Source organism: Periplaneta americana, chromosome 3, assembly GCF_040183065.1.
Source record: "Periplaneta americana isolate PAMFEO1 chromosome 3, P.americana_PAMFEO1_priV1, whole genome shotgun sequence".
NCBI lineage: Eukaryota > Metazoa > Arthropoda > Insecta > Blattodea > Blattidae > Periplaneta > Periplaneta americana.
In genome coordinates, this window is record NC_091119.1 from 75,062,236 (window position 1) to 75,134,324 (window position 72,089).

Below are 72,089 nucleotides of genomic sequence, written 5' to 3' on the forward strand. Positions count from 1 at the left end.
ATTTCAAGGAGATGCACTATCACCTTTACTTTTTAACTTTGCTCTAGAGCAGCGGTCATCAAAACACTGCACGCTTGGGCTAGCGTCGCTTACCCGCGGACAAGACACAGTCCTAGCGTGCAATCGTCGCTGCTGGCGGGTATGCTGTCTCTCTATCCCTTCTGCACGACGGAGCAGAGTTCCTTACCCTCCATGCACTCTACCCATTTCAGCGAATGCTGACGACCACTGCTCTAGAGTATGCCATTAGGAAAGTCCAGGATAACAGAGAGGGTTTGGAATTGAACGGGTTACATAAGCTGCTTGTCTATGCGGATGGCGTGAATATGTTAGGTGAAAATCCACAAACGATTAGGAAAAATACGGGAATATTCCTTAAAGGAAGTAAAGGGATAGGTTTGAAAGTAAATCCCGAAAAGACAAAGTATATGATTATGTCTCGTGACCAGAATATTGTACGAAATGCAATTTAAAAATTGGAGATTTATCTTTCGAAGAGGTGGAAAAATTCAAATATCTTGGAGCAACAGTAACAAATATAAATTATACTGGGGAAGAAATTAAACACAGAATAAATATGGGAAATGCCTGTTATTATTCGGCTGAGAAGCTTTTATCATCCAGTCTGCAGTCAAAAAATCTGAAATTTAGTATTTATAAACAGTTATATTACCGGTTGTTCTTTATGGTTGTGAAACTTGGAATCTCACTTTGAGAGAGCAACATAGGTTAAGGGTATTTGAGAATAAGGTTCTTAGGAAAATATTTGGGGCTCAGAGGGATGAAGTTACAGGAGAATGTAGAAAGTTACACAACACAGAACTGCACGCATTGTATTCTTCACCTGACATAATTAGGAACATTAAATCCAGACGTTTGAGATGGGCAGGGCATGTAGACATATGGGCGAATCCAGAAATGCAAATAGAGTGTTAGTTGGGAGGCCGGAGGGAAAAAGACCTTTGGGGAGGCCGAGACGTAGATGGGAGGATAATATTAAAAGGATTTGAAGGAGATGGGATATGATGATAGAGACTGGATTAATCTTGCTCAGGATAGGGACCGATGGCGGGCTTATGTGAGGACGGCAATAAACCTGCGGGTTACTTAAAATCCAGTATGTAACTAAGTAAGTAAAATCATTGTATTTGGATACTGCTTCCCTACTTTGAAATATTACTACGCGGCACTGATGTGAACAATAGGCTAACTTACCTTTAGGAGCAGTAGTTGGTATTGTCTGCGTCCCGGGTTTGGTGGTCATCATCACCTCGGGTACCTGTGTTGATGCGTCTCTTTTCTCCTTCTTCTTCACTGCTGCTTCTATAAAAAAAAAAGCAATAGGCCCTTGATTATTCTAATTTCCAGATACAATAAACTGCGCATGCTCAGAGACATAGAGCACAGATACACAAGCTATCGCTAAGGGACTTACTGAAATTCGTTCTGTTTCGAGTGTTGTCGTTACTGTTCTGAAATGCACTTGATAAAATACGAACAAAGTGGATTTGTTGTATAAATGATATAAACGACCTATTTGAGAAAGAAACGACTGGAAATTTAAAGTTTTGAGGAAACTGCATTTTAAAGCAATATGTTGCTGTGAGACACCAAAGGATCGTTGAAATTACTCCAGAATTCTGTTAATAATGTACAATGGATGAAATACTCAAACAAATAGAAGCTGAAGCAATCAAAGCCGGTCTGGAAATTAACAATGATAAAACTAAATACATGTATAATATGAATAATGACAATACTAATAAGATTAATTTGAATGATACTAATTTTGATAGAGTCTCCTGTTTTAAGTATCTAGGTTCCGCGGTGAAAGACAATAATGATGTTATGACTGATATAAAAGAGAAGATTGCAGCTGGGAATCGAGGTCTTTGGGCATTGAATAAAACTATGAAGTCCAAGTGTATCTCAAGAAAAGCTAAAATAAGAATATATAAAACTATTATTAAACAAATAGTAGTTTATGGAAGTGAAACCTGGACTCTATCTGAAAGGGCAATAAAGATCTTAAATGCCTGGGAAAGAAAAGTATTACGCAAAATCTCTGGACCTACTTATGAGCAAGGGTTTTGGCGAATCAGAACAAATGCTGAGTTATATGAATTATATAAAGATATTAACATTGTTGTTGACATAAAACTCGGAAGGTTAGAGTGGCTGGGACACATAGCCAGGACGTAGAACAATTGCACACCTAAAGCTCTACTAGATGCATTGCCAGTAGGAAGAAGGAAAGTTGGATGACGTAAATTGAGATGGCTGGATGATGTTCAGACTGACCTAACAAAAGTTGGTATTAGAAGATGGAGAACACGAGCATTAGACAGGAGTGATTGGTTGGATGTTCTGAGGAGGCTAAGGCTAAACTACAAGGGACGTAATGCCGATGATGATGATGATGATGATGATGATGATGATGATGATGGTGATGATATGATGATGATGATGATGATATGAGGATGATGAGGAATATTTCATTTAGTTATACTATACTTTTCAATTAAGTTAAATGTGTTAATTGGATTTTTCACAGCAACATGAAGCTTAAAATTTCAGGTTTATCATAAGTAAAAACGAACCATTACTTGGGAGATATTTTGTCTTCTTTAAACAAAATAAAAAATGATGCAAAAGACGGTTATGAAAAAAAAATGTTCTCTAAAACATAATCTTAATGTTATTATGCTCGTAAACTAATATGACCAGCGTACTTGCTAATAACATTTCCTGAAAAATGACCATTGAACAATACAAGGCAATAAATGCAAATAAATGCAAAATAAAAGTAAACATAGACTATATTGGTTCCTGTTAAAATGAAACGAGTTTATATTGGGTATCCTGCATTGTCTGTGATCTCAGAAAAAATTATATTTTATCAATTTCCAGCCCTAATCATCACTCATTAACTCTCTACTATTTTCCTACGTCCTTTCCGATATTCCCATCACATCCACTCTGTTTCTTTTCATTGCTTCAAGTTTTCCATCTTACCTCGTAGCCCAGAGGTACTGGCATTCGTCGTCGATCCTCCTTGTTGCTGTCCATTGTTGTACGTCATGACGGGTCCTTCCCCAGTATCCCCCACCCGGACATCCGATTGGGGGGATAGTTTACGTCCGGAGTTTTTTACCAGGGAAAGACTCATCATGCAATTTTATTCGATACATTCTTCTTGGGATAGATGGATGAATGCGGAAGCCTCCCATTGCTTTCCGCACACCACTCTCTCTTTCGCATCTTAAAAGATCCCAGGGGGCCCCGGCGTGGAGGTGAGGAGAGTGGATTTGACTAATTAGACCCTCCGGACTTCACCGAAATTCACCGCAAGGGTTAAATATCAGTTCCATCAGGGTTTTTGACCCGATCAGAGACCGGGAAATCCTAATTAGCCTTTGCCCCCCTAAGTCTAAAGCACTACAAAGATGTTAAATATTATGTTTTATTTAACGACGCTCGCAAATGCAGACGTTATATCAGCGTCACCGGATGTGCCGGAAATTTGTCTCGCAGGAGTTCTTTTATATGCCAGTAAATCTACTGACATGAGCCTGTCGCATTTAGGCACACTTAAATGCCATCGACCTGGCCCGCGATCGAACCCGCAGTCTTCGGCATAGAAGGCCAGCGCTATACCAACTCGCCAACCAGGTCGACCATTACAAAGAACATCATTGTTAAAATGACCAACTAAGATCCTTATCGAAGGTGACACCAAGAAAGTTAGTCTTCAAGGATGATATAAGATTAAAGTTATGTCATTGAAATACTTATTTACTTACAAATGACTTTTAAGGAACCCGAAGGTTCATTGCCGCCGTCACATAAGCCCGCCATTGGTCCCTATCCTATGCAAGATTAATCCACTCTCTATCATGTCATTGAAATATTAGACATTTAAAATTAACATTATTACTAAGAAATAAACATGAAGTTTTGTCTACATTACTAATAGGCTAAAGTTATTAGAACGACACCATTTTTAAAATCAAAATAGTACATTATGCAACGAGCCTATAATGATAGTAATTAAGACGCGAGTATGTTTGTTTATGAAACGAGCGCAAGCGAGTTTCATAATTTTCATACGAGCGTCTTAATTACCATTATATGCAAGTTTCATACGACTTTTTATGCTCGACCATATTTCTAACTTGAAATTATTCAGAAGTATCAATTTTATTTGTATCTGACTGAAGATCGGAAGTGACCTTGTGCGTAGCTCGTAAATTGTGAGATGTGCGCAGAGGCGAAAGTATTGATTTTTTCCGAAGAACAATAATGTCATTGATCTCGATGTAATGTAGAGAATAACATGAACTAATTTTGATATAACCTGGAAATTGGATTAGAATTGAAAAACGAGATGACAAATTGAATTTATTTGAATATTATTTACAATTAACGCTAATTATTATAGTAACAGAACATAACCTTCTGCGACAGTATTGGATTTCCAGCCTCTGTGACGTTTTCCTCGTTGTCTTTCGATTGCATATCCGAGAATAATCGAAAACCTAAACTTTAATGAATAGGTGTACTTTAATGACATGCATTTGTGACTTAAGAATGCTTTCTTACCATTTTTATCTTTATTTACTTTCTGGGATAAGAATTAAGGACCGTCCCATAAATAGGACGCAATGCATAATGGTCAGTGACAGTAGCTGAATAGAATAACCCCTCTTTTAGTTCCAATAGTATTTATGTATTTATTATGTAGCAAATACATATACACATATTAGAATCAGTGGTTCAACTGCCCTCCTCACACAAGCCTACGCATTGCACAACACTACTGTATTTTGTGTGGTAAGGGTAGAAAAATTTAGGGTGGAGTCCAATTTGACACTTGCTGCAGATGGACTTTGCTTTCTCTGTACAATTAGCATACCTTCGCAGAGTTTCATTTTCAACTGGCCAGTGGTGTTGACCATCAAATCTTATGTCTCCTGATGGAATGGGAACAATTTTTCCTTAGTGGGAACTCACCCCATGCCTTTTCAGTATTGTAAAAGCCAGGAGACGGCAAAAGTTGAGGAGCGGTTCTGAAGAGTTTTGAGGCTTCATTTTTCTGTACAGAAACCAAGCATTTACTATGGCAACATCAAGAAAATAAGCGAAGATGGACCACCACTCTGTTGTTGCCGCCGTTGCTAACATCGGTACTGCCAACGCTGGTGTTGCTATTTCTGTGCTAGCGCTGGTACTGCTGTTGCTGCTAGTGATGGTGCTGCTATTGCTGCTGCTAGCGCTGGTGCTGATGGTGGTGATTGTAAAAAAATTCGTCGCTCTACAGCCCATGAAGGGCCAAGACCGACCAGCCTGCTGCTGGTCTCACGTCCACATGCCGAAACAGAGGTGGACAATCATCCAACCAGAATGGCAGTATCGTGTGGTTAGCACGATGATTTCCCCCTAGCCGTTATAGCTGGTTTCCGAAACCGGATTTTCGCTACCTATCTTAGCTCCACAAATGCATGATGGTGCTGGGTGGGCACCGGTCCCATACATTGGCCGAAATTTCATGAAAAAATTTCTTGCCCCATGAGGACTCGAACCAGTGCGCATTCCGTAACGCGAATCCGAGGCAGGATGTCTTAGACCACAATGCCACGGCGCGGTACGTTGGTGGTTGTAGTAGTAATAATAGTACTTGTAGTTGTAGTAGTACGATGGCCTTCTACCTGGAATTACCTTCCCTGTCTTGGAAATGTTCATATATTAGCTTTCTTCTCTTCGGGCGGCATTAACTTGTGCGAGAAACCTCAGCTCCATTTTTGTCTAATGTACTTTCAAAATCATTTGTTGCAGCTTTTATGTTAGAAGACTCTGGCATACTTTCATCAACAATATCATCTTCATTATCATCATTACATTTTTTTTTTTTTGTAATTCCGCTTTACTAAGTAGCATTTTACCGCCAAGATTATTCAAATAAGCCTCATGCTCGTCATCCGATTTATCACTGTATTTATTTGTATCATGGAAATCTTCTGGAGGGGTCACATATATTAGACTCTTATTATTATTGTTTTGATTTTCCATTAACCCCAGAATTTCACTCACGGTAGACTGGAAATAAAACAATGTAATGGAAACCATATACATATTATAAAGAATACCACAGGAGTGCACACTGCATGGCGTCCTATTTTTAGGACGGCACTTTATTTCACCTTGTACCTAGCAATATATAAGAAAATTTTATTGTTGTTATATACCACATGAAAACTGAAGTATTCAACTCATCATGTGAAAATAAAAATCAGATTTCTATACCATCATTACAGAATAACTAAGAATCAACTTACACGCGGTGCGTCACAAAATACTGTTATTCCTGCCATCTTGTAAAAAATTAGCTGGTATGAACAAATGTTCGCGCGGAATTCAAACACTGCAACACCATAATACAATGTAATAATTTACCTTCTAAACAATGCCTCCAACTGTACTAAACAAGAAAAAGTTCCATAGAAATCAGTATTTTACGCACGTCCCATTTTTAGGACGCTATGCAGTAATGGGTTAAAGGATTGCTACCAGGTGTATAATTACTACGTTTTGGCATGGTCGAGCATAAATATCATTAATTAATTTTCAGTTTGCGAAATACCTAGATGCTATACAGGAAGAAGCTGAAGTGAATTTTTTTTTTTTTTTTGGCGTATCTGTATATACTCGTAGATCTGTGGCTGATACTTTTGTACGCAGTTTGGAACTGCTATGTTGCCTAAACTCCAAAAGAAACAAAACCCTACATACTGTTTCATCGTCGTTAAAATCTACATATTTTCACACATTCGACCGCGCAAGCTATAAGAAAATCGGTAAAAAGTAATTTCAAGAATTAAGGAGAATTGCCGGTTCCAGACTTTATGAAAATACAATAATTTAACATGAATATTCTCAAACCAAAAGTCTTATATTTCTAGGTAAATGATCTCAAACCCTCAGATTCTTACTACTGCAATGCTGACTAGGAATACTGCTGGAGTAATAGTTCATGCTAACCTAAAAAAAGAAAATGAATGCCGCAAGATCTTACCTTGTTGGCGAAACGTTTATCATACCATCATTAATTCCGTTGGGTATCCGATTCCTTTGTCTGGTATCCTGATATAGCCAGATGTTCGGCTGGGTTAGTTGCAGCATCCCACTCGATGGGCTGCATGAAACATTTTAGAGTTCTTTCTTTGAAAATTCTCTCTGTCGCAGGTGCATTAGATGTCTTTGTAGACCTACAATAGTGCAAGAAACTTCGATGATCTAATCAATTAATTACATGTAGATTCCTGGAATTGTTTCGAAAGTTATGAAAGAAATTACAAAGACGCATAAAATTTGCAGAACCCTTGGAATGTAATTTAACACAGCTAGTGATAACCGGCGTAGATGGGGTAGGGAAAGGGTCTAGTGTGCTGTGGATGTGAGTTTGATTACACTCCGGCTGTAATTATATAAAATCCGGTACTTAATTATTCTGCTCGGTGGGATGAATATGTTCCTTTTTAATTGCTACAAATTTGTTATAATTATCTAGTTTTAGAGCGGAATTCTGTAGCTTCTTTTCTGCTTCTGCATTTAGCCTATTTCGATCATTTGTTTTCATGGATAAATGCGCAGAGAATTCAGATATGAAATTAATTAAGATTATAAAATAGAATAGAATGTTTTATTTTCGCTGGCAGAGTTAAGGCCATAAGGCCTTCTCTTCCACGCAACCAGCTTTAATCAATAGAATACATATTTAAATTACGAATATTTACATGACACTTAAAATGTTCTCCGGCAATACTCTTCAGTTAAGTTTTAACGACTAGTGCATGTTTATTTAAATTTAGATGAACCTATAAGATAAAGTAGTACCGGTAACTTAATTTATGAGCTAATTTAATTCAGTCAACTATAATTAATTTGTGATAGCTAGTAAAATGGTGAGAATTAATTTAATATTAGTTTACTAGAACTATGTTATAGGGAGAAAAAATATTACATCTAAAAATATATTTATATAATGATAATATTAATGTAATTAAATTTTGCCATTAGAGGTGTTGTAATCTATTTAGATAAATTAATGATAATAATAAGAATGGACAGATGTTAGTTTCATTATAACTAACAAATATTAATCAGTCATTAATCTGTTAAGTAAGAATTTGTGTAATTTTGACCTAAATTAAGTTATTGTCCAACAATCCCTTACATCACTCGGAAACGAGTTCCAATTTCTAGCAACTGAAACTATATAAGATGAAGAATATAAAGATGTCTTGTGGTAAGGTATAATGAGTAAATTGTTATGTTGAGACCTGGAATTTAGCTAATGATATGCGGATAAATATATATTATATTCTTTTCTAGATCTTTAATAGTATTAATAATAATGAAATATGATTTTTAATATTCATTTTATAATATTATGATTACATTATAATAATTATTATTTGTGATGTTTCAAAATTTAAGTGATTCGACTTTGTATACTTTTTTCAGTAGGCCTAATCTCCAAATTTAAAATAATATTTAAATATAATTTACGATTCACCGAATTCCACACTTTCACAAGCGCTGCATTATACGATTTATTTTGTTCGTATTTATTGATAAGGAAGAATGGTCATAAAACAATGTAATGTATTAAAAACATAAAACCTCATTGTCCTCAGTAATTTTAAATAGTGTCGCGATTTCGGTAGTTTTTTTAAACGTGCTTGTCCAATCGAGGCTTAATTATCAGTCTCCAATATACATATATTATATTTATAAAATCGCTATTGACGATACACAACGTAAAAGCTTTTATTCCCCTCTTATTGTTGCAGTTTTCAAACAGGAATTGTAATATAACTTAGAAAACTTACCTCATTGGGAAGAAGTTCATCCTGGTTGTCCCGTGGAAATCGAACCCAGCTCCTCACTTCACATTACGCTCCATAAAACGTCATCTTTGCTTGCTTTAATCGAAATCAAAACTCAAAATGGCGATTCAATATGTCATTTGCATTGTTGAAGACGGTATTGTTCCACGTTGAGAGATGAACGTCGATTACATAGAGAATGAAAAAATGGAACTAGCGTGAGTGAGTAGGAGCCACTGCCTGCTGGATCACAGCCAAAGGAGTGGTAGACAAGAAAATTGATAGTACTTGTGTTGTAAGAGTAATCAACCGGCCGCAAAGGAGTTTAAATATTCTCGTTTTCATATTTTATGTTTAGAACGTATTTTTAAGTTTTCTAAAGTAATTGATATAACAACGTAGCTACATTATTTATGATGCAGTTACGTATTGTATTAATGTTGCTTGATTTTTATCAACAGTAATCTCACTAGACGTTTTGATTTATCTAGAGAAAATCAAAACTCGAGTGGGATTTAATTGACTATTACACGATTAGAAGAAAGTATATAAAGATTAGAAGTAACGAAGTACTCCAATACAATAAAATATTAATTGACTTACGAAAATACAACTGTCTTCAAATGTATTATTTTACCTTCTCAACATTACAAATATTACGCTAGATGCATGCTAGATGGCAGTAGTGTCTTTGTACAGACACTGTAATGATTAATATTCTATAAATCTTAATATTAAACAATCTCTGATACGTGACTATCCATAATATCATATAGCAGAAGTTCTTTTTATCCTCTCAGAGCAGAAGCTATAACATAACCTAACTAATATACACAAATGTTAGAAAAGTTTTAATTAACGACGATGACATAAAAAATAAACATGAATAATTTTAAAAGGAATAATTATTGAATGTACAATTTTCAAATTTGAATGCGGTTGGTGGTTCAATTGATGTTATATTGGACGTGTGCGTAATAGAAGTGAACTCGTTGATTTAGGCCTACATGGTGTATTCAACTTATTCAGGATTTCCGAATGAATAATTTTAAAAGGAATAATTATTGAATGTACAATTTTCAAATTTGAATGTGGTTGGTGGTTCAATTGATGTTATATTGGACGTGTGCGTAATAGAAGTGGAACTCGTTGATTTAGGCCTACATGGTGTATTCAACTTATTCAGAATTTCCGAATGGTGCTTTTGATTTATTTGTAAATCGGATTTCAGAAGATGCATAGGTATGATCAGTGATTTTTATTAATTCTTGTTCTTGAATGCCAATGCGAGTCATATTTGAAACTGCTGTGCATTGACTGGAGTGATTTGTAATTTCATATATATATATATATATATATATATATATATATATATATATATATATATTTGACGTCCAGACCAGCGCAGTTTCAAATGTTGGCAAACAAAGAAACAAATGCTAGGGACGCGATAAAATTGTGCGATAAGCAGCCATGATTGGTTGAAATACGTCCTTTCGTACCGTTTTATTGGTCAAAAGTAGTATGACGTAGTAAGAGTGTAATAGTCAGTATAAAATCACAAACCTTTACTTTTTGCGAGAATATTAATTTCAAAACTCTTTGGCTTAGAGATCTTCTTCCTCTTCTTTTATTAATAATTCTGTAGCTGAAACTTCATTCTATGCCTACTATGTTGGCTGCGTTTGGAATAGGATTTGAACTTTAATGTTGCGACTATGTTCTTCCCACGTGTTCGTCTGTGTATTCGGTTTTCAAAAAATTAAATTTCTTTGCTTGTGTTCCCATTTTCTCAGGAACAATTGAAAGTAGACCTTTTTTATCATGCTACTTGATGTCAGTAATGTGATTTAACGTACTAATAGAAAATATGAATCAGAAACTTCTGTAGGAGTCAAAAGTCTTTCAAATAGTAATACAGTGGAAACAGGTTAATTCGACATTTGATAATTGGAATAAATGTCTATTTCCCTAGTAATTACTTTTGAAACCAACGTTGATAATTGACTTTGCACTCAAATTTACGAATCTTAGGCCTAAATTTTTTAAAACTCAATAATTATTTCGTAAATGTCGGTCAAGGCGTGTAGATTTGTACAAAAAAATACCTACACAAATTTTCTATATAAAGATTTTTTGTATTACTTCCATTTTTGTCTAACAATTTTTTTAGGGATGGGAAGGTAATTAGAAATAATTCTGTCCATTTCGTATTGATTTTATACCATTTTGTAAAAATCGTTTTATTTTCCGGCAGTCTTATACAAATATCATAATTATTGCTCCTTTCCAGTGGTTAATATTTTTCATTACTCAGAACACTAGCCTTTCTTTGTTGGTCATAGTGATCGCATAAGTTTACTAAAAATTTGGTAAGGGTAGGTTTTACATGTAAATAGAGTCGAATGCAATCTAATACTATTTTTCAGCTCTCGGCCCACAAACGCGTAAGAACTCCGCTACTTAAAATTTATTTGCGTGGGAGACGGCAACAAACAAAAAATGAGTAATAATTTAAACATATATATATATATATATATATATATATATATATATATATATATCTTTATTTGAGTAATAGATATATTTATGTAATATTTTATCATTGTCATAAATGTCCGCCATGTTAACTCTGTGGTCGCGTATCTGCCTTCAACTATACGGTCTGGGTTCTATTCCCGGCGAGATCAGAAATTTTCATGTAAAATTTCTACCTCGGGTCTAGAAGAGATGGCGGTGCACTCTTCTAATTACTAAATTGTGCACCAATATGCCTGGCTTGCATCCCAAATCACTCCGCAGTGCATATGAAGAGAAGGCATATGTCACTGATGATAGTGATTCGTCCGGCGGATGGGAACGTTAAGCCTGGCGGCCCCCTTGGTGCTATTCGACAGGAATACGCTACGTGCCGGCAAGGGGTTTCCCTTCTCCCTTCCGCACCCATTCCCTACATTACACTTACACATACACACACTCTAGTACACTACTTAACTCTTCACAAATACTTATCATGAACAGTGTGGCCCGCCGAAGTGGTGTGCAAATTGAAAATGGGTCATAGTGCTGCCATCTATCCGCAATATGCGGATCCCGAATCACAGTTCAACAACAAAACATACCTTTCAATTCGGCTGCAAAATATCTCGGCATTTATCTAGATAGAAGACTGACTTATAGACAACATACAGGTTTAAACAGAGACAGAGCTTTTCAACGTTTGATGCTGCTGTACCCTCTTTTCAAAAGTCGGATCTCTCTTAAAGTAAAAGTTTTATTATACACTTGTCTGATCCGTTCATACATGCTATATGCTTGCGAAATCTGGTCAAATACACATATACGTCATATTAAACGACTGGATGGAATACAAAGATCAGTATGTCGAACAATCACGGGAGCAGACTATGACATCAGCAACTCTCAACTATATGAGTCACTAAATATAATGCTATTTAGTGATTATATTCAAAATGCCAGAACCAAATTTATAAAATCTGTAAAAACAATCCAAATCCACTGCTCAATAGTTTAGTAATTTCTAGTGTTTAATGTATGAGTGATTTCTTGTAAAACACTTCACTCCTGGTGAAAGTGTTGAATGTAAATTTTATATATATATTTACAAGATGTATGTAACCTAATACATGATTCAGTATAAAAATATATATATATATTTTATACTGAATCATGTATTAGGTTACATACATCTTGTAAAAGGCATGGGTCCATTTTGCGACCTGGTACTTAAATAAATATACATTTCTGAAAAAAAAAATCGATAGGCATTAGACACACACACGCATCATTGTCATGATTAACCAAAAATGGTAGACAAGAATGCTGTTGTTGGTAGGCCTTGTAAGTTAAACTTACAACCAACGAGTTAGAAAGAGATTAGGCTATAGCATAGACTTGCTAAATAACCGCTAGACCAGTAGAGGGGACTGTTGAAATCTCCTTGGTCAGATTAGACTCTGTCTGGACTCGCACTGCACTTCTTTTCAACTGAATAATGTGAATGAGCATTACTGTAATGAACGATATCTGCTCACTGGCGCTAGTGTTATGCTCCCAAATTGAACAGCCGACGGGCGGCCATTTGTTTGGTTGAGCTGAATAAGTATGGTTCGTTTATGTGCTGTTTTTAATTTCAGCAATGCAAGGAATACTCTTCTAGTAAAAGAGTTCCTAGACTTTTGTTCCTAAAAAGTGTTGGACCACAAACGTCAGCGTTTAATTTCTTGCCTCATCTGCAATTGTGGCTGCGATCTGAAAGGAGGGGTGCATGATGAACTGCTTTATTGATGTCAAGTTTTTTTTTTTTTTTTCCATTGTATAGTAGATGTGCCTCTTTTCCTCAGGAATTAATGCAGATAAGACATAAGCGTCTGACGACTTCCGGTTGTTGCTCTGAGCGCCACTCGTGGGTTCGTGGCTGAATGCGAAAACATCCATGGAGTAAAATCAACCCGCGGCCATAAGCTTGAAACGGTGGAACCAAAAAGGTGTACTAGTATGGCCGTCAAATTGTCCATAGTTCATATTTTTTTCCTGTGTGTTTATCAGCTGTTTTGTTCGTATTGCTGTATTACGATTACAAATTGTTTCGTGTTGTTGTGAATATTTCAAAATAAGCTAATGTTCTGTTCGGCTCAAATGTAGAATATGTCCGTTGATATGTTCCCTTTTGCTTTAACATATGAAGGAATGCCAACATCCTTCTTGATAAGAGAAAGAATATGGAAATGAAGTGTTCAGTCCATGTCACAACCATAACACTTTTAATAAATAGATAAGCTTAGTAAAACATACTTTGATATAATAATCTGCCAGTAGTCCTGTTACCTCCAGATCCATTCTAATCCGTTTATGTATGACCAAAACCGATAGTAGCAATTTAATATTTGGCAATTGGCGGTGTCTACCAAATCTATAGAGACTTCAAACAAGCCTACGACAGCATAAATCAGAAGCAAATTTACAGGATTATGCAAGAATTTGATATTCCATGTAAACTTATAAAATTAGTACAAACAACGATAAAAGGAACAATAGTTCAGGTCAAAATTCAAACTCAATTAAGAGACCCCTTTAACATAGAGCAGGGACTCCAACAAGGTGATGGGCTGGCCCCATGCCTGTTCAACTTAGTACTGGAATATGCAATAAGAAAGCTCTCTATCAATATGAAAAGTACTCTGGACTTCCAGACCACTCAAGTAATCGGCTATGCGGATGATATATGCATATCAAGTAGAAATATCAAGGCAATAAACGAAACCTACAATGAATTGAAAGAGGCCACTAAGGTCTTAATATCAATCTAACTAAAATACAGGCAATGATTCAAGGAAGTTCTAAAATTACAAATAGCCGGGAACTTATGATCGGCGAACCAGAGATAACCGTGGTTGATAGTTTTGACTACTTAGGCTCAAGGATTACCAATAATAATGTCCTTTTTAATGAGATCCAAAAGTGAATAAGATCGGCCAATAAGACTTATTCCCTACACCAGGTTATGAGTAATCGGGACGTCCACACGACAGCTAAAATAAGACTTTATAAAACACTCATAAGAACTGTTCTCATGTATGGCTGCGAAACATGGTGCCTTACCAGAAGGGCTGAGAAAGCTATTGGTAGCTTTGAAAGGAAAATACTTAGGAAAATATTTGGACCTGTAAACAAATATCAGGAATATAGGATACGAAATAATAAAGAACTTTATAGAGAATACGATATACTCACCCATATAAAATTGAAAAAACTCCAATGGGCAGGTAACGTACAAAGATTACCTTTGGGTCGTCTACCAAAAAAGCCGTTATTGTTAGAGCTAGTTTTCATGGAAATCGCCGTCCAGGATGACCCATGAAGAGATGGGAAGATAATATCAGGGAGGATGAGGCTAGTCTACTACATTGCAGAGATTGGAAACTGGCAGCGCAAAATAGAGATTTATGGAGGCAAAAAATTCGGCAGGTCAAGGTTCAAACATGAGCTGTAGAACCATTGGATGGATGGAATTGGCGGTATTTCGCGGTGGACGTCATATCCTTCGCACCGATTTGAAGCATATTTGGCTTGAAGTACTCCCTCCTTTCTTTTTATCCTCTCAGATTAAAATACATATTCAAGTATTAACCTATACCGATATGCAATTTATTTACAGTGATGTACAATTAATGTGTCACCTACAATCATTTTCTATATACTATTAATTAATACTGATGTATGATTAATGTGTCACCTATCTACTTCTTTGAAGGCAAAACTAAACTGTCTATAATTTATTTTATTACAGTGTTTTCTCAATCGTCGAATAATAACAAATGAATGTCACCTATAACAAATGAATAACACCCAGTGACGGCTGATTGACTGAGACAAGTGAGGCCAGGTCTCAGTCACTTGCCTTAATTGAAATCAAATTTGTGTTTTTATATAATATATTAGTCATTTGAATGAAGCATATATCGCTGTAGAAGTGTTTGAAAACTTTGTGATGGACATAGACCTGTTTTGCAGTAAAATTTGTTCCTGAGGCCAGGATCGCTCGTGTCGGGTCTGGTTTCTGCATTTCGTATGTTTTCGCAGGCTTTGAGGTTGCACTTGAAACGGTGTAACTAAGACAATTCGTCTGGCCTCTTGGGGTGGGTATAGCAGTGGTGACTTGTCTTCCTAAATAGACCATAAATAACATAAAAATTCCCCCTGTTTAGCAGGCAGACACCACACTGTTCTCTCCCCTTATGTCTTAGTTTATGACTTAAGCAAGAGTGTGTGGTGTAAGGTAGAGTTAATCACACTTCGTAAAGTTACAGGAATTGAGTATAGGGTTCTTGAGAATAAGAAGTCGTCGAACTGTGGTATAAGTATTATATTGGAGAATAGGTAGTAATACAGTTGAATGTGTTATAGGCTACATGACAACTAACGAGTAAAAGCCCTGAGGTTAGTGGTGACTCGTATTATATAGAACAGGTTTGGGGCGTTGTCAGGACGCGAGTCCATGTCTAAACATGACCATACATGGTAATGTTTAGCGGTTGTAGTCACGTGCAGTACGATAGACGTTTTAGTTCCACATGACCATGTATAGTAATATTTTAGGGAATGCAACCCTAAAGAGTCCAAAAATAACTCAAAGGGGTGAGAGGGTAACGCGTGGGTGAAAGGGAGATAGCTTTCTATGCAGTCACCAACATCCTTAGGAGTAACTTATACGTTTGCAATGATGTAATTACACAGAATACAGTAACATATAATTGACATACATGGTTCATTATTAATTCACACTGCAGTCTACAAGGGGTTAAAATATTATTCCACACTTCCCTTCCTACTAAATGTTTGACCAACTTCTAAGAGATTAAAATTTCACTTTATCCCATTCTTTCTGTTTTCTGGATGATAAGGGAGATTTTGAAACGACTGCAGGGATGGATTTATGGGATTTTTCCTTTATTTGTTGAAGGGCTTGGGAGACATCATCTATTGTAGCATTAGGATCAGGTTGGTACCGTAGAAAAGGGTAAAGTCGATCAGTGGGTGTATAATCGATCATTTGCGATTTTTATTGAAAATTATATATTATCTCAGTTACTTGTTAAAATTTTGTTATGCTGACTTCATTGCCTGTCATTGCAAATGTAAGCGAGAGGGACAACAAAAAGCCTGCGCATGCCAACAATGGGAACACAGTGTAATTACCGTTGAAGTGAAAATGGTTATTCTCAACTTTTTCTCCTAAACGAAAACAAAGTCTTACAAACTCTAAATTATCGTCAGCAGTGAAAGGAGACAAGAAGTATACGTAAGTACTTTTGGTTGAGATTGTATCCTGAAATAATAGTTTTGCAGTTCGTAAATGTTAGTATTGAAACTTATTATTTTCAAAAAACTTGTACTTTTGTAGGGTTAAGTCGATCATGCCATCGACCTACTCGAAGCAGATAGGACCAGCAGGAAGAATAAATTTTTTCACCGAAATACCTTCAACTTATAAACAGAAAAGTGTCATGGTATAGCTTATAGAGATGGGGTAGTGGGGAAAGAGGAAGACGAATTTATGGTGAATTTATTGCGTAAGAGAAGCACTGCCAAAGGAACGTATTTTGTATACTCCTCTGTACCTGACGATGGGAACAACGTAGTTTCTAAAGTGACATGAAGAGGGGAAGATTTCAAATAACATCTGACATAAACCTAAGCAATGTTGAATAGCATTTTAGATTGTAATTGAAGTGTGGTATTTCAATGTAAATTTTGAATTCTTAAATCTTTGTTTGTCGATATTTATTTATTTATTTAACCTGGTTGATATGTCAAGTATTAATTTTTTATGTTTTATATATTGGCAATCATAGTCACGTTTGTAGAGTGGAGACCTATAGGCCTAATTGTATCGAATTGTATGATCAGAGTAACAAAATATATACTATATAACCCTGTAGACATATAATAGATTATTATTGTTTTCTACACCCCTTATAACAAATAAAATACATGTAATACACTTAATTTGTTTTTAAAAACCTAAACAGTGATCAACTTTACTACGCAATATTTTAAAATCGATCTTAAACTAAAAATTCAATGGTGATCGACTTTACCCTATTTAAACAGGTAACTTCGATCACAAGTAAAATAAAAAAAATCAGACTTTGGTAAATTGTAATTCACTTCTTGTAATGTGATTTCGTAAGTGAAGAATATGACGACAAAATACTATTTTCTGAGGAACTTCGCTCCATTGCATAACCTCAATATCATTAAAAATTGCAAAATTTTGATCGACTTTACTCCCTTCTGCGGTACTTACTAGGATTCATAGAAAATGTTTGCATTTCATTGTCACTATCTGAGTTTTCTCCCTCTCTTGCTCTTTCCTTTGATCTCTGATTGTATTGGCTATTCTTAATAATATTATTATTGAATTTTCAAGTTTATAGAACCCTATTTTACCCGAAGGTATATTAGGGCTGTAGTTAAATCGTACAATTATAGTCCTGTACAAATACTTACATAAAATATATACATAATTATAACATAAAATACACATATTACATTAAATGTGTATGACATAATAAACATCATAGTTATATTATATACAAATACGTAGATATGAAATAAAGTAGATACACAATATATGAAACACAGACACATTACATACAATACTTTCCCAGGACATATCACACACAGACTTGTTACATAAAAAAGTAAGCATTTCGTAGAAACGTACATATTACTTTTAAGGACGTATGTGACATAAAAATGACATGAAATAGACACATGACATACAAATGCATATACAACACATAAGACATAAACATATTATATAAAATACACAGAAAAGGATTAAACAAAATTACATAAAAACTTATACAGTGACATCATTTTATTTTTACCAACAGTTTTAATATTAACCTGGCTGTACCTTTGGATTAACGGTTGAAAACAGAAAACACCGTTTGCTATCCCCTTCCACGAATGGAGTTCGATGGTACTGACGTAAAATACAAACAAATCACTTTACTAGGTGTAGGAGGGAAGAAAAGTAGTTCATTCATTTACGTAAACTAGGAAATGTCGCAATTTTGAGTTTGATAATTTTCATTAGGTTTTCGTTTAATCAAAATACACTACAGTATTAACAGTAAGTGTTTATACTCACGAACTGAGCTATCCATGAGGACGTATTCATTATGCAGTGTATATTATTCTGTCTACAGCACATTGGCGTACAATGTAGAGAATGAAGTTAAATTGAAAAATAATCATAATATGGATATTTAAACACATTTTTTAAAATGGTGGCCGTTCATTTTGATACAGGCTTAATTACCAGTTTCGTCCCTCGTACTAGTAACTCATGCTGAACTAATTCTGTATCTACTCTATAAAAGAGTGCCTTACTTACTTACTTATTTACTTACAAATGGCTTTTAAGGAACCCGAAGGTTCAGTGCCGCCCTCACATAAGCCCGTCAGCGGTCCCTATCCTGTGCAAGATTAATCCAGTCTCTATCATCATATCCCACCTCCCTCAAATCCATTTTAATATTATCCTCCCATCTACGTCTCGGCCTCCCTAAAGGTCTTTTTCCCTCCGGTCTCCCAATTAACACTCTATATGCATTTCTGGATTCGCCCATACGTGCTACATGCCCTGCCCATCTCAAACGTCTGGATTTAATGTTCCTAATTATGTCAGGTGAAGAATACAATGCGTGCAGTTCTGTATTGTGTAACTTTCTCCATTCTCCTGTAACTTCATCCTGCTTAGCCCCAAATATTTTCCTAAGCACCTTATTCTCAAACATCCTTAACCTATGTTCCTCTCTCAGAGTGAGAGTCCAAGTTTGACAACCATACAGAAGAACCGGTAATATAACTGTTTTATAAATTCTAACTTTCAGATTTTTGGACAGCAGACTGGATGATAAGAGCTTCTCAACCGAATAATAACACGCATTTCCCATATTTATTCTGCGTTTAATTTCCTCCCGAGTGTCATTTATATTTGTTACTGTTGCTCCAAGTTATTTGAATTTTTCCACCTCTTCGAAAGATAAATCTCCAATTTTTATATTTCCAGTTCGTACAATATTCTGGTCACGAGACATAATCATATACTTTGTCTTTTCAGGATTTACTTCCAAACCGATCGCTTTACTTGCTTCATGTAAAATTTCCATGTTTTCCCTAATCGTTTGTGGATTTTCTCCTAACATATTCACGTCATCCGCATAGACAAGAAGCTGATGTAACCCGTTCAATTCCAAACCCTGCCTGTTATCCTGAACTTTCCTAATGGCATATTCTAGAGCGAAGTTAAAAAGTAAAGGAGATAGTGCATCTCCCTGCTTTAGCCCGCAGTGAATTGGAAAAGCATCAGATAGAAACTGACCTATACGGACTTTGATGTATGTTTCACTGAGACACATTTTAATTAATCGAACTAGTTTCTTGGGAATACCAAATTCAATGAGAATATCATATAATACTTCCCTCTTAACCGAGTCATATGCCTTTTTGAAATCTATGAATAACTGATGTACTGTACCCTTATACTCCCATTTTTTCTCCATTATCTGTTGAATACAAAAAATCTGATCAATAGTCGATCTATTACGCCGAAAACCGCACTGATGATCCCCAATAATTTCATCTACGTACGGAGTTAATCTTCTCAAAAGAATATTGGACAAAATTTTGTACGACGTCAACAAAAGTGATATTCCTCGAAAGTTACCACAGTTGGTTTTGTCCCCCTTCTTTAAAAATAGGTACAATTATGGACTCCTTCCATTGTTCTGGTACAATTTCCTTTTTCCAAATAGCAAGTAAAGTTTATAAATTTCGCTATATAATGCCCTTCCACCCTCTTGTATTAATTCTGCTGGAATTTGATCGATACGTGGAGACTTGTACTTTTTCAGATTTTCTATCGCAATTTCGACTTCTGAAAACGTGGGTTCGGGTATAAATGGCTCAGCAGTTTGAATTTCAATTTCGTCCCGATCATTTCTATTTGGCCTATATATATTTAGTAATTGCGCAAAATAGTTTTTCCATCTGTTTAGGATTGATGGAGAGTCTGCAAGCAAGTCACCATTCTCATCCTTGATCACGTTTACCCTTGGCTGATATCCGTTCTTAAATTCCTTTATACCCTTATATAAATCTCGAATGTTTTTATTCTTACTATTTGTTTCTACCTCATTCAGTTTTTCCTTCAAGTAACCTCTCTTTTTATTCCTAAGTGTACGACTTGCTTCCCGTCTTTCATAGAAATAATTATCTCTCTTCTCCTCAACTGGATCCTGTAAGAATTTCAATTTTGCCTGTTTCCTTCTTTCTGCTACCATGCAACAATCTTCATCAAACCACGGTTTCTTTTTCTTAGTTTCATAATAACCTATGCTCTGCTCAGCTGCAATTTTGATACTATCTCTGATATTTTCACACACGCTATTAACATCTAATTCTTTCTCAACTTCGTCGGAACTTTCTAAAGTGGCAAACCTATTCGAAATTTCGACCTGATAATTTTGCTTAGCTTCCTCGTCCTTTAATTTCAAAATATTGAATTTAGTAATATTAACTTGTTGTTCTACTCGCTTGGCTACTGATAATCTTTCTCTTAATTCTCCAATCACCATATAATGGTCAGAATTACAGTCTGCACCCCTGAAAGTTCGAATATCTACTATACTAGTATGTCTCCGTTTATCTATCAAGATGTGAACTATTTGGTTGTGTGTCAATCCATCTGGAGAAGTCCAAGTATATTTATGTATATCCTTATGGGGGAATGTTGTACTTTTGACAGTTAAATTTTTCGATGTGGCAAAGTTGACTAATCTAACTCCATTGTCACTACTAATTGCGTGTAGGCTCTCTTTTCCAATAGTTGGTCTAAAAATATCCTCCCGTCCTACTTTAGCATTGAAATCCCGCAATAAAATTTTCATGTGATATCTAGGGAACTGATCAAAAGTATGTTCCAATTCCTCATAGAGGCTATCCTTTATATGGTCGTCTTTCTCTTCTGTAGGGGCGTGAGCATTTATAACCATGATGTCGCACCATCTACCCTTAAGTACTAAATATGATAACCTGTCACTGATAAATTCGACTTTTTTACTGCTGATTTTATTCTTTTATGAACAAAGAATCCTGTTCCTAATTGGTGATTGTTTCCTTCCCCATAATACAACAAGTAATCTCCTATTCGTGATATGCCATTCCCATCTAACCTAACCTCTTGTACTCCCACGAAGTCTATTCTATATCTAGCTAGTTCTTTTGCTACTAATGTTACCCCTCCTGTTCTATAAACACTAGTTACGTTCCAAGTGCCAAATCTCGAAACCTTATTCCTTTGCTGTGGTCGTGCCAGAGAATCAGTCCTATTCCGAGGCTTATTGTAGGGATTCGTAACAAGCTGTTTTTTACGGTGATGGGTTGTTAGCCCTTCGCCCAACCCCCAAGCTGGAGGACCACCCCTTATCGGCTGTCCACGACTGCTTATTCAATATATTCGCAGCTACCCTCCATATCTGGAGGCTACGTACTGTAAATTCAGTCTTCACTTCTACCCGATCCGAAAAGATAAAATTATTCAGACATGCCAATCTATTTTTCGTCCAAGTGGTTATGTCGCAGGATCATAGAAAGAGGGGGAATCACGTGACACTTAATTACTTAACGAGACCCTTTTATTTAAGTTATTTTAAACAGTTGTATAATATTACAACAGAAATTAATGTTTTCAGAAAAGAACCAAGACAGCCCATCCATTAGCTTTACAGAGGGGCGAGTAGAAGTAGGTGAGGGAAATCGGGATGCGACGTAGGCAAACGGACGACAGTATCTGTGCGAAAATATGATTCAATATTGAAAGCTCTTTCGTCACTGGAAAATGCGAACATATTTCTGAAACGTACTATACTCACTAACTTAGTACTGTTTACTATTTGCGACCTTGGTTCTGTTAGAGGACAGTTGGAACTTCATTAGTAGAAGGGGTGGGAGTGAAGTACATACAGAAACTCAGGTACAATAAAAAATTGAAGTAAAAATAAAATGATACCCCTGTATATGACATGAAACTGTGATATTATAGCTATTATTATTGTGATTATTAGTATTATTAATAGTAGTAGTATCTCCTTTTATTGCAGCCTGTTTTGACCTGTGGAATGTTAGATTAATGATACAAAACCTGAAAATATTATATATACACAACAAATTAACACATTCATATAGCCTTACCAATTGCATTAACTACAACTTCTCTATGGCCGAAACACATAAACTAGCTATTTACAGTGAATTGTGAATATGTGATATGAATTTCTGAAATTCTCTTGAACAGCATTTCTTTTTAAACATGAAACACAGGAGTTTTTTAAATTGCCCAGAACATGAGATGACATGCGACAGTAATAACAGGCGAGATCTTTCGAAAATTGGGCAATCAAATAGGAGGTGTTGAACAGTCTGGGCGATTTCCCTGCATTTACACATGGATTCATTTACATTATTGATTTTGAACCGTTTAAAATATGTTTTAAATTTTCCATGGTCTGAAATGAATTGCGTAAGCACGAAATTGGGTATCATGTGTTTACAGTTTAACCTAGAGGTTATTGTAGGAAAGAATAAGGCCCGGTTTCTTCAACCTTTGTTAAATTATAACAGTGTATTATTCCATTTTAACTGTAAACTTGACAGTTGAAGCATTTCTTCAACTACTGTTAGTACTAACAGGCTGTTAATATTCATGTTAATTTAACTGACCAATTTCATGGAGTTAAGTCATTAAACTCTCTGTTAGCATAGAAGTATTCAATATGGCTGGTGCGTTAGATGCTGAACTGTTATATGTTGATTATTTAGAAAATGATATCCATGAATACATAAACAGAGCGGATGATTTCTGTGATTCGACAGAATTCATACAAAGATAAAAGCAAATTGATGCAAAGTCTCACTTTTCGCTTTCAACGTAGATCAGTTTGTTTGTTTATTCTCAATAATTGGTTTATACTGCGAAATTATTTCAACAGAAGGCTTCTCTCAAACGAAAAGAAATTAGTCCCACGATTTCTTATTGTTCCAGTGTTTTCCATTTCACAACAGAAATACCAATTCACCGCTCCACGCTACTGTGATACAGACGACGGAAAGAAGCAGAAATAAAACCTGAGAGAATAGAAAGACTTCTATCCTCTCTGTCTACTATAACGTAAAATAATTAGAGAAGAAACATTTATAATAGAACAAAAGTGAACAAAACAGTAGTTATTGAATTGAAGCGTGAATATGTAGTGTGTAATACAACCAATACAGTAATAAAATATGATTTGCTTCCGATCGGTGTTCAAAGATGCAGCTATTGAAAGCCACGTATTCTCCTTCATTTTCTCATCTTAATACGAGGCGCGCCGCTTATCGTAAATGTGAGGATTTCAATATTAGATTCTCATCAAATAAAACTTGCTCCATGATGCACAGCACAGAACAAAATAATGCATAGGTTATGTCACGGTCTTCTTGCTATAAAATATACGACGACAAAATAGCTTTTAGATGACACTAGAATGAATCTAGTGGGCTGTGATCGGAAACGTGAACGCTAAAGTTGAAACTTGGCCAACTCTCCGTTCCCGATCTCGGGCTCCGGCAAGCTTTTCGTTAATTGTGAATGCTCACATTTAAATGTATAGGGGAAAGGTCCCTATATTGAACCGTGTCTTAAATTGAAACACTCGGTTATTTCCCAAACTGTTAGACAAAGTGCACCACAATTCAAGCAGAAGAGTACTGTGTAGCGCAGTGAATGCTGGGTACAGTTGACCTTTCAGCTATAATAAGTATTGTGTGATTATGGTGCTTCTGATGTAATATTTGACTCTCCTAGCTAAGCTTTTACGACAAATCAGGTAAGATTATGATAATATTAATCTATTGCATGTTGTGAAGTAGTTACATAGCAACAATATCCATGCGTAAACTTTTTCAATCAACACGTTTCCGTATTTCACAGTTACTAAATAATCTGAAATGGCTTTTCCCGATATTTGAACAACCATTTGAACCCTATATTGAACTGGTCCAATTTAGGAAACCTTGTTTGGCTTTAGGAGCTTCCAACTGTGAATATCTCGTGCAAATAGATACACCTGACAAGTGGTGAAAGAGGCACTAACACAACCTGTGTGTGTTGCATGAGTGTAACAGGGATTTACGTTCTTCCCATGCTGATTTTCAAAAGGCTGACATTTAAGGATGAACTGAACACCGGTGCACCACCAGGTGCAATATGCACATGTTCTGAAAGTGGATGGATTACTAGCAAGTTATTTCTTAAGTGGTTACAACGTGTCATCGCCATTGTGAAGCCCAGCACTAATAACAAAATGTTACTTCTCCTTGATGGCCATTCCACCCACACCAAGAATGTAGAAGCTATCATTTTTGCCCGGGAAAATGGTGTTGTAATGCTTTCTTTGCCGGCACTTACTACAACGCACAGGCTTCAACCATGTGACGTGTCTTTTTCTTCAAGCCCTTGTCATCATACTACAATCAGGCTGCAGACAAATGGCTTCGAAGTAACCCATCTCGAAATATAACTCAGTTCAGGTGTCAGTTTATAATAGCAGAAGCTTATGGAAAAGCTGCTACAGTGGTAAATGCAACGAGTGGATTTGCGAAAACTGGAATTTGGCCAGTCGACACAAACAGCGACTTCTCTCCTACTGCCGTCAACCATGAGAATGAGCCTAACACAAGTGTTCCAAACTCACCTTCACAAAATTCAGTTCCCTCTTTTCAATCTAATAAGCCTAACACTTTTGAAGACATTTCTACGGCCAATCCTCACTATCCATAAAAATCTCCAAACATGACTAGGCGTAGACCTAACACTGTTGCTGAAATAGCTCCTATTCCTGAACTTATCAGATCAAGGAAACAAAAAACCACATCATTTGCAATCGTCACAAGCAGATAATACAAGAATGAGTTGTAGGAAAAACAAAACAAGAAAGTAGCAGGTAGGCCTACATCGACACCAAGAAATAATCCGTTAAAGAGAAAGCTCCAATATGGTCAACAAGAAAATGAAGACAAGAATTGATACTGCAAAACTTGTGAATTGTCGGAAATTATGGATATGATCCAGTGCATGAAATGTAGGATATGGCTTCACTCAAAATGTGGAAACGTTAGTACTAAACGGAAAATATTTTACTGTGAAGACTGTGGATAATGGCCTCTTTTATATAACAATGAAAGCCCTATATTTGTAATTCATGTTCTAAAAAGTAAGTGTTTTTTTTATTATCTAAAAACTCCAGTTTCCAAGGAAATTGACATTATAATCACAAACTTCTTTTGTACTTTTGTTGCTAATTAAATAATTGCTTTAAGTATAGGACAAAAATATTTATATTTTATATTAATAAAAATGTTTCTGAATTTAAAAATGATGTGGTTCATTTGAAGATAAGACTGGTCCAATTTAGGGACCGTGTTCCTAATTTGGACCATTTCGCACCTTCTCAGTTTTATTTTTTTTTTTATTTAAATAATGACAACATTAATTAGCAATTTTTTGAGGCTATGTATACCCAAAGAGATTGCAAATGTAATGCAAGTTTTCCTGATAACTTTGATGTGAGATTATTGCCACAATTTAGTGTTAAAGGCTAAGTGGTTCGATATAGGGGCCTTTCCCCTACATTTTAACAATTTTACCGTTTTCGTTTTCGTTCCGATTCTCGTTTCCGTTTTATTGTGAACCAGACTTTACTCTCGATTAAGGTAGTTATACGGGTGTAAAGTGAGTGGTGAAACGCTACGAGGTTTTACTCGAGATTAAATCGAACTTTAATCGAGAGTAAAGCGTTGGTGAAACCGGCCCTGAGTCAAACAACGGAAACAAGCGAGAATCGCGATTGTCAGAGTTCAAGGAGTGGATCAGGACAGCACGTTTGCACATCTCCTTTTTATGTTAGGCTAGGTTCTTTTCAAACTGAAATGACGAGTGAAACGTACAGTTAAAATTACTCTAACCTAACCTAACCTAACCTATCCTAACCTAACTTAACATAAAAAGGTTAGGTTAGGTTAGAGTAATTTTAACTGTACGCTTACTCGTCATTTCAGTTTGAAAAGAACCTAACCTAACATAAAAAGGAGATGTGCAAACGTGCTGTCCTGATCCACTCCTAGAGTTCAGAAAACAAAACTGAGCCTACACTTGGTTATAGGTTATGGTTGAACTCTAGAATCTCTGGTCCTAACAGAGAGTTAAACAGAATGTTAAAATGTGAAATGTAAAGTTGAAGGAAAGTAATATTTTTAACAGCAATTCAGACTTTTAGCTTACAGTTAATTAACGCTATGTTAGGTGCATTTTAACAAAGATTGAAGAAACCGGGCCTAAGTCTCTAGTTAGAGAGCCGTTATTACTTTCTTGCCATTGAACATCCCAGCGTGCTAACATGTGTTCCCTTAATTTATGTTTTATGAAATTGACAGGAATTTTATGGTAGTTATCAACGACATTCATGGAACAAGTAAGCTTGGCTAGCTGGTTTGTCCTTTCATTCCCTAATATACCCGAGTGCCCTCGAACACAGTTTAAACAAATATGTTTGCTGGAGTTAGCAATATTACGTCTGACATTTACGCCAATCATATGCATATTATATTTGTCCCTAATACAGTTCAAAGTTGCCTTATTCTTAATAATACGAGTAATAGAACGACAACAAGCACTACATCCCTTCCTGTAATCTGAACACGTCTCTCTTCACTTACATTGCTTCAACATCCACAGCCCACACTTTCTACAACTGCTACAGCAACAGCAACACACACAAAAGAGCAACATTACTCCGATTACTGAACTAATATAGAGCCAAGAAGAATAGTGACGCCAATCTTTCATATTGAATTTTGGATTGTTCTTTTGATATTTGTTTTTGAGGATCATCAATTCTTACTTCCATGTATTTAAAATCATGAGTCGTAGATAGAATATTTGGAAATGGGAATTGCATATTAGTTTTTGTCATTATTTCTTCCTGTTCCTGTGAAATACAACATTCAATATGCATGGAAGCTATAGGGATGATATCAGTAGCATTTTAATTAATTTGAATATGCTGTAGTGGATATAACTCACCTACTGATGTCAACCCTTTACAATTAACGGCTAACACAAGTTTCCCTCTATTGAATAATTTTACTTCTTCCTTTACTTCATTCACACATACTACAATTATTTCATCCTTTTAATGATTTACATACAGCCATTCATTACTATGTGTTATATACAGACGTTTAACTGTCTTATACAATGAGTACCTAGCTCGTTTATAAGTAGTGTGTAAATTCCTTACCAATAATCACTACATATGTCGTGCCTAACAGTATAACTGTTACACAGCTACGTCATAGCTTCGTCATTACTTCGTTACGAAAGGTAATAGAATATCTGAGGTTCTCTATTGCATCCGGTAGAGCGGTCTAGTGTGGCGTGTTAAGTATCGATAGTACACTGATGCTAATCGATTACCACGCTACATTTTGGTCAAAGAGTACAAGATACAGCAATATTATCACAGTCTACTATATACAGTCGCGAAGCTTGAGGTGTTTTTTTGCAAATCTCGTGATAGAGCGCTCCAAGCGGTTAGCAACTAGAAACAATAGACTGCCCATGGTCGACTTTGGACTGTGTCGTATTTCTATCGAGTGCTAGCTCGTTGCGTATTTCACATTGATGCTTGTGAAATGTTCGTTATTGGTTTTAATGAAAATGTTAATGGCTAAAATATAATAATTTGAATAATAATATTGGACAAGGAGGAGACGTTTGTAGTGCTATAAATTGTAGCAACAGTAAGAGAAAGAGGCCAGAGTTATCCTTTTTCCGATTTCCGAAAGATTCGGAAAGGTTCCTGGGTTTCCACAAGAATGCTGTGCAGAAACAAAACTCTTACTTTTTATAGTTCTTTGTGACTGTTAGAATACATTATATCCTTAAATTTCACAATGAAATGTTTCAGTCTAACCGAAAGGACATTAGATACCGGTTAAAGTTCTGTCACTTGGGCTGCTAAATTTCCAGAGAAATAAAGGTTAGGTCTACTTTTTTTTTTCAGAGGATATATTTTTAATTGTAGCTATTAATTTTGTTATTATTTTTATGTGTTATTTTACTAAATATGTAGAAAAATTAAGTTTGTTTTAATGAAATTTATTGATCACGTTTTATTTTCAATTCTGGTGGGATTATTATTGCTTAGGCCTATTTTTTTCTTCATAGGACATGTTTTTAATTATAGCTGTTAATTTTGATGTTATTTTTATTTGTTGCTTTACTAGAGACGTAGAAAAAGTCTGTTACAATAAAATGTATTGATCACGTTTTATTTCCAATTCTGGTGTGATTATTATTGCTTAACATCATCCCACTTTGTTAACTACGTAAGCCTACACTACAAGTACCGGTACACGTAAGTTACACCATTATACTCATATTTCCATTATTATTGTTGTAAAGAGAAATGCAAATTAATATTTATTGGTTTCATAGTTAATTATCGCTATAATCTTGAATGAGTGAAGCTATTATAGTAAATTTCAGTTCGTTTTGCACAAACAAAAATTATATTAACTTATTTCTTGCAGGTATATTCGAGTTTATGGTGGAATTTAATATACTTCATTAAAATAATAAATCAACTTTATGCATTTAATATTTCAATAATGGAAGGAAGGTGTTATTTTTTCCAAAAGAACACGACAACGAAAGTGTAACATATTTTGTCGTCTGCTAGGAGAGAGATCTGCGATGATGAGGCGATAGTAGCGATCCTTGTGGTGGGCAACTGCCCATGTTTGCATTTTTACTACATATTGAGCTTCGCGACTGTATATAGTAGACTGTGATATTATTCTAATTATTTTGTGCTCTTGGGTTTGTTCTTCTGTGGTTACAAGGCAACCATCATCATAAAGTGACAGTCGATACGAACAGCTGTTAGAGGGGCTTCCATTTTGTCTCTATATACAACGCTTAAACAAGGAGTTTCGTATATATATCTACTGCAAACCAATTCCCATTGTATAGTTCAGCCTCTTTATACATCCATTGTTTATGCATTGTTTATTAGTAAAGTTTTCTGTCTCAACTTTGCATAAGTCTTGTATAAAAACTATATACGGTTTATTAGTAAGACTGTATATGTGTACAGAATGTCCCATTTATCTTGTGCATCTATTATAACCTTTTTGTTTGGATAGGTATTGGAATTTTTGTTTTTGAGCGTTATGTTAGAACGAGGGGCTAACATGAGTGTTTAGATTTGGAGCATGTAACTACATTATGGTACAAGGTACACGCGACGTCATCAATTTTTCAACTAGCACTGCATACTTTAATCATGTTACATTGATGTCACATATTAAGACGAGTACAAAAATGTATCACAATGTCACCCTCCTAATCAATAACAACAACAAAACGAAACAAAAACGTGTGATAATGTTATGCTTTGAGAGTCACAGAAGATGTTCCAAATGGTGACCATTCACATTAAAGGACATTCGAAGGCTTTCCAAGAAAGACCGTATGACTGCCCTGCACGTTGCTGGCTGGATGAACACACAAGCCTGTCGAATGCGTTGCTGCATGTCGTCTGATGTTGTCAGAATGTTCTGGTACACACTGTCCTTTACAGTTCCTCACAGGAAGAAGTCGAGTGGCGACAGATCCGGAGAACATGCAGGCCACTGTACGTGGCTTGTGGTGTCGACAGTTGTGGTTTGCTTACATGTTAAAACAGCAAACATACAACATACGACGTGTACGGACGTCAGTCGTCTTTCGTTTTGTGTAAGTTAATGCACAAGATGAATGGCGCACAACAAATGACACATTCTGATAGCATTCATTTTGCATTTTGTTGCTGTTATTGATTGGGAAGGTGACATTGTGATACATTTTTGAACTCGTCTAAATGTGTGTAATCAATGTAACATGATTAAAGTATGTAGTGCTATTTGAAAAATTGATGACGTCACGTATATCTTGTACCATAATGTAGTTACATGCACCAAATCTCCACACTCATGTTAGCACCTCGTTCTAACATAACTCTCAAAAACAAAAATTCCAATACCTATCCAAAAAAGAAAGTTATAATAGGTGCACAAGAGAAATGGGAGAACCTGTATACATATAATTATACTTCTGGATATTCAGTCGTAGTAGGATGTATCAGGTAGGTGAGGCAATCCTCTTTCACTATATGATTTATTGGTACATTCTCCATACAAATCATATTAGCAATTATCTTTTTGGACCTCTCACATGCTTTTGAGATAAAAAAAATGCCGTTTTCGTTCTCTAAGTATTGATAGCTATGTAAGAGTATTTGGGTTGTATAAATTTAGCGGTTCTATTATTATTCATAATTACCGGAAAAGGAACAATTTCATATCAATTGAATTTTTCGCGTGACAGTAGAGGTACTCTCACAATGTATACCAATGTAGATGACGTTTTATAAATAGGTACCGTCATCACCTGATCCACTTGATGTGATGGAAAAGATGGTAATTCCATATCGATAGGAATTGTTTCACATAACACGTTCTTAATGTTCTCGTAAGTTATAACCTAAGGATTGAATAATTCCATGTCGCGAATTTGTTGTCATTGTGATCAACAAATCGTAATATTCATAACAATCTTAGTATCCTAACTCAACATGTTTAATCTTTAGATTAATTGCTGTAATCATATTGTCTTCATGCGTCTTACCTTCCCACTGATTTTGGTAATGTGAAAGAAAAGTATTGGAACTTTCTTTTATTGCTTTTTGATTTAACAATAATTCCGTACTTGTTTCATTGACTGTTACCAAACTTGACTTTAAAAGTGTTAAAACTGTTCTGAACTAATATGCAAGAAGTTAAGTTGTTCTTGCTGCATTTTATCTATTCTTTCCTTATACATTTCTATGTCAGTTTAAATTGCAGTGCCGAATAGAATTTTAGAAATTTCGCCTACAAAACCTAGTACAGAACGCTTTTTCCGGTTATTGTTATTATTATTGACCATTGGTTCAATAATTTCTTCAAGAGTTTCTCTTAGCCTTTGTACACTAGTTCTTTCAGCCAGGATGTGAGCTAATCCTTGCTCACAATCCGTTTTGTGATACCATGTGTATACTAGCAAATTTTTACATTCATTCTGTATAGTTGCAGTCCCTTGTTTGAGCGTATCATACAGGTGTTGTACCGCTCCTATGTCTACGTAAGTAATGCCATCCCAGAGATGCGGAGTGAACCACACGTTTGCTACAAAATTAAAGTACATGCCTGCCTGTCCTTTGATTTCTTCATTTTGAAGAAAAAGCATTCAACCTTAACAGTAGTCATACCAATGAGTAGTGCTTACCACTCAGATAAAATCATCTTGGTATGCTTCTGAAAAAAAAAAAGAAACACAATTATTCTTTGTATTCCTTTACTCTATTGATGTGTACAGTGAATCTCTTTTTTCCCGTACCCCCAATTCTGCACAACTCGAGGTTAACTTCATTAACCCGAGTAACCTCAAATGGACCTTCCCACAGAGGGTCCAACTTTTTCCTATTCTCCTTTCGTAACAAGACCTTGGCTCCCAGAGCTATGTCATACTGTACTCCAACCAGGAGAAAGTCTCTAGGGAATGAGACGCAGCGGGGTGATGCTGTGAATGAATGTTGATGTCATAAGGTCACATACGTGGGTACACGCATCTCCATTGGCTAATTTTCAAAGCACAAACGATAACACTGATACACACATATTTGTACTACCCTAGTTGCAAAATTAGATCACGGTTAATTTCCTGGTCTTCTAATCCCTCCATACAGGAAATAACATATGCAGGAGAGCACATGTTTTTTTAAACTGACGTTATAACGGTAATATTATCTATATGCTGTGCTCCAGTAGATGACGCAATAGTAAGCACATTCCTTTCACGATTAATCTCTTGGTTGGAGAGCTGTAATTACCTCATTTTCTTTCTGTGCTCCCCGAGTTTCGTCATTAGGCCTATGACATTTCTTATCTTTATTCCTATTATCATTGAGTACTCGCTTTTCCTTACTTTGAGGAACTCCCTCGCTTCCTGCCAAGTAAGCCTCAACCTTTTCTTCAACTGTGCCACGTAATCATCATAGGTATATATTGCCTTCGCTTCCTGCCTTAAAGTTCCACGAATATTTGTTATTCGACCAAACATAAGTTCATAAGGAGTGAATTTGTACTACAATGAGGAGTTGTGTTATAAGTAGGATCCTTATTCCAGCTACCTATAAACGGGAATGAAGTTGTCTGATTCAAAGTATATGTGACGTCACAGCGCAGATACAGGTAAGTTCGTATGCAAAATAGTTACGCATCCTCTGCCCTTACTAGTCGTATTAGGGTTATTTAAATAGCTACACCTTTGTGGCTGACTGAAGGTTCATTGCAGAGCGTGTAATATTGCGGGGCATAGTTGAGGATATTTGAACTAATATTTTTACTGTCAATATAGACAAAATTGCATATAAATTGTGTAAAATAAAAGTAAAAGTGGCAAAAACAGTGCACTGAAATACCAAAAGGCACAGAAAGTGAGTTGAACGTAATAAAAAAAAGCAGTACCATAAAAATCTCAAAATCATGAAGATATTATTTCGATGTTTAGCATGGATTTGTGTAGCCTACCATGATCTTCAATGTCAACATCCCAATTAATAAATTAAATAATCTCCATTTTAGGGAATTTCTAGAAAAGTACTTAGAAAATTATTGGATTTTCAGTGATGAGCGACATGCAATTCCTAATGAAACACGAAAAAATATCACACAATAGGAATATCTTGTACTACATCATGCTTTTGATAGAATTTCTTGCAATATAAAATAATTTCTAGTGACATCTGCATAAGTTCAAGTTCCGTAACTTACGAATGCAGGTTATTAGACCTATTCACTGCAAAGATCACGACTAAAATGAACGTCACGGCTCAAGCATGTGTTTACTAATATAGCCTCAGAACGTCGGGAGTTGATGAACACGCAGCGATGATGTGTTTATTTATATCATCCGTTGCATCACCAGTGTTCGGCGTACTATATACTCAATATGTCTTCAACTTCAGTCTTTAGGTAGCTGGAATACGAAGCTTAGTTATAAGTAAGTTAAAGATAGCAAAGGGTAACCATCTATCCCATTCATCCTGTTTAGTGGAACTGAAACATCTTAAAAATTTATGGGACCTTTCTAAGCTACCATTAGACTCTGGGTGCTATGCACGGGTATGAATCTTATTTATTTTGAGTAACTTACAAATTTCTTGAAAGAGTTTACTCATAAATTGACTACCTTGATCTGTAAGAATTACATCACATATTCCATAAATTAAAATAATATATTCTACAAAACATCTGGCTACAATCTCTGTAATCATTTCTGGCATTGGAACAGCTATTAGATATTTACTTAAGAGATTCTGACATGTCAAAATATATTTCCTTCCAATGATAAGGTGAGAGGGCCTACAATATCAAGTGATATCTTTTCCCATATACTCTGGGGTGTGTCTGTTATTTGTAGCGGAGCTTTTGGAATAGCCTGTTGACTTTTATTAATTTGGCAAATTTTACATTTCCTATGACCTCTGATGGGACAATCGTGCGATTCTTTCAATAATCGAGATTTTCGCTCTTCTGAAATTTCATTAGTTCCGTCTTTCACAAAGAGGGTGATTCTACTTAAGCAATCGGCATTCATTTTTCTTTTTCCTGCCATATGAACAACGTCAAAATCGTATTCTTCTAACAGTAACCTCCATCTCAGTATCCGTGAACCGGGGTCTTTTACATTCATCCTCCATTTCAGGAGCTGAGGATCAGTTACAATGGTAAATTTTGTACCTAGTAAACATGGACGAAAATGCTTACATGCCCAGATAATGGCCAAGAGTTCCTTTCTAACTTTCTTACACCGGGGACAGAACTACTAGTAGAGGCTTCAGTGACGTCACTATAGAAGCGTCCACACACAACAAAATTGTTCGTTGAACTACAAACTGAAAACGTTAACCACTTACTTTCACTGATCCAGCTATGCTGTCACAATACAATAACTCCCGTTCAGAAAATTTTTGACAGATGAATGGTACAGTACCTGCTAGTGCGGGAGGAGGGGGTGGTCGGACCGCTTAAAAGTAACGGCATGGATAAATATATATTTATCCATGCCGTAACGGCCTCCAAGCCTCCAAGCTTCTAGATGTTCTGTCCCCGGTATACTCCATCCACTACTAGTGCAAAACTACCCCAGCTCCGCATTCCTTCCAGAGCAGATGAGCTGTGACACTGACAGTACATCTTACGCTAGACCTTCTGTCACAATCTTCTATTACTGCTCTGTCTATCACTTCTTTTAAGGATTTCTCATCCGCAACTGCTTTCACTCCTTCTCTCACAGAATCAACGAAAATTCTATTTACAAAACATTTTTTCCTAATTTAATTATACCTTTTGTCCACCTTTTTCTCGTCCTCTGACCAAGAGTTAGTGAAGCGATTAGTACTGTGTAAAGTAGATTGAATCAATTGTTCGACTCTTGCCCCCCATTGAGTAATACTTTCGTTCGAGTTCTGTTTCACCTGACAGAGTTGGGTCGTATAGTACATAAATGTTCGTTGTACAGCAAAATGTATCTCTAGTTTTTCCTTTATATCCTCCCTTTATTTTCATCTGTTGGATGGATGTTTAAAGTTCTCCTAGCATTACCTGTAATCTTCGCTAAAATATATTTGATTAATATATACTCCTGATTTGGGTTTATTAATGACCTAGCCGACTCAGCATTACCAATATATTCATTTAGCGTAGATGGTTTGCCTGAAAAAAACATTTTTCAAACAATTTAGCAGCAGCTGTAATGGGTAATTCAGCACTTATTCTTTGTTGTCTTAGAAGAGTGTTCAATTGGTCTTCTAGAATTGAATTCGTTGATCTTGATCTGCTTGTGCCATGGTCTAACGGGCTTTCACTCGGATTACTAACTTTCACCAATATTTTAAAAAATTATAACAAGGGTTATAGGTATCCTACAAGCAAAACTCAGCTCGAACTCCTCGCGGCGCGCATGCTATACTCACTCCTCTTACCCCCCTGCAGTAGGCGTGAGAGCATGCTGGGAACGGGAGCATACATCATCTGCGCGAGACAGTCACGCCCGCTGGTTTCTGCGCACTGAGTTTTCCTTGTTGGATGCCTGTAATAATGTCTCTCGAGACTAGTAGTACACTCACCCAGATGAAGGATCTGTTGACTAGTTGGCGCGCCCTGGCCGTCGATCCTCGGACTTCGTCACCAGCAACTGGTCAGTGAGCTTCTACGCGAGTTTCTAACAGCTGGAGAACCGGAGACCTTCAGGTAACGGGCACCCCGAATAGGAACAGCCAGGCGACTAGGGTCGACGTTGATTCCACCTTATGGAACAATCATGGCAGTAGATGACGACTGTAGATACACTGGCCCCTTCTCATCTGTCTTCAACCTCTAAGACACCAGGATCTGCAGCAGAAAGTGTTGCTGTCAGTGAACATCATAAATATAAACATCTTACAGATAGTTATAATTTTATCCCTTTTGGGGTTGAAACGTTTGGATCATGGTGTAGTGAAGCCAAAGCTCTTATCTCTACCATAGGCAGACGTTTAGTGCAGCTTTCTGGGGACCCTCGAAGCAGTCAATATCTACGTCAGGACATTGGTATCGCCATTCAGCGCGGTAATGCAACAAGTAGGGTAAAGTTGCCTAATTCCGTGACATATTTAATAAAGTCTATATTTATGCCAAAATTGTATTAAAAATTTTCAAATAACACCTAAATGACGTTATTTGGACCTTTAGCTACAGTTTTTACAACATTCAGTGTCAACAGTTTCACAAGTTTGGTATGTGATATATGATTCTTCATCCTTATACAGTGGCTCCTAAATCCGTGGCAGGGATCCAAATTCCGTGATAGAGGTTTCCTAATTCCGTGAGTGATATCCTAATTCCGTGATACTAAAATAATCCTCATTAACTGCTCAGAAAACAAACGCGTATTTGGAAAAACACATTAAAATCATGGTATATTGTTTTAATAGGGATTAAGCAAGAAATTACAACATAGAAGAAGGGCCTAAGTGACAAATTTCAAAGGAAATACTTGTGTAACTACAGGAATACATATTACATATTAATATATTATAAACGAAATAAACTGAAAGTTAAATTCAATGCACAATTATATTTGAATAAATTGAATTTTAACAATTGAATTGTCCGTCTCCAATGGATTCCAGCACACTGTGGAGTCATGGGGAATGAAACCGCAGACACACTTGCCAAGAAAGACTCTACAATAAAACAAAAATCTAAATTTAATTTCTCATATTCCTCAATAAAACGCTTGATCACTACAAAATTTTCTCATTCATACCTACAAGAAATAGAATCAAATGCTAAAGACAAAAAATGGATTACACTACTTTCCAACCCAGATATAATCCCCCATAGACCAAGGAAAACAGCAGTTGCAGCCTTCAGACTATTGACAAATCATGACTGTCTAGCAAGTCATCTCTACAGAATAGGTATCTCAGCTTCACCAATATGTGTCCTGTGTAACGATCCAGCAGAAATGAATGAAGACCACTTGAAGACCTGTGAAGCATTAAGATCAGAAGAAACTACAGTTCAAAAGTATTGGAAAGCACGACTGCTAATGGCTTCATTGCCAAATGCAAGGCACTAGACAACAACAACAACAACAATTTTAACACAATTATTTCTCATTATTTATATTCCTAACAAGAGCAGTAATTAAGTTAAATATATGCCCTATTATTTTACTATAAATATAATTGATGTTTTCTATAATTTATTTCTATTATTATTTCCACGAACTATTTTCTTTCATAGACATTAATTTTCACAACATAACATTTTCTATTCACGCCTAAACACAAATTCAGAATCATACTAGTTATCTATGACCTTCATTGATTTGCAAATATTTTCATGTTATTCTCTGTTAAAATATGCACATTTAATTATACGTCCTATTGTCAAATAAGTGTCCACCTACGAGTCTTCACACACATAATAGTAACAATACAGCCTATCGATCCTTCATAATAGCCCGTTTGCGATCTCTATCTGTCAAGGACAATCACAATATGATATTAAATATGCATATTTATTATACAACTTATCGATTAATCTTGTTGCTGTACTTTTAGTTAGATTTTTAATAGCCTTTTATTGTTTGTATAATTGGTCACATGTATTATGTAATTTTGATATACACTATGTAGGTCTACAGATATCTATATTGTCTGAAGATGCCCACACAGGGCGAAAACGTTCACAAAAATAATTAAAATGTGTTAACAAAAATATTTTTTTTGGGTTGACATTATAAATAAGTCAAGACGGAAACATTGAAACCATATTACTCTTTCATCATAATATGACTCATTGGATAATCTACAAAGATTAATTTAAAATTCAAATTTATGTACCTAAGTTTTGTAGTTTTCAGCAACATATATTGTATATATTATACAGCCGTCACTCAGTAAATAATAGAAATGAAGATCTAATTTAAGATATTCTCTACGTCTACTTATATAACTCCAAAAGTTTGAGCTTCATATCATCAATATGTATATTAGTGACAAATACTCACATCATGGCATTAACTATAATAATATTTCACTTTCAATGGTGATAATGTCATCAAACCACCTCAAGTTTCGTAGTTTTTAATATCCAAAACACAGCTGTACTCAGAAAATTACACACCACAAAATAAGATCTGTAAATTATTTGTAGCAAATCTTGAAAAATTTTAATAACGGATCACAGAGACATTATAAAATTACACAAATGAAGATCGACACATTATTGTCATTATGATGTCACAGAATTTGCTGATTTGCTCTAAATATGTTGGCAATCCTGTAGGTCATGGCCTTCGTATAATATTGCTTATTGTAGTGTGTGTGTTTTATTTTCATTCTCAAAACTGACGACAGATGGATTTTGGAAAATAGGAAAATTATGTAGGAAAATTGACATTTCACTGAAAACTACTATTTTTCTGCAAATCTTTGGGTTCCAGACTTCAAAATGAGGAGTTATTCATTAAAATCCGTTCAGCCATTTTCCCGTAATTTCCATTACCAGTTCAAATTATATGAACGTGTCGATATTAAAAGGGCATATTTCCATTAAACCATATTTGTTGGAAAACAAAAAAAAAAAAAACATATTCACATCTAAACTAAGAGACAAACTTATTATATCTCAGGTGGGCTACATAGAACTATTTAAGAGACATGGACTTCAACAAATAATCTTGCATTAAATCTACTGTATTAAGAGTAATCATATTCCAGAATCTACTAACAAAAAATTAAATAAAAAACTGAAAAAAAAGGTAAAGGTATCCCCGTAACATACCATGAAGGCACTTGGGGGGCATGGAGGTAGAGCCCCATGCTTTCCATGACTTCGGCATTAGAATGAGGTGGTGTGGTCGGCACCACGCTCTGACCGCCTTTTACCCCCGGTAAAGAACCGGTACTCAATTTTATAGGAGGCTGAGTGAACCTCGGGGCCGTTCTGAAAGTTTGGCAACGAGAAAAAATCCTGTCACCACCTGGGATCGAACCCCGGACCTTCCAGTCCGTAGCCAGCTGCTCTACCAACTGAGCTACCCGGCCGCTTAAAAAAACTGACAACAACATAAAATATATAATTTGTGTATCGAACTCAACTATTTATTAATAATAATGTTTATATGATTTCTTCTAGCTTTTCTTCCTAGTTTACTGTCCCTCCTCAACTCCTGGGTCATTCTCCATTGATATATGTTCCTGCGGACACAGACCGTTCCCTAAACTCTTCATAGAAAGCCTTATCTTCGTCTAGAACATACTGTATAGCAGGGATGAGACGATATTAGCTCCCAATCACGATAGAAGAGCTCGACCTTGATCACGAGCGCATAGCGCATCCACTACATAACATCGTAACGTAGACATCAGGGATGTACTCGTACATGCACATGCAGCGAATAAAGGCAGCAATTATTACAATAACTTTCGTTACAAAATGTCTGGCTATGTAATAGGGCTAATTATTCAGTTATTTAATATACATATATAAACAAATCGCAAAGGGAAGGATTTTTTAGGAACAAAAAGAGAAATAGGAAAAGTCAATTCTATGTAAATCATTTTCTTGTTAAAAGCAATTAGTTGTTATGTAAATACTTCACTTCATTGGTTGGGAGAAACTAATAGGGTCTACCTGCTCGACGTGTGTGATCTCTAAGTACTTTTGAGTATTTGTTAAAAAAATAATAATGGCAATATTGATTTAAATAGAGTATATTGATTGTGTGATTGTGAAAATGTAGTCCTTACTCTCCAGTCGTGATTATGTAACGAGTTTTCTTAGAGTGATTTGTGAGATGCACGTAACACGAAAAAACAAATTGATTAATTTAAGATATTGAGAACCATCGTAATTTTTGGGGTCAATCATTTAAGGGGATATGTGTGATTTTTAAAACTTCCACAATTTTCGGCCAAAATTTGTGAAATTTAAACTATATAAACAAATCTATAATAATATCATCTGTACAAAATTTGATGCAATTAGGTCAAATAGTTTTGAAATTATATTTTAAGTATATTTTATATTGACGTTACTAAAAAAGCTCCTTGCATTAAGGTTTTCAAAATGGTTAGTTCATATTTACTCAAAATCTTGAAAATAGTCATCGGAATGAAAGTGAATTAGCTTTTTGACCTTAGTAATAGTATAAGTTAAGGTGCAATAAAAGATAAAATATTATTTCTAAATTAAAGAAACACGTAGTCTAATAAAAGTAAATATCCAGAAACAAACAACAAATAAAACATCAACAATACATTTAAAATAAAGAAATAAAAGGAATCTAGATACAATCTACTGATCCAAATGTAAATTAATTTACCTTCGATGTCAATTCCGAAATCAATTATTTCTCTCTTCTCCTGAATAATGCCTATTTTTTTCATGTTGCGTCTCATAATGCCGTTTTATGTTGCTTTTTTTTTTTTTTTTTTGCAAATGATATTTTTTTACACAACAAACACTTGACTTCATCACCATGTTCGAAGCATAAATATTGTATTTTCCACTCTTCCTTGAAAGCTTTAAGCGTTTCCGTTCCGTCATGATGTGCTGTGTTCTAAGATCTGTACATCCTTTAGCAGTGTTTACAGGTAAAAGAGCTCCGCGCGCGCGTAACGGGCATAAAAGAGCTCTCGCTCGCAATTATTAGTCACCATCGCAAGACTGCTGTACAGCCTTGGAAATGTCCTCAAGCTTTGCCTTAGCTATTGGTATTCTGTTTTTTATATGGCAGATTAAGAAAGGGTACGGCTTCAACGAACTGTCTTGATAATGTATGTCCAAACGCCTATAGAACCAGGAGATATTGCACGTCAAGTATGCTGTGCTAAAGTCAATTACTTTCCATATAAAATAGGAAAAACGACCTTAAAGAATATGCACTGCGAGTTGCTTACGCCAGGGGTTACCTCGTACTAGTTACAAATTGGACATCTAAGGTCTTGATGATTGTCTCAGGATGAACATAGGTTGCACTATTCCGTTCATATACGTGGAAGCTATGCATACTCCATCGTTATTTGAATTATAATGAAAATGGTACCGGCTGCTTATCCAAAAAACAACCTTTCTCTCTTTGACTTGTTTGCAGTTTCTTGGGATACGGGGCACTTCTTGTAAAGTGGAGGCCACCAATTTTTGAAATCTAACACAATCTCAGGTGTTCCAGTTCAACACAGGTGAACTTCTATTGTGAGCTGCTTGTGATGATCAATTCAGTTAACAGGTGAATAGTGTAAATTAGAGCTGGGGACGGAGCGAGTAGAACTGTTGAGTTACTCGGTTCTATCGGTTTATGTGCTTGGCAGCGGAGCACCGAAGTTACTCGGTTAACCGTAGCCGTTACAGGTCATTTCAAACGTTCAAACAGAATCCAAGTGTTTTACTTAATCCAAGCAGGCAACAACGTAGGTACTGTTGTATTTAAATATTTTCTGCTGCAGGACAAATTATTTCCTTGTTCCCAAAGCGGGCTAAAAGGCCTCTAGTATTGAAGAGGAGTTCATCCTATTATATGACCTGTCAAGTGGGCCTAATAAACACTGACAGTCTGAACATATTACTATTAATAATAATAATAATAATTATTATTATTAAAATTATTATCATTAATATCATTATTATTAATAATATTGCTATTAAAATATTATTATTATTATTATTATTATTATTATTATTATTATTATTATCATCATCATACTAGAGTGTTTGACTAATATTAAAATATGTTAAAAAAGGAAGTGAATTATATTTTATTCTATTTGTGTTTATTGGATTTGTGTTACCTCATCAGTCATAATTTTATTTGTATTTATTTCTACGAATTATGTTACCTAATTACTTTAATTTATCAATGATATTACTCTTCACGAAAGAGAACATGATTGTACTGAAGGCTAGTAATGTTATAAAATAAATAAACATTATGTTCTTCAGTTTAAGATTCCACGTTTTATTGATTATTTTATCCACTCTCCGTAGGCCTAATAGTACCTAAATAATTCTGTGTGTTATTTTTAAGTGTTTTAGGCAGCGCTTCATGGAGCCTGTTTCTTTTTCTTTTTTCTTTTTTTTTCTTTTTTTTTTACTGCAGCGTTTAACGTTTACCTCACATGTTAATTTATTAGCTGTTAGTATTATAAATTATTTTATGCTCGACCATGCCGAAATGTAATAATTATACACCTGGTAGCAGTCCTTTAATGCATGTCATTAAAGTACACCTACTCATTAAAGTACAGTTCTTCAGCCAATCACAAGTCAGCTTTGTACCGTTATATCGATTATTCTCGGATATGCAATCGACAGACAATTAGCGAAAAGTCACGGAGGCTGGAAATCCAATACTGTTGCAGAAGGTTCTGTTACTATAATAATTAGCGTTAATTATAAATAATATTCAAATAAATTCAATTTGTCATCTCGTTTTTCAATTCTAAATCAATTTCCAGGTTATATCAGACTAATGTTCATCTTATTCTGTGCCAAGGTCAATGACATTCGGCCTCGGAAAAAATCAATAATTTCGCGTCTGCGCACATCTCACAGTTCAGGTCAGTTCGCACATAACCATAAAAAGACCTAATTTTCAATACTTTCAAGTTAGAAATATGGTCGAGCATAAAAAGTCGTATGAAACTTGCCTATAATGGTAATTAAGACGCTCGTATGAAAATTATGAAACTCGCTTGCGCTCGTTTCATAAACATCCATACTCGCTTCTTAATTCTCGTTGCATAATGTACTATTATCAATTTTATTTCGTCTGTCATATATAACAACAATTAAAGTTAAATAGGCCTTTCATACAAAATAACTCCGCAAATAGTTGTAATCACGTAAATGAAATTTGCAACCGCCATTTTTCAATGAAGAGAAGAACTTTTTTCTCGTCAATTGACAAAGCGAAAGCGCTTTACTACAACGCTTTTAAAACACGCTTGGTTCCACTTTCAAAGTAAGTTCTAAAATCTACTCAATCTATCTAAATTTTAAATCAACCACCACAAATTTGTACTCGGTACTGTACTCGGTTCAACTGAGTAATGACGTCACAGTAACTGCTCCGAACCGAACCACTCCGTCCCCAGCCTTTTGATCATTCCAAAATCCCTATCGCATGGTATAAAACAGTGTCCACTAACAGAAGGCTGTGTTATATTAAGCAGCTTATTGTAAAAACCTGAGAGAGTAGTTTTGCTGATTAAAATTTACTTAGAAACAAGTACAAATAAATTAAAATGGCAAAAAAAATACTTACTTGCAGGACTTTCCAAGTCTTTAGCCTCAATTTTTACCCTTTGTAGCTTGTGTATGAACTTCCATTAAATCTGGCTTTCTGAATCATATTTCTTTCATAGTTTTCTGGCTATCTTCTACAGACGAATCTTCGTCTCTGGACAACTCGTTCTCCATGTTCTGTCTTTCAATAGTTATCTCGAATTACAGATAATGTAAGATATAGCATATAGAAGCAATCACCAAATTAACGAAAGTTATGTAGCTGACATCCAAAGAAATTAAAATGTTGGAATCAAACAATCACCAGTCACCAAATAACTGACATCCAAAGAGATTACAATACCGGAACTAGCCATAGCATCCACAACAGCATTGGGTTTGTTGTTAAAAGGGCAGAAACGCCACTCTTATGCCCATTTAACACGAAAAACCTAGAAACTAATGTCTCTCTAACCGCGTATTGGGTACTGATACATATGCCTCTTTAACATAGATTGATAAACCTACCTTCAAAGATTCAAAGGCAGTGGAAAAACGAAAATGACTTACTGTATAGTGGTGGTTATGCCCTTTTAACATTGACGCTTTCATATATATAGATATAATAACAATAATAATTAATATCATGAATAAACATTTCCTATCGGAGGCACTTATGCTGGGTTGCAAGAAACCTGTTCCATAAATTGCTATTCTGTCGTTAAGTAACGGACCTTTAAAGTATAGGTCGTTGCAAATGTGATATTTAACGATCTGTTAGCTATTCCATCTTTAAACGGAAAAGATTCAAAATGACAGAGCCATCGTAGCCGGCGCAAATAATTCGCGTATTATACGTGCATGTCGCTATGGTAATATTGTGTTTTTGGATAGTCATTGTTTTCGAACTTTGCACAAGATAGGCATCAAATACTGACCCAGGCCAACATGCAACGATTCTTGGTACAGATTGATAGAGAAGTAACCCTTCCTGTTTCGGTACATCTCATTCAAGTGTCCACTAGGGTTTTGAATTTTCATATGGCTACAGTCTATGCACCAATAACGTTGGGAAAATTGCAAATTGAGAAGAAATCCTGTTTTACTGTTTGTACAGAATTTCCTTGAGGCATACTAATGTATTGTTCTCTCATTCTTGCAATGCAGTCACACATCTTATTTTTCTACGAACTGTAGATTTATAAACATGAATATGATCCACTATCACATTCTGAAACGCTCCTATTGCGTAATAGCGCAAGGCAATTTACTGCGTGCGGTTTGTTTTCCAATATAATGCCCTATTTCATGCAAGAGTGCCATGAATGTGTCTTTCGATAATCTAAATATAACCTTAAAATCAATATTATCGTATTCTTCTAGAGGATTTGATCTGTCTCTCAGTATTCTCGGTCTTGGTAGATGTTGTACCATATCAAACATAACCTCTACGTCAAACGATTCTATAATAGTAATACATTTGTTTTATTCACAAAACTTTTCCTATACACACATGAATCTCGAGTTTACTGTGATATGTATATTACATTTCACTTATTTACTTCTGATGATAACATATCCACGAAATTACCAAATACTGTTAGATACAAAAACAAGAAATATACGTACAATATGGCGGCTAACGATTCGTTAACAGTTTATAGCTCCGATTTTCGACCTATTGTTTACAGAGTGCTTTAACGAACCAATAGCTTTAAAGGTCATTCTTGCAACGCTTACTGACGCTAAATGAACAATTATAGGACCAATAGTGTTTAACGAACCTATAAATGCTTTCTTGCAACCCAGCATTAGACTAGTTGCATTTGGCCTCACCGAGGATTTCGGTCACCGGCCGCCACTGATGACACCTATCGACAAATTTAATAACAAACAAACGGCGATCACAATGTTAGTGTCCAAACTATTTATTTAAATTAAAAATGATTAATAATAATTTATTTTCTTTATTAAGATAGGCAAAAAATAGTATGCAATACAGGTGTTAAGTGCGTAACAGAATCTCGGAAATAGAGAAGGCACGACTTCGTCTCGTCTACTCTAACTTATCTCGATTCTGTTATAAGGCACTTATCACGCTTGTATCGCATGGATATGCATTCCTTAGAAATATATATTGTGGTTAAATGAAATTTGAATGTATCTGGTTTCGTCAGCAGCAAGTTGTGAAGACACAAAGTACAAAATGATGTTAGAAATATGACCAGATTTTTGTTAGTCGGGCTCATCTTCAACCTCTTCACCCCTCCCAACGTGTGGCACTTAACAGTTTGCAACTCCGCTGTTGCCAAGAAGTAATTCATAAGTCAGTGACTCTGTTAACATAGCTGAAAAAGAACTTATCACGCAGAATGCACACTTCTGACATTTTTCATTCCCCTTTCACTCCTTCTATTTCAATAGGCTGAACAGTCTACCACGGCCAACGCAAGGCGTTAATGCAACAATTCTCTGGAATGACGAATAAAATGTTTTTAAGTGGTTTTGGGCAATATTTAATTTTTTTGCGTCATGTTTCCAAGTTTTATGTCATATTTTGGTATTTAGGGGATAATTCCAAACTTCCACAGTTCTTAGGTCAAATAAATCCTAACCCAACTCATTAATGAATACTAGTATATGACTTATTTGGATTATAAAGTGCCGGTCTGTGGCTGCCTAAATGTGTTTCTGGTGATGTTCGGAGAACAAGAGGATTCTCTCTATTCCATCTTATGCATTCCTTCTTTCATTCAGTTCCATGCCATCAATATTTATATGTACATATTGACGTACTAGCTACGATTACGCCGGCTGAAGATGTTGAGGTAGATTAGCTACTTCTCTCCGTAAAACACTCCTGACCATGTAGAGGCGGCTTTTCAGGTGAACCAAGTGAAGCACAACTGATTTTATGATATTTATGTTTAATGTACGTTCAGAAATCGCGCCGCGCTGAAGAATTAACGAACATAGCGCCGGTTAATCCACTTCTTGCGTTGTGACTTTCTATTTCGCTTGCTATGGTTACCGTAGCAACAAGACTCCGATACGTTTAAGTTCTGCGCTGGTGAAGTGAGCTCGATTTTTCTCTTGTTAGTGTTTCACTCAGCTATAGTTACCATGGCAACAAGGCTACATCCCTTACCCTGCAACAACAGTTAGTATCGTGGCTTTGGTCCATTGAGCTCAATGTTGAGATCACTGCTTTGGTCAGACGTGAAATACCAAAGGAGACGAGTTCACAACGTTCCGCCAATAAACGAGAAAAAGGACTAATCAGGGTAGCCAACTCTAACAATAAAAATTACAGAAATTTAAAAGCGTAAAATTAATTTCGCCTTTAGGAAAGTTACACTAAATGAATATATTTGTAATTTTTTTAACTGTTTTGCTAAAGAAGCAAGCACGAGTCTTGTGGAAATATAATGTAAGAGAACTGGAAAAAAAACATGGTTATGGTGTTAGCGTTGCAGGTACTACTGTAGCCTATTACAAAGTTAAATTTTTCCGCGGTTTCGTGAGCGAGTGCGCATAAAGATCGCGTTGTGTGCATTGTAATTATTTTCTCTACTGTTCTTATTACATTAATTTCTAGCCGTACCCTCGCGCTTCGCTGCACTTGTTGTAAATAAATATCATTGACTTAAATCTGTTATATTTTCAAATACAGCTTTGTTATAGTTAGTGAATAATTAATTTATCATCAATTATTAATCGTTTGCTCCTGAATTACTTTCAAATTTGTATTTAGAACTATGAATGTAACTGTTATTACCATGCATTAGATTCAGGAGTTGCTCGATTAATTCTACTTTTAAGCTTGGTATTATGTGAGACCTAACAGCGTCTGAAATAGAATATATTTGTAAGAACTGAAGGTTGTTACTCTCAGCTGGAGAAGGCTTTGTCACCAAACGATACCAATTTAAATAAGGTGTTGTACTGCCCTATATTATTTAAAACGTGTGTTGATAACGGATGTACTATTATAAGTATTGGTTGTGGAGGCTCTTTAATCTCAGGAAGAAAAGCTTTTCCAGCAGCGCAAAGCATTCAAAACTAATTTACAAACATGTTAAACGAATTATTCTTGCAACAAAAACGGACGCCCCGTGGACCAAATAGTCGTATTTCAATTATGTAATTACTTCATTGTTTCATATGGTATTGTATGACGTTATGATTAAAATACCTATATTGTTAATTGTTTTTATTGTAACATTCGACCATAACTGACCGAGTATATAAGATCTCGCGCTCAGAGGGGTGGAGTTTGGGGTTTGAGATGGCCTACAAACCACAAGTCATGCTAAAGATGTTGATTTGTTAATTATTCAATATGGAGTATTGTGCACTACGTAGAACTGTTACCTATTAAGTATATATATAACCGTAGCTCACCCAAATATGTAATTAAGCAATAAAAATATGTAGTTATGGTACTGAATAATTAATACTTAATATGTGCCACGTGTATATTTGTAAAATTATTCCAACTCATTCTTTCATTAAAAAACGCAACGCAAATCAGACATAAAATTTCAGTACGGTACCTCCAAATAGCATTAAATTTAACTGCAGTACATATAGCTAAATTATTAGTTTCGATATTATATAAAGTTTTCTGTGCTTAAGGTTCTGTTTAGTCCTATCTTATATGCATTTATGCCCAGTCCTCGATTCACTCATGAGCTTCTGTAATGACATAAATCCTACGTCCATCTAAAGGAACTACACTTTCTAATGATGAAATAATTATTTAAATCTATTAAATAGTTTCTTGAGATTGCCTCATTCAAACCCACAAACATTCTCTCTTTGTAATATAATAATATTTAATATTATTATAAACATCATATCATCCGTATATTAATCCGATTGTTGTCCAAGGACTCCAAGACCGCCTTAAATAAATGCAGTCATTTGTTTTATCTTTAATACTCATATATTAATGTGGCGTGGCCATGATATAAAAAGGATTGTTATTTTAAAACAGATATATCTCGCAATATGGTAATGCAGAATTCATACACGAAAATATTATTATGTACTTCGGTACATCACAGTACTATCAGTCCTATCAAAATTTTGCATAGAATAAAACTTATCTCGGAAATCGATTTTAAAGAAACTTTTGTTTTTTTCGTAAAAATCAATAATAAGCTAGATATTTCGATTTATTTCATTCAGGCCCGCTTATAACCCCCTTTTAAATAGAGTATTTTGAATGACATATAGCCTAAAATTTAAGTTACAACGAACTTAATTTATATTCTAATTGTCATGTAAATCGGTTCAGCCATTATCACGTGAAAAGGTAACAAACATCCAGACAGACAGACAGACATACAAACAAAAATTTCAAAAAAGCGATTTTCGATTTCAGGATGGCTAATTATACATGTTAACACCAATTATTTTTGGAAAATCGAAAATCACCAGAAAAATTTTGGCTACAGATTTATTATTAGTATAGATTAGGACTATTTTAAATAATTAAGAGTACCGGTAATATTTGTTCATAAAATGAGTGTGCTTTAGGGATTTGGGCTGTTTATTAACAAATTGAAAGAAAAATGAAGATATCCTTCAAGAACTTAATGTGTCATCAATACTGGACTATATCTCCAGATACCAGTTAAACTGGAAGGAACACATCTCAAGAATGGTTTCATCCAGGATCCCTAAGGCAATAATGAAGTATCGTCCAAATGGGAAACTGTCACTTGGTTGACCTATGAAAAGATGGCAAGAAAATCGCTTTTTCAGGCCGTAACAGTTCTTTTGGGATTAGTACTTGACAGGATGATGATGATGATGATGATGATGATGGTGATGATTAACAAATTTGCCCGCGGAAAGAAGTTTTTCTTACATGAATCGCATTAAAAACTATTTGCGTAGTTGCATGTCACATGTCGAAATATGTCTACTTTTTATAAGCTACAGCTCATCGTCTTCTTCTATAAGTAGGAAGGACACAAGGAGCAGAAGTAAAGGATATTACACAATTTTATTCGTTAAGAAAGCACTCAAAACTTAAAAGATTTTTTCTTCAGAAAATTTAATATATTAATTACATATTAAATGAAAGGAAAACACGTTTCAATAATTATAAATATAATAATAATAATAATAATAATAATACACTGCAAATTGCTTATGCATTAGGTACCGGTATATAGAACAGACAAATCTACACAATCATCCATGGAGTAAAATACATATTCAAGCATTAACCTGTACCGACATGCAATTTATTTACACTGATGTACACCTACAATCATTTTCTATATGCTATATATTAATACTGATGTATGATTAATGTGTCTTCTACCTACTTCTTTGAAGACAAAACTAAACTTTCTATAATTTATTTTATTACAATATTTTCTCAATCGTCGAATAATAACAAATGATTAGTACTGTTAATTGCTGATTTTATTATTATTATTATTATTATTATTATTATTATTATTATTATTATTATTATTATCGTAGTCATTATCATTGTCATGTATTTTAAATATACATAAGCCTATACATAATTTTTGTTATAAAATTAGAAGTCGACTGACACTGCTTTATGTACCTTTTACGTCATGAGCCGCCACTGCCATTATTGGTCGCCAGCTAAGGAAGCCCAGTTGGTGAAATTGCCTAAGATACGACGGACGGTAACTGTTCAAGTTGTAAAGCGTGAGGTGAACCAGGTAGATTAGCTACTTTCCTTCGTAAAACACTCCCGACATGGTTGGGCGGCAGCTAAGGAAGCCCAGTTGGTGAAATTAGCTATAGTTCGACCATCGGATCTGTGCCCCCGTAAGATATGCGAACTGAACCCTAATTCCTTTTCAGCCTCGGCAATTCATTTCTCTCCCTGTATTCCTATTTCTCTCTTTTCTATCCCTCTCTCTTTCTCTTCCCCACTACTCACAATTTTGAGCCTTCTTGCGGGACAGTTTATTTGCACTTGCAGTCCAATGTTGTCAACTCAACATGAATACTGTAGCACGGAGTGGTGAAAGAAATATTATTAAGCAAGTACGTAATAGCATTTTGCGATGAAGAGAAACAAACAGGTCAATATCTGTTTCCTATAAATTAGGCAACGAAAAGAGCAGCTGCGATCACAGGTGAGGGTTATTGTGTTTCAATTGATTACGTTTTAAAATTACTTACTTAACTAATACTAATATAATACAACTTTTTTTATGTAATTTATATATGTAGGTCAGAGCGCCTAATAAAGAAAATCAGGAGAGAGGGAGTCTGCGCAGGAGATGAAAAGCTAGAGTCACCAGAGAAGAACAGACCAAGGGAACCTTTAATTCTTGTAGATCATATGGACGGATGTATTTTAAGAAGAAAGATACAAGAATTTTATACGATGCAGAAAGAAGTTCCGACATTGGAGAAATTATTGAAGGTTGCGAGAGAAGCAATAAATTTCCAAGGAGGGAGAGAAACGGTACGGAAAGTGATTCGAGGCATGGGATTTAGATTTAAAAAATGTAGAAATACAAGATGTATTTTGATTGAAATACCTACTTAAATTAAATTATGAATAAGTAATAATTAACCTTACATTATTATAATCAATATTCAAGAGACATGACACTGTTTGCCGGAAGTTTGGCAACATCCCTCCCTATTCGGGAAGGTTCGTGGCCTGCTGTTTGACGTAGAGGGAGAGAAACGGGTGGAATGGGGTGAGTAGAGGCGTTAACTTTTCCAAGAACGACGGCAGCGCTGAAGGGGCACAGATCCGATGGTGCGACAATAACATAATATGATGGACGGTAACTGTTTAAGTTATGAAGCGTGAGGTGAACCAGGTAGAGCAGCTACAAAAAAAAAAAAAAATGCCTCTGCCTCGTTCGCGCAGGCGCATAGAGCACATCTCCCCTACTATTGTCCCTGCTGTGTACTGTGGACTAGAACGGTACAGTTCAGTTCTAATAAAAGTTGCGAAGGCTGTATTCTGTGTAAGAACATGTCTAAACTACAGCCGGCCAGTCTCCGGCTCTGACATTTGCTTGGAAAGAGAAAAGAGAACGAGAGAGAGAAAGATAGCTACCAGCATTGCCAACCTGTGGCGTTTTGAAGTTGTGAAAATAACCTCGAAATTCCACTGTGAATGAAACTATTCTGCTAAATTTTAACCTTAAAACACTCTGGTTCGGTTTAAAGTAATATTTTTAATTCTATTGTAATTTGCTGTTACAAGACTTGAGTTCTGATATGCGAAGATTAATTCAATCGCAGTTTGCAATGCTGGGAGAGAGGCGGGCACTAGAGGTTAAAGTTGTCTGCTAGAGCCAACCAGCTATGAGCGTCTGATGTATTTAGCGCGATGTTGCCACTCCTTTTTTTATGCGAAGCACGTGGCGAACGAGTCGTTAGTTCTTTGTGTTATAGTACAGGCGAAGTAGTTGTGTTGTTTTGTGCTTGAGCGATTTACGGTGCCTGTAAACTTTATTATTGATATGGTAATATGGCCAGTGGTTCGTCAGAATCGAAAAAGAAAAAAATCGGCTCTTTTAAGAGCCAAAGTCATGAATTTATATAATATATGCAAATTGCGTGAATATTTTGAGAAGGAGCGAGACAATGGAGAACCTCTTCTCCCTGTTACTAAAGTGGTAGATAGAGTTTGTGACTCCTTGAAGATGGGAAAAGCAACCGTTAAATGTGTGGCGTCTTTCCACTTGAGTATTAACAGATTCTAAGGAAAGTAGTCTTTTTCATTTGATACACTTTCATTATAATGGTAATGATATTCCCATAGTCATGTAGTGATATACTGTAGGCCTATGTATAATAATTTACATACGTGTTCGCATTAGCTTTTATTCTGTTATAATTATTTAGCTGTGTACATTAACGAAAGATGCGATCTACGTTTGTGTAAAATGCTTTACATACGCGTTCGCATTAGCTTTTGCTTTGTGATCTACGCTAGCTGTGTACATTAACGAAGGAAGTGATCTAAGTTATGTGTAAAATGATTTATAGGCCTGCCTACTCGTTCGAATTAGTTTTTATTCCGCTTCACAAAATCGGCCGGCGTGCGCGTGACAGTTTTCATTCTGTCTATACGTATTGGCAACACTGTCCCCCTCGGTCACGAGAAACGTCAGGGCCGGAGAACGACCGGCTGTACTGTATGTGTGGCTATCGTTTGTGATGAGTAGTGCATTATCGGGCAAAGTTCTTCATGTCAAACTCGCGAGGTGATATATAATGTGATGGAATTCGTTAAAAAAGAAAGGGAAGCCGGGATACTTCTAATTGATGTTATGAAGGTGCGGGAAAGAGTGACAGCAGCAAAAGGAGTTTCTAAGATGACGTTAACTAGGACTGCTGCAAACAACACTACATTCAAAATGGATGACGACATAGCACTGATAAGAAAAAAAAATGTAATGAAATCACGGAAGAATCTTGGAAGAAGAAGTAGTGTGAAAAATCCATGAAATACGAAGAGGAATGTGTCAAGCAGATTCTTCTAATAGAAGAAGCTGTGGACAATTGCATTATTCATTTAGGTGAGGAGTCTGGAGAATAAGAAGAAGGAGAAGGAGAAGAAGAAGAAGAATAAGGAGAAAAAGAAGTAAACAGCGATTCAGATGGAGATTTATCGGGATTAAAGGAGATCTCTTTGGAATGACTAAATAGAAACTCAATTGTCTCTTCGTTTAATTGTTTGTTCATATTGTGCAGATAAATGTGATCTGTTTTCCTCCACTTACAGTGAAAATTTAAAATTTAATGACAACACTATAATCTAGACTTTTGGCACATATAAATAGAAGAATGATGGAACATTTAGATCAATCATATATTGTACTAATGAATATACCTTTGCAATTAGAAAATAAATGTTTAGCATCAATAATATTAAACGAATTATTATGTATTAAAATACTGCTCGACATATTATTATAGGGAAGATGCACCTTGAATACATTGTCAAGAAGTCAACTTTTCAGATAATGTGACTATACGTAGGTATCGAAGCGTAGGTGGGCCCCCCTTTGTTCACTGTTACTACCTCCCCTCTCCAGGCAGCTTCCTAGCTTGAGTTATCTTGTACTTCCCTCCGTAAAACACTCCTGACCATGGTTGAGCTTGGTTGGTTAAGGAGAATAAGGGGAACACAGGAACAACAAGGTTAATACGTGGAAAAAAGACGAATATAAAGGGAAAAAGAGAGTTACGAAGAGAACAAATGAAATACAAGGAGAACAAGAATAATAGAGGGATAACAAGGAGTATGCAAGAAGAACAAACAAGGAGAATCTGTTAATACTCAAGGACAATACAAATAGAACAAGGAGAATACAATGAGAACAAGGGCAATGCAACGAGAACAATGATAATATAGGAAGAACAATTGGAATACAAGGAAAATCATTGGAATGAAAAGAGAACAAGGAGAATATAAGCAGAACGAACAAGGAGACTATAAGGAGGACGAGGTAAATACAAGAAGAACAAGGGAGAAAAACATAATAAAAGGAGAGCAACCTGAATAAAAGGACAAATGGGGAATCCAAGGAGAACAAGGGAAATACAAGGAAAACATGGGATTTCAAGGAGTAGAAGAGGAATACGAAGCGAACAAGAGGATTACGTGAAGAACGGGGGAAAAACAAGGAGAATACGAGGATATGCGCAGAACAGAGGGGACACGAGAACACGTGAGATTCAAGGAGAGTAGTGGGGATGCAAATGAGAATAAGGGGAATACAAATAGAACAAGGGAATACGGGGAGAACAGGGGAAATACGAGGAGAGTACGGAGGATATGCGGAGAAAAATTGGGACGTGAGGAAAATACATGAGAGACAAAGAGAATAGATATTCCCCATATGTGGAAACCAGGGGAGACACGACAACACGTGAGGTACGAGGAGAATAGGGGGGATGCAAGGAGTATAAGGGGAATACAAAAAGAACAAAGGGAATATGGGGAGAACAGGGAAAATACGAGGAAAATACGGGGAAATGCGAAGAACGGGGGGGGGACACGAGAACACGTGAGATACAAGGAGAATAGAGGGATGCAAGGAGAATAAGGGGAATACAAAAAGAACAAGGGAATACGGGGAGAACAGGGAAAATACGAGGAAAATACGGGGAAGTGCGAAGAACAGGGGGGACACGAGAACACGTGAGATACAAGGAGAATAGGGGGATGTAAGGAGAATAAGGGGAATACAAAAAGAACAAAGGGAATATGGGGAGAACAGGGAAAATACGGGGAAATGCGAAGAACAGGGGGGACACGAGAACACGTGAGATACAAGGAGAATAGAGGGATGCAAGGAGAATAAGGGGAATACAAAAAGAACAAAGGGAATATGGGGAGAGCAGGGAAAATGCCAGGAAAATACGGGGAAATGCGAAGAACAGGGGGGACACGAGAACACGTGAGATACAAGGAGAATAGGGGGATGCAAGGAGAATAAGGGGAATACAAAAAGAACAAAGGAAATATGGGGAGAACAGGGAAAATACGGGGAAATGCGAAGAACAGGGGGGACACGAGAGCACGTGAGATACAAGGAGAATAGAGGGATGCAAGGAGAATAAGGGGAATACAAAAAGAACAAAGGGAATATGGGGAGAGCAGGGAAAATACCAGGAAAATACGGGGAAATGCGAAGAACAGGGGGGACACGAGAACACGTGAGATACAAGGAGAATAGGGGGATGCAAGGAGAATAAGGGGAAAACGAAAAGAACAAAGGGAATATGGGGAGAACAGGGAAAATACGGGGAAATGCGAAGAACAGGGGGGGGGGACACGAGAACACGTGAGATACAAGGAGAATAGAGGGATGCAAGGAGAATAAGGGGAATACAAAAAGAACAAGGGAATACGGGGAGAACAGGGGAAATGCGAAGAACAGGGGGGACACGAGAACACGCGAGACACAAGGAGAATAGGGGGATGCAAGGAGAATAAGGGGAATACAAAAATAACAAAGGGAATATGGGGAGAAGAGAGAAATTACGAGAAAAATACGGGGAAATGCGAAGAACAGGGGGGACACGAGAACACGTGAGATACAAGGAGAATAGGGGGATGCAAGGAGAATAAGGGGAATACAAAAAGAAAAAAGGGAATATGGGGAGAACAGGGAAAATACGGAGAAATGCGAAGAACAGGGGGGACACGAGAACACGTGAGGTACAAGGAGAATAAGGGGAATACAAAAAGAACAAAGGGAATACGGGGAGAACAGGGGAAATGCTAGGAGAATACAGAGGATATGCGGAGAACAGTTGAGACGCGAGGAAAATACATGAGATACAAAGAGAATAGATAATCCCCATATGTGGAAAACAGGGGGGACACGACAACACGTGAGATACAAGGAGAATAGGGGGATGCAAGGAGAATAAGGGGAATACAAAAAGAACAAGGGAATATGGGGAGAACAGGGAAAATACGAGGAAAATACGGGGAAATGTGAAGAACAAGGGGGACACGAGACCACGTGAGATAGAAGGAGAATGGGGGGAATGCAAGGAGATTAAGGAGAATACAGAAAGAAAAACGTACAGTATAATGTCGCAAGAAGTCATTGTTTAACATAAAGAATAATGTTATGAGCAGTGGCGGCTGATTGAGGCAAGCGAGGCCAGGATTCAGTCATTTGACTTAACTGAAATCAAATGTTGTGTTTTTGTATAATATATTAGTTACTTGAATGAAACATATGTCGCATTAGAAGTATTTGAATACTTTGTGATGTATATAGACCTGTCTTGCAGTAGAATTTGTTCCTGAGGGCAGGATCGCTCGTACCGGGTCTGGCTTCTGCATTTCGTATGTTTTCGCGTTCTTTCAGGTTGCGCTTGAAACGTTGTAGCTGAAGCACAATTCGTCTGGCATCGTGGCCTGGTCAGCTTTCACTGCTCCCATCCATGGTCCAGTCTCAAGGGTGGAATAGGGTGGGTATAGCAGTGGTGACTTGTCTTCCTGAAAAGACAATACACAACATAAAAATTCCCGCTGTTTGGCAGGCAGAGGTAGGTAGGTAGGTAGGTAGGTAGGTAGGTAGGCAGGCAGGCAGGCAGGCAGGCAGGCAGGCAGGCAGGCAGGCAGATAGAATAGTGTGTCTACTGAGACCTTTAGCGATCTGAAAAATATTTTTAGAGGAATTTCAACAAATACTTCTTCAGCTGAGCATTATATGGTTTGCCTCATCACACTCAATCACTGAAACAAACTCACAGCATAACAACTTATTTGCTGACATTATATTTCATTAATAATATTAATAATAATATTATTAATATCGTAAATAAAATTTTCCTATCGGAGGCACTTAAACTAGTTACATGTGGCCTAACCGAGATTTCGGTCACCGGCCGCTACTGGTTACGAGTGACATATTTTAGAAATTAAGATATTGTTCTTTCCAGGACGCTTAAGATACCATAGTGGCAACATGATTACACCTAGATAGAATTTCGAAATAATGCATTTTTGGACATGAACAACAATATTTTGAGGGACGTATGTTTTAGAATTAATAATAGTTATTTTCAGTGGGATTACGTACATTTACATACCACATTAGAAATATGATAAACGTAAAGTTGAATTGCTTTTTGATGTGCGTACAATTCTTTGTGTTTTGTCTGTATGTATGTATGTATGTATGTATGTATGTATGTATGTATGTATGTATGTATGTATGTATGTATGTATGTATGTATGTATGTATGTATGTATGTATGTATGTATGTATGTATGTACGTACGTACGTACGTAATATGTATGTATGCATGCATGCATGCGTGTATGTATGTATGTATGTATGATATGTTCTCTATACAAATCTACACGCTCTGACCGATATTTGCCAATGTTTGCACATTTAACTTTCATAACAAGGAGAAAAACATAGACTTCATTAAAATTGTGTAAATGGACGTTAATTTAATAAAAAGAATAAAAAATAAGAATAAATAGGATCAAACATTCACGTATAATGTTACAATGCAATCTTCTGTAGCAGTCAGTCAATTGTTCTTTATTATGCGTGTGTGTCTAATGTCTACCCACTTCACTTTGCGTGATTCAGGTTCCGCATACTGCGGGTAGATGGCAGGACTGTGACTCATTTTCAAGTTGCATACCACTTCGGCGGGCCACGTTATGCATGATGTGTATCTGTATCTGTACAAAGTTCGGTCTCCAAACTCCCCAGATTTAACACTTCCTGACTTCTTCGTGTAGGGTTTTGTTAAAGACATTATCTATTCACAGAAACCCAGTATCATTGATGATCTGAGAGTAAAAATTACTCAAGCTTTTCAACAAATCATCCCTCTTATGTTACAACGGATATGGGCTGAATTGCATCACCGTTATGAGTTGTGTAGGGTGCGCAATGGGGGTCATGTTGAGCTCTGAGGAATCTCCATTTTCCAGTGCTGTATGCACAAAGTTTCAACAAACAAAGTACAGTAGTAAGTATTTTACGGTGTTTTTATTTTATCCATACCCAAACGGATCACTCTGCACATTTCGTTCTGTCAATACGTAATTTTACTACCTTATATAGATACTGTTTTAATATTCGTTTTATCCTATTTTAACCAATGACATTTACATGCACCATTGTTTTCCATTATGTTCTTCATATATAGGCTACTTCACTGTTTGTTCGCAGTATAGGCCCATTGTACTCTGAAGGTTTATCTGTAGGTTGATCTGAAGATGGTTCCTTCAAACCGAAAACGTTTACCATTATCTTTTAATATGTAAAAATAGCATCTGTGTGTTCAATCACATTTGTATACTGATACGTTTGGCGGTTGTAACATAAATTTTGAATATTATTGCACAGTTTATCGGACCCAACATAATTTTCAAATCAAGTAATGAGATAAGTTTGGAAGTAAATCCCGAGAAGACAAAGTACATGATTATGTCTCGTCACCAGAACATATCACGAGATGGAAATATAACAATTGTAAATTTATCCTTTGAGAAGGTGGACAATTTAACATATATTCGAGAAACAATAACAAATATAAATTATGCTCTAGAAGAAGTTAAACACAGTATAAATAACGGAAATTCCTGCTATTATTCGGTTGAGAATCTTTCGTCATCAAGTCTGCTTTCAAAAAAACTGAAAGTTAGATTTTATAAAATAACTATATTACCGGTTGCTCAATATGGTTGTGAAAATTGGCCTCTCACTTTGAGGAAGGAACAGAGGTTAAGTGTGTTCTAGAATAAGGTGCTTACGAAAATATTTGGGGCTGAGAGGGATGAAGTTACAGGCGATTGGAGGAAGTCATACAAAGCAGAACCGTACGCATTGCATTCTTTACCTGACATAATTGAAACATTAAATCCAGATGTTTAAGATAGGCAGGGCATGTAGTACATATGGATGAATCCAGAAATACATATAGAGCAGGGATGCAGAACTCACAGAGAGAGAGAGGGGTGGAAGCATGGGGAAAGCATTGGTTCCCCTTCCACAGTCCACCGGCGTTGAATGACTTCTCCATGACTCCTTGACCATGTGACAGATTACAGCAAACGCGTGCTCACAGAAAAAAATGACGAAAGTATTTCCGACCACAATAATTATAACAACAAATTGTTCACAAATGAGACAACGTGCTTTGCGATTATTTTGAATTACAGAAGTATTCATATTCCCCATTGCTCTTTAAACTAGTACTTTCCGACCGATATTGCTTCGAATTCCACCTCCAGACAGTGAATACAAATCTTCTGTACCTTGTCATGTGGATGACGCGTGGCCTTGGGGGAAGGGATGAATGACGTAGTTCGGCTCGTGACGTATGCTACAATTGGAGCGCAGTTCTGCATTGCTGATATAGCGTGTTAGATGGAAAACCTGAGGGGAAAAAGATCTTTGGGAAGGCCGAGACGTAGATGGGGGGATAATATTAAAATGAATTTGAGGGAGATGGGATGTGATGGTGGGGACTGGATTAATCTTGCTTAGATTAGGGACCGATGATGGAGGGCATATATGAGGGCAGCAATGAACCTCTGTGCTCTCTAAAGGCCATTTGCAAATTAAATAATATAATTAAATATTATTATTATTATTATTATTATTATTATTATTATTATTATTATTATTATTATTAGGGCTAGGATTTTGATGACCTATAAATCATGAAAAAATGTCCTAAAAACAATGCATTTATGACCTATAAATCTTTAAAAAAATGCCCTTAAATGCCCTAAAAATTGATCTTACATAGTTGCCTTAGTATGAAAAGAGGTTTTGTACAACTTAATAATATTTAGACTAGTAATTAAATTAAATTTTACATAATTTTTCTAAGTAGTACACTTTAATTAATTATTTTACTTGATGTAGTTTCCATGTATGAGTGTTTACCTCTGCTTCGGCATGTGGACGTGAGGTCAGCAGTTGACTGGTCGGTCTTGGCCCTTCATGGGCTGTAGCGCCATGGATTTACGTTACTTTTAGTTTCCATGTAGTCTACCGCAAGGCCACTCTTATCTGTAATTAGGAAGTATAGAGGAGTCTACATTGAAGGGGTGGTTGGACTGATTCATTACATGGAGTGTACTACGTTAAAATGGCAATATTTGTGTAGAAAAACGATTAAAATATTATACAAAATAATGGGTATTAATGAACAAAATATGTAAAGAAAATATCAAAGAAAATAAACATTATTTTACATTAATAGTGGGATTTATGGCCAAAATTAAATGAAAATGCCTAAAAAATGACCGAATAAAACAAAAGATGCTCTTATGAGTTGAAACAGGCAAAAAAATGCCCTAACAAATATGTCTCAAAAAACTCAGTTTATCACATTACACATAAATACTAAAGCAGCAATGTTTCTGGCTTACTAGAAAAAAGATGCAATTTCATCAAAATCGTAGCCCTAATTATTATTATTATTATTATTATTATTATTATTATTATTATTATTATTATTATTATTATTATTATTATTATTATTATTTTATGAAAATTTAATAAAAAGTAGTATTCTATGAGGAACAAATTGATTTTAAGTACAAATTACCACGGCTCACCCAAATATGTAATTAGGTGATAAAATATGTGTACCTTACTCTATAAAAAATATGTAACACCTGTATATTTCAATTGCACGTTTTAGAAAGGAACTAAGTCAAAATTTGTATTTTTGTGTTGAAATGATTAATACTTCCATTAAGTATTGATTTGCAAAGAAAGGAACTTAGTCAAACATTCCCCTGTATCTCTAACATCAAGTTGATATTTATAGTACCGGTATTGGACTGGTACACTCGTATTTAGCCTGTCTATTCATGAAAATAAGTTTCTTTGCTCTCCTAAAATGTAGCAAATTTTGACTTAGTTTCTTTCTAAAAAGTGCTATCCTTTGTAATATTAATACATTTCTCACTTACTCTTGACCATTAACCAGCAAACAGCTGGATACATTAAGAAGATTGATTGAAAATAATCCTTGCAATACAAATGTTAATATATTTTAATAGTATTTAATAATTAACACACGTAATTATATAAAATCTTAATTATTCTGTCCTGTGTGATGAATGTGTTCCTTTTTAAAGGCTACAGGTTTTTTATAATTATCTGGTTTTAGATCGGAAAGATGTAGCCTCATTTTTGCTTCTGCATTTAGCCTATTTCAGTAATTAGTTTATGGATAAATACGCAGGGAATCCAGATATGACACTGATTAATATTATATTTCTTTTTAGATCTTTAATAGTATTAATGATATTAATGAAATGAAATATAATAATTATTCATGTTTATTTTGTAATTTTACGATTTAGTTATAATTGTCATTATTGGTGATGTTTCATGATTTTATTGATTCGTATTTTTGTGACTTTATACACATTTTGCAGTAGGCCTATTCTCCAAATTTAAGATACTATTTAAATATAATTTACGATTCACCGAATTCCACACTTTCAGAAGCGCTGCATTATACGATTTATTTTCTTCGTATTTATTGATAAGGAAGAATGGTCATAATACAATCTAATGTATTAAAACAATAAAACGTCATCGTCCTCAGTAATGGTAATTTCTAAATTGCGTCACGATTTCGGTAGTGTTTTTAAATGTGCTTGTCTAATCGAGGCTTAATTATCAGAATCCAATATACACATATTTTATTTCTAGAATCGCTATTGACGCTACAAAACGTACATGCTTTTATTCCCTACTTATTGTTGCAGTTTTCAAACAGGAATTGTAATATAACTTAGAAAACTTACCTCAGTGGGAAGAAGTTCATCCTGGTTGTCCCATGGAAATCGAACCCAGCTCCTCAATTCACATTACGCTCCATAAAACGTCATCTTTGCTTGCTTCAATCGAAATCAAAACTCAAAATGGCGATTCAATATGTCATTTACATTGTTGAAGGCGGCATTGTTCCGCGTTGAGAAATGAACGTCGATTACATAGAGAATGAAAAAATGGAATTAGCGTCAGTGAGTAGGAGCTGTAGACAAGAAAATCGATAGTACTTGGGTTGAGAACTTTCGACCTGATTTTAAATGTAATCAACCTTTATATTTAAAACTTATTTTTAAGTTTTCTAAATAAAATGACATAACGTATATTATTTTATGATGCAGTTATGTATTGCATTCACGTTACTTGATATTTATGAGTATAGAAATCACAAATATTTACTTTTTGGGAGAATATTAATTTCAAAACTCTTTGGCTTAGAGATGTTCTTCTTCTTTTATTAATTTTGTAGCTGAAACTTCATTCTATACTATGTTGGCTGTATTTTCATAATAGTTAGAAGATGAATCTTAATGTTGCGACTGTCCAGTTTAGAAAACATAGTTCTTCCTACGTGTTCATCTGTGTATATGGTTTAAAAAATAGTTATTTATGGTCACCGCCGTCTGGATTCCCTCGCCTAGCGTCTCGTTACGAATATGCTCAGTGAATTTAAGAGAGCAGTGTATTATGATGATAAATGATTCAAAGAATTTTAGTTTTGTCTTCAAATATGCAGAAATTTGATCCAAACAAATGTAACTTTTCGTTCTGAAAATGAATTTGGAAATGTTAGCTACTTTTGTTCAAAATTCTTCACATTTGAAGGGCGAAACTAAAAGCCTTTCAACAATTTATTATCATGATACACTGCTCTCTTAAATTTACTGAGCAATTTGTGAATTCAATCAATGACTCTCCCAAAACACGCTATGAAATGTTTCATATAAATAATTTTTATCTCGGAATAAAAGCAAAAACGAACACAATTGTATTAAACGTTTTTGTTTGAAATGTCTCAAAGAATAACCCTATAAAATTAATGACATTACTTGCAATTCACTCTGTAGTGTTATTAAAAAATACGGTTTCGTATGTTAATAATTTAAGAGTTTTGCATTTGAAACGAGACGAAAATATTTTCTTTTCTAATATTCTCCATGGTGTTGCCAAAAACTGAACTATTAATCGACTTAAATCCTTTTCAAAGTCGTTCGGTGGGCGCTTTTATTTCCTACGTTTTCTTATCTAATGTTTTTTTTTCTTTCCAAGTGTCACAAAATTGTTTTGTTTACTTATTATTCTTTATGAATTGATTAGTAGGCCGATCTATCGAACCCTTATTTAGGGCGGCTTTTGTTTATACAAATTATCTTATTTAAAAGTCGATATATTATTATTTTAAGCCATGGAGACTGGCTAAAGTCGATTACTCTATGAATTTTAACGAGTTTAAGCACTGCCATCGTGATCTAGACCAGGCCGTAATGCAGGATGTGTGACGTCACTCGATGGGGCGGGCTTTTCTATTTGAGTATACGGAGCTGAGTGAAATATATTACTTTAATGCGTGTCGGTGCTCAATTTTATTTAGTGTATTGTGTGTATAAGATACGTTCACTTCTTACTGCATAATATGTTGCAGAAATAATTACAAAACTGTGTTATTTTAATGTGAACGGAGTTTTATATGTTAACATAACCTGTTTGCATCAAAATTTTAACTTTGGAATGGAAACTATTTTGAGATTTAATAAAGGAGAATTATTTATATTGTGATTTTAATTTAGCACATTATCTTCCTTACTTGTAGGTAGAAAATTTACCACAGTCCCTCCTATGAAATAAGTGTAGGTAGGTACGTACGGTTGTGTTACTTCATCTGGTAGGTTAGATAAATAGAATTCAATACGACCCAGAATAGTAGGGAACAAATAAATAATACAATTAAATTGTTATTCAATGCAATGTGTGCATAAGTTCCGGTTAGTTCCATTTATTTGTTGCATAATGTGGCAGGAATAATTATAAAACTGTGTTATTTTTATGTGAAGAGAATTCACCATGTTAACATAACCTATTTGCGCCAACATTTTAAGTTGAGAACGTAAGCTATTTTGAGATTTAATAAAGAAGAATATATTTAGGATAAACTTCAGAACACGGTTATCTTCCTTACCTTTAAAGGTAGAAAATTCACCACAGTCCCTCCTATGAAATGTACATACGGTTATATTACTTAACTAGGGTTAAACGAGCGCTGAGGTATAATTCCGGTAACTTCTGAACTGAAAACAGTTGAATTTATTTTTTGTGTAGATGCATTTCATCCTCTAAGCAAGGCATAATAAAAGCCTGAACTAACCGAACTAATTAGTATATGCAAGGTGTATGAATACGAAGGGAACTACCTCAGCGCTAGTTTAGCCCTGGTAACATATTAAACTAATCAGACTGGAGTACCGTATGAAACGAATAAGTACAATTGAAGTGTAGACAAATTGCATATTTTACAAGTTATACGTAGCGTTATGCTTAATTATGATGCATAATTGCGAATATATAAGGCAAGTACTGATAGAGTAAACATAACCTATAATGTCAACACATCAAAATATGCGTGCGATACAACTGAAAATTGTTGAAACGTGCTTAAATGAATGTGCAAGAATTTCGTAATGAAGCGAGCGTGCTTTATTTCAATTAATTACAATACTAGATACTGTAACAGTAATGAAAACTATAGGGTATAATTTAAAGAAGAAGAAATGACTGAAGATCATCTCATAACCTGTGAAGTTCTACCTGATGGATCCACCACAGAGAAATATTGGAGAGCAAGAACGCTAATGGCTTCGTTGCCAAAGCCCAGCATTAGATCACAACAACAACAACAACTAACTTAGGGTATAATTTTTCATAATATACCATATGTATCTCGCTTTTAGTTCAAATTGTGTATATTATCAAACGTCGTATTATTTATAATGTAGATCAGGCTCCGCCAAGTCGAGTCAAGATCGCGAGAGGGCGTACAGGCCTACTTACGGCCAGAGTCCGTGGATATACAGAGTAGCGCAATCACCGAGTCGGCCGCCATTGTTAGTCCTTTTCAACACGCTAGGGATAGGAATATTTGAAGTAAAACTCAGATATTTTTAATTTGAAGGGCAAAAACGTCTAAAGGGTCTTCTCACATTATAGAACATTATTATCAGTCAACATACTAATGTATAAAAACTTCATTTAATAATTATTATACCATAAATACGCATTTAAGTGTTCAATATACTCCTTCATAAACATCACAGTTATAGGTATTACAGCAACAAGAACTTAATAAATTACAAGTAACAAATGAAAACAACAATTTTGCAAATAAAATAACAATAGATCTGAACATTTCCAACTGCATTCCTCGTGCAAACTCTCCGACTTCCGCATATAAGGGCACACTATACTGAAATTTCTCGACGTTTATTAGTTTTAAGAGTTCACAACAGTGAAACCAACAACTACCATACTTACGAAGCTAGATTCACCAAATTTTGATCACTGGTATATCTGCTTATTAGTGATAAGTGTACAAAATTGCATCCGCCTATGATACATGGTTCGCAATTTATTAATTATTTTATTAAAATATTGAACCGCTTTACATAAAAAGTCGCTTGCACTACAATTGACATTATTCTTAAGTGATTTTCACTTATATGGCTCCTTACATACATGGAATTAAAGCTTACTATAACGTTTTGCTGTAAAATTAATAAGTAAATTGCTAGAATTTTTTATTAAATAAAAAAATTAAGTCATAAAAATTCCTAGTAATTTACCCTTTCGCTGTACAGAAAATTCCAATAGTAATGTTTGTTCCAATGCATATAAAGAATCTTATAAGTGAATATCAATGAAAAATAATGTAAATTGTGACGCAAGGGTCCTTTTGTATAAAACAATACAAAATTATTCTATTAAGTTATTAATAAAATGCAAACCACTTATTTTAGAGAGACAAAATTTTCTACATGTGTTATTATTAACCAGATATACTAGTGATAAACATTTTGTGAATTTAGCTTTAAAAATATGGAAGTTAGTAATTTCAGTATAATGTCCCCAAGGATACACTGACGTGAGGTTTGTCATTTTGGTCAAAAAAAGGTTTCTTTGTTTTTACCTTTAAAAATTCATTTTTGGTCTAAAGATGCCCTCGGCCAATTTTCATGATCATACGACCAGTCTATCAACTATTTAGGGTCACATTTTTAAAAGGCTGCGGGCTCTGACTGTTAATTTAAATGCTCCGTCCACGCTCTCCATTATGAATTCTGCTACCATTTTGCAAATTACGCTCTATTTTATACATTATTTATAATATTAGATTTCCGATTGAGCAACTGTAACTTCTCGACATATTTCTTCATGGAATCCAGCAGGTGTTAGGCCTACTTCAGAGGCTGCTTTCCTTTAAAAAAAGAATTATTGGGTTATTTTACGACGCTGTATCAACATCTAGGTTATTTAGCGTCTGAATGATATGAAGGTGATAATGCCGGTGAAATGAGTCCGTGGTCCAGCACCGAAAGTTACCCAGCATTTGCTCGTATTGGGTTGAGGGAAAACCCCGGAAGAAACCTCAACCAGGTAACTTGCCCCGACCGGGATTCGAACCCGGGCCACCTGGTTTCGCAGCCAGACGCGCTGGCCGTTACTCCACAGGTGTGGACTCCTTTAAAAAACATTCAGTTACAAAGGAGAGCACAACTCTTGTCTAAAGGAAAATTCCGCTTGTTGCTAGGTGCCATAACGTGTTTTCCATGCTTGGTTTTTGTTTGTGATACAATAAATATGTGCAAGTTTCTAACAATTTTATTATTAGTGTTATAATAGTATCTACAGTATATAGTAATTTGTAAGTAATATTTATCTATTATAGTGTTTTCATAAGTTTACATAGTTTTTTTAGTTACCGTCATTTATTAGTGTAGGTTAGGTGTGCACAGCGTGGTAGTGTATATAAGAGTAAGTTCTGTACATAATATGCTAGGTCTATAAGTTTCAAAATGCCTTGAAAATAAAAAAGACAGAGACCTGGCTCATTATTATCGTCCAAAACTTTGAAGTGAATTTTCTCCACTTTAATTTACTGTAAATTTTACATTGCTAAAATTCTACCCTTTCTACAGATTTTGTACTACGTGCATGATTTTTTGTAGAGTTTTTTTCTTAATTTATTTATTTTATGTCGTTTTAGCTTAGGAAGTCATTTCGCGAAAATACATAAACAATTCGTACAGTTTACATAGAGTTTACTGTATTAGAATAATGATTAGAGGTTTTTGAATATGTTCTTAACAAAACTTACTATCAGGATTATACCTAACACTCATATTTTTTGTTGTTGTTGTTTAGTCAAATGTTCGAAGACATGTTTGAATCTCATAAGTACCACCAACACTTATGAGACAACTAGGCCAGGAGATAATGGGGTAGGGTGGCCAGTTCCTTTCTCCCTCCAATGCATACTTCGCCGCTTAGCTACATATTCCACTAATCAGACTTCAGATGCATACAAACAATTGTTCTTCTTCGGACACATATCGTCAAGTGAGATGTACTGCCTGATAATATATATGCATATCAGCCAGAATGTTAATAAAAAGGTATTTTTAATACCTATTTTTTACGCTCGAGTTGAATTTTTTTCTGTTTTTACACTTTTAGTGCATTAAATATTTTAATTATTTTTTTTTAGTAAAATAAAAGGAAAATTGTATAATAAGTTTTGTTTCTGAAGGTCTGACAAGTATGTAGACAAAAATTCTGGCCATAATAGTAGCAATTTTTGAAAACCTAAATTTACACAATTTAAAATTACAAATTAAAAGTATAAAATTTCAGAGATCTACCTAGAATAGTTTAGAAAATTGAAATTTCACATCAGTCTAACCTTAATAGGGTTTCTAGTTTCTACAGTCTCTGCATTTTCCAATCGAGCCAAACAATACAATCTTGTCTCAAGAATGAATTCAGAACTTCACAAATATATTATGTCATTCTTGCAAATAGCAAATAGGATTAAATTCAGAAATGCTTGATTTGAAAGGGAGAACATGGTAAAAATTTGATACTGATCCTAATTGGTACGTGATTTTCATTTGTTTTATGTAGAAATATCATTGCTGAAACAATTTAAATTCTAGATTAGTTTTATAAAAATATTTTGGGGACCAATTTTTGAAAAAATAAATATCAAAATACAGTCATTCATTAATCTCACAATGCATGTTCGCTTAGGTAGCGGATCGTTCCTTTTTATATTTATAACCACTTCTTTCCTTTTTCCTTATTTCTTTCACCTTGTCACAGTGAAGACAAATGTGCGTTTTTTTTCAGTTTTCTGTGAACAGTTCTGAACACAGTAGCATTGCATTTTTTCGCACTTCAATTACATTATTTCCCTATACAACTGTATACTGCATAGCGCGCGCTGGACTAACAATGGCGGATTTGTCGGCATTTGCCGGCTCAAATGATTGCGGTACTCTGGATATCCACGGACTCTGCTTACGGCTTCCACTGCGGGCAGTACAGTTGTACACTGCAGTATATCAGTGGTGGAACCTATCGAGGTCGCTTGGGGGCACCGGTGCACTGCATTTTGCACCAGGAATATTTATGTGCTAAAAACATGAACCTTAGCAATGTAATGGATGTTGTTATGCGAACAATTAATTTCATAAGGTCTAAAGGACTCAATCACAGGGACTTCAGGGCACTGCTTGATGGTATTAACAGTATGGGGATTTACTCTACCATACCGAGGTAAGGTGGTGAAGTCGAGGAACAATTCTGGAACGTTTTCTCGCACTTAGAAATGAAACTGCCTTATTTATGGATGTACATGGGAAACCTGTTAGAAGCCTTGGACATGAAAGAATATATAAGAATAATGCAACAATTGTGCGAAGTTTCGAACGTAGATTTGAGGATATTAGAGATCTTGAACAACAATTTAAGATATTTGCAATATCTTTTTCAGTGAGTGTCCTGGATATTCCTGCTGAACTACAATTAGAAATATTTGATTTACAAAGCGATATTGAGCTAAAGGATAAGTATCAAAACAGAAAAAGTATTAACCATTTCTATACTTGTTTTACACGAGAAAGGTTTCCTAAACAGTACAATCTTGCTGCAAGAACGTTGTAAATGTTCGGGACAACCTACGTATGCGAAACACTGTTTTGTTTAATGAAGTTTACAAAGTCACGTCACAGAAACAACTAAGTGATGAACAATTGAAAGCATGTTTGTGATTGGCTGGTACTAAAACAATAGCTCCGAGAATTAAATAGCTGCTTACTAACAGAAAACTGCAAAAATCGCAGCGGATCTCTGATGTTTAAGAAAAAGTACTATTATTAGAGAATTGTATTTGAATAACAACTTTTGTACTGTTGTTTTATTTTGTTAATTGAATTGTATAGCAATGAGAAGAAGACATACAGTATATTAATCTGTATAAAAGTGTATATTTTGTTTTGTTTCATTATTGTGCAAACATGCAAAAATTTGTTTCGTATATAGTTAACTGTACAAAATTGTATAGAGTACTGTTTTTCAGTATAGTGCAATTAACAGTGAAAGCGTGCTTCAATTAAAAGCTGAAATTAATTTACATTCTTATCACAAATTTGGTTCACATACAAGTTCTTAGCTCCGCCACTGTGGAAGCAGCTACCCTTGCCCGCAGCCGTACGTCAGGGCTTGAGGGTTTGTACGTACGCACGAGAGTGTAGTCACTTGACGGTCCCTGATGTAGATTATTCACACATAAGAAGGGCGCAATAATTTAAATTTAATAAAACAAATACGGTAAACTAACAATAATGGATTAGACAAGAGTAATATCAGTAACGCTGCACTTAGGCCTAAATCATAATTTACTTTACATCCCAGTCAATGTTTCACTTTCACGTGTATATTATTACACATATTTACTGTTTATAACACCAAAAATTCACTTAACCACATAAGGGCGCAATATTTAATCGAAATAAAGGCAGGTATTACATATACGAACTTTGCCTGCAACAACGTAATTTTCACGCCAAAAATAATATTATATCTTACGTTGCAAGTGAATTGTGTCTCAAGTGTCTCACAATCACTGTTTAAAATTTTACTGACGCGATTACACTGTATTTCAGAGAAATATGTGTTATTTTTCATGTACTGCAACTAATTGATATGGTTGAAAGACCGCCCTTCGCGATCAGCTGTTAAGCGAGTCACGTGGTCTGCCTTACGGCCTGTATTAGATCACGATGGCAGTGGTTTAAGCCTATGTTCAAACGCCTGCTTCAACATACTACAATGGACCACATACGTAACGTTATTTTATGACGAAATCGTTTACTATTTGGTGGACATTGCATTTCGACGCAGAACGGAAGATCTGAATGCGAACTATGTAAATTATCTGGACATTCAAAGCATAACTCTAAAATGTATCTTTTATCGCTTGTATCTGATATGCATAATACACCCTTATCTCAAGGAAGATAATGAATCATTGCCCATCCGCATAGATTATTGGCATCTAGTGGTGTAAGTATGGTAGTTAAGTGGCAGGTTTGGGTTACACACGCTATAACGATTTAAGCAGCATATCGAGTACAGATTGATTATTTAGCCCTGACAACTCAGCGACGAGAAAGAAGGGAAGTAATAGGAGTAGTGGGGAGAGCTCCGGAGTAGAGATAAGGGCGAGCGGTCGGTAGAGAAATGCAGTACAGCTTAACTGTACTGGAAACATACCTCTCTACCGCATGCATGACATCCGATCGCTCTGAAGGCAAGCGACTAACTCAAACACCCCTTGACGTAACTAAATGGACTCGCCTGACCCAGGCGCACATTGCCGGCGACTGTCAGGACTACATAATCGTACTGTAACACATCGGCAAATAGATTCTGACACCTCGAACGCTGCTTTCTATAAGCATATCAGGTCGATGTCACCTACAAGCGAGAAAGGAGTTTCTGTGTGTTTTAACATCGCATGCCAAGCAAGTCCTATAGCTGTAAAGTAAAATACAGACAATCAACGTCGTACTCTTGCATATACATTTGTCTAAAATTTTCAGAACTTCTGTCAAAATTAACGTATAATTTTTCTGATACATGTCTGTATGCTCAGGATAGGGACCGATGGCGGGCTTATGTGAGGGCGGCAATGAACCTCCGGGTTCCTTAAAAGCCAGTAAGTCAGTAAGTAATTAAGTAAGTATATGACTGAAGTTTTGTTAAGTTTTTTAAACGATGCTGCACTCCAGCGACAGAAGTTACACGGCATTTTTTACTGCCGAGTCTGGTGCCGTACGCGACCGTGGAAAGATAAATTGTATGCACTTTATTAAACACTAGGATTGAACTAATCCTTTAGCGAGCTAGGGACACTATCAGTGTTTCTAGGTGTTTCAGATATTGAGAAATTACAAAGGTCTTGGAGTAGGATCCATCTTTACAAATAGCATTTCGATTCTGGCAACTTTATGAGCACCGCATTTACTCACATCTTCCTCCGTCAGTTAGTTGGCATATTAGCACAAGTATGAATTCAAGCAAACCCAGATAGCATGTCATCGTAGGATTTAAAACGTACAGACAAAAATGGACGAAGATTGCTCCAAGTTCGATTTATGTGGAATGCAGGATGTAAAGTTATATTTAAATTCAGAAGAATACTCCTACAATTCTTTTGAAGTTGATGATGCTAATAATACATATTTATTTATTTATTTATTTATTTATTTATTTATTTATTTATTTATTTATTTATTTACTCTGGTGGAGTTAAGGTCATCAGGCCTTTTCTTCCACACCACCAGAAATACAATACAACTACAAGAAAAATTATACATCAATGCAATTAATCTACAGTAATAACGAGTGACAGAATGAATATGATAATGCAAACTCGGCTAACTTCGCAGTATTAAGGTTTTCTGTCTATAGTTATACCGAAAAATGCTTGAAAAATTTTTCTCCATCCAGCAGTTAATCACTAGACACAATTCTATTGGTTGGTATAAAAATTTAATTTTTTTAAGTGTATCTCAACAGGGAAATAGCTCCATCTAAAACATGAGATCATATGTGTGTGTTTCAGGAACTCGTGTAACTTCGCAGTACTGCTCGGGCAATTTCGCAGTAATTTTCAAGAATACTCTTTTTTAGCTCGAAACATGTTTTAATGTAATCTAAACATCACTACATGTGTACACACGAGTGGTGGGGAGGA